The 60,948-nt window shown below is 45.4% G+C and overlaps 1 protein-coding gene across 3 annotated transcripts; it reads left to right on the forward strand.

The window, feature by feature from the left end:
- Positions 1-15,900: 15,900 nt before the first annotated feature.
- On the forward strand, positions 15,901-59,421 carry LOC147422073 (uncharacterized). 3 transcript variants are annotated; one of them, XM_086503690.1, is made up of 4 exons: positions 15,901-16,309; positions 34,704-34,798; positions 58,221-58,348; positions 58,447-59,421. In XM_086503690.1, the coding sequence occupies exons 1-4, from the start codon at positions 16,101-16,103 to the stop codon at positions 59,080-59,082; spliced, it is 1,068 nt and encodes a 355-aa protein (XP_086359816.1). In that variant the 5' UTR covers positions 15,901-16,100; the 3' UTR covers positions 59,083-59,421. The 3 variants fall into 3 exon arrangements, with proteins under 3 accessions (XP_086359816.1, XP_086359817.1, XP_086359818.1); XM_086503691.1 differs by having other exon boundaries at positions 58,227-58,348; XM_086503692.1 differs by lacking the exon at positions 34,704-34,798 and having other exon boundaries at positions 15,901-16,302.
- Positions 59,422-60,948: the final 1,527 nt, after the last annotated feature.

Genomic DNA, 60,948 nt, shown 5'->3' on the forward strand with positions numbered 1-60,948 from the left:
GCCCGGATGAAAGCTTGCATTGTCGGCTTGCTTCTCCATTATCCGCATCGCTTCTCGACTTTTCCAGGCCCGTGACCCAAGGCAACCAAAATTGGAAAAAACATCTGCAAACACTTCATCTTCAACCGCCCAAAGTTTTCCCAAGCCATAACTCGGTGCTCGAGAATCGGAATCACGTGCCGTGACTTCGTGCTAACTCCACATGATGTACACTATCATCGGGAACTTTGGCGAGGCCCCAAAGATGCCAGATGAACGCACTCCAATGCAGACAAGTGAGCTCAGACCCGGACCCCGAAAAAAATTCAATTGGCCATAAAATCCAAACCATAGCTCTGATCCGCAATCCGAAAAGACGGGTAGACTCCATGAATTGAGCTCTACACACCTGTACCTTGACTTCCACTTGGACCACCTGTCCCCAAATGCCCTGTCCGACAAGAATCTGCAAACCACTAAAAGTTCAACCTTCAATAGCTTGGGCTCCGTAGCTCGGTTTGATAAGCCTTCTAGACCTGCTCCTTCAGCACTTCAAGATCTTCATTCCTGGACCCAAAAGCTGCACTTTGCATCTCTTTCATTTGTTCACCAAACTAGCCCCCCATGGAGCCTTCCTTGGCTTATAAGCCGCATCAGTCACACACTTCTGCTGCTACCTGCCATCCCATGATTTTCCTAGCTGCTCCAGCCCTTTGCGATACTTCTGTTTGGCTACATATATCTACCCATGCCATCTTATAGAGTCGACACACTTTGGCTGCACCAACGGCTTCGAGGGAGGTATTTGGAGGGGTTGTTATTGTTTGGCATGAGGAGAATTCAAGTTTTCTTTACTTTGGTGGGCTGGGGGGGGGGGGGGGGGGGGGGGGGGGGGGGGGGGGGGGGGGGAGGTGGGAAGGGAGGGGAGGTGTCACCTCCGGTGATCTTTGGTCTATTTAATGGAGTTTATTTTGGAAGTAGTATATATATGATTGAATGATCCGACCAAAAGCAAAATCTTTTGCCACAAATGTAGTGAGGTTGTTGGCTTCTCACCCAAATATGGTCTAGCACTGAATTATAGATGGTTGTTGTTTCTATAATTTGTTGTCAATAGTTGTTTGAATGAAGTAGAGATTCCAAATGTTGGTATTGGGTGTTTGTGGTGTCAATATCGATGTTGAAATCTCCTAGTATGATGCTCAAGTTTTTTTTATCATTGTCTAGTATCAAGTGATGGAGTTCTAAAAGAAGTGTGCTTATTGGTGTCTTAGGTGACTTGTACACATATATGACATGGATATGAGTTGAAGATTGATTTTCGAAAGAGAAAGTGACATCCATTATTTCGGGTCCCACTCTTGAGATAGCTTTTTGGGTCATGGATTGAATGCTTGGGTTATGGAATATGGATAGACCATAACCATTATAATGTTGAATATGCTCAAAGTCTGGTGTGAGGAGGTTGGTTTTTTTTTTTTTTTTCTTGGAAGCACAAGATGCTGGATGACATGAAGTTTGGATCGCTCTTAATGTGATCAATGCGTTTGTTGATCGACATGACATTCAATGATGCAATAATGTGGTGGGTTTATTTGAATGCAACTAGGGGCTCATTCAAGTAGGTCCATCTAGCATTTGCTTGTAGGCACATGATTTCTTTCCGGACGATGGGGTCAATTTTGACATGGTTCTTGAGGATGGGGCTAAGAATATGTAGATTTGCAGAGTCTTTGATATGTGATAGAGCTGTGTAGACCAAGCCGTGAGATTGGATCCCACTAGGGTCAAATGCCATTGTTGCCATTGTCAAGCCTTGGGATCTACGGATTGTGTGTGTGCTCACTGCTTGTATTGGGAGTTGTGTTCTTGAGACTAGATTGAGTGGGTTTCTACCTACTTGGAATTCTTTCGTGACTTCAAGTATTGGTGTCCATTTTTTGCTTATTTTTCTATCGTTGAGATGTGCATTTTGGGATCTTTGTTTTTCCCCAATCGAGTTATCGAAGAACTCTATCCAAGCTATAGATGATTGTGCTTTGTTTTTTTCTATCTGGAAGATTCCATCCGAACCATTCACTAAACCGTCCAACACATTGATATTGTTAGCACAAAGCTCGACTATCATTCCTGGCTTTAGTTCAAGAATGAAGGATAATCCAGCAGTTATCTGAGGGTTGTTCGAAATGACTAGGTTTTTTTAGCATGTTTTGTGGAATTTGTCACAAGCATTGATGATGTATGGTGTTTCTTGCAGGTTCTCAAAGACTGCTTGGTTGTGCTTGGACTTTAGTTTATTTGTGAAGAAAAGATGAGGTGTTGTAAAAATGTCAAAGTTGTTGTTTCCAAATGTGTCATTGATAAATACTAAGTATGTTTTTGTTTGCTTTGCTACTATTATCCTATTTAGGACATCTATAAATAGTTCATTTGATTGCCGCATTGGTGTCGTCAACTCAACACATGTGACATGTGTGTTCCAACATGATGGTGTGAGGATGTCAAGTGTATTGTTTGTGTCATTGAATATCCATCGATCGCGAACAGGGCTTGCGTGACAAAGATCACCACAGAAGATAACGTCTAGACCACCGAAGGGTTCGTTGCGACTATGCTTTATAGCTCGGATTCTTGTGTCAATAATGTGTAATAGTCTATTGCCTATCAAGGAAGCCTCATCAAAGACAACCAGTTTGAGGTTTGTGTATACTTGGGATAGTTCATTGAGAGTATCATTGGAAAGAGGGACCATCTCATTTAGCATCAATGGGAGGCTCATTTAGCATCAATGGGAGGCGCAATGCGGAGTGAATTGGTGTGCCGCCAAGATTAAACATTGCTTTGCCTGTATACGCAATCCACGATGCCTTGCACTTGGTAGGTCGAGATCAAGCTCATAAATGAATTGTTCTTGTTGTGTTTCTTGTGAGGAGGTAGAGGATGATGTTGATGATTCTTGATTGTTGATTTCTAGCGTTGTGAAAAATTTCATGTTTTGTGCAATTGTAGCACTGTTAGACTCATATCTTTCTCTCCAAGTTGTTGTGAAAGCATCGAATGCATATTCATCAGTTTGTGAATGGAAAAAACAACAGGCATAATTGATGATAATGCCTCTCACTGTCGGCGTCTTTATTGAAGTTTGTATATGTGATGATGCGGGGCTTCCTGCACTTGTGGTGTTTCCCTTGTGAGATGATGTAGTTGCTTGCATATTCTGCCAAGCAAAGATTATCTAGGCTAGTTGGTCTCTTTATGTACTTCGTCATGAGGTCATCAAAGAATATGTTTGTGTCATCAGGATGAAGTGTTTGCAAGGAAGTCTTTCTCTTTAACAATAGGGTCCTTTGGGTTTGGAAGTCTGCATTGATGAAGATAAATTGTCTGCTTGTGTTGTGCAATGGGAGAGATAGTGAAATGTATGTTGCTTGTTGGGCTGTGATTTCTTGAGCGTTGATCAAGGCGCTTCCAATTTTCTTAAGATGTTCCATTGTAGGAAGAATCTCTTTCCCGCACTTGTCAAGGACTTTGTTAATTGTTTTGCTTGTGGTCGAATCTGTTTTTGTCTCGTTTTTGTCATGTATGATGTGCAGTATGCAGCAGCTCCATGAGGGTTGAAAATAAATTGAATATCCACATTGTCATCCCACAACGTGCACAATGTTTTGTTGAAATTGTTTGTGTATATGTCTTTTGGCTGTCTCTTGAGCAAAAGTGTGGGTTCTGAGAGTGATATTGAGGGTGTCTCAAGATACATTTCTTCATCCATATCATCGAAACTCATTTCAGGGCAATGTGGTAGAGCTGCAAGCTGGCTTTCAATTTGTTTCTTGTGTAATGGAATTTGCCTATTCAATTTGAGAGTAGCGGAATTTAATGAGAGTACTTTCAAGAAATGATTTTGTGAACATAGCGGGTAGACATAATTGAAGATAGCAACATAATTATAGCAATTAGTTAACTTGGCATGGACAATACTTTTGCAAGAGAGAGAATTTAGAGAACATGACAACAGTTGAGGACCGGATTTATGTGGAGCCGGTCCCCCCTCTAATAGGCATTTGTATTATGATTTCTCCCATAAAGAGAGACTTGTTACAATACATTCTTTGTGTTCCTTGTGACCTAGGTGAAGCAATGAAGATGGAAAGCTTCATGCATCACCATCATAGCATAACCTAAACTTGAAGAAAGCTTTAACTATACCAAGCCTCGGTCCCAAGACCTCAAACACCTTCGAAGGTGGAGAGAGCTAGCAGGGAATGAGGGTAGGGAAGAGGAAGAAGAAACATTTCATACGAGAAAGAGCTAGTTCCTCACTTATCATAACTCTTGTGCTAGCATACATAATAGCATAGTAATGAAGAAGAAATAGATGGCAAGCTCAAGCATTGAAGCATGGCTCTTGGATGGATTTGCACTCCATAGCCAAGAGTGTTGGTGTAGGCTCTCAACCTCTACTTGCTTGGAGAAGGAGAGGGAGTTCTTGCATTTTGCATAGTACACAATGAGAGTGTTTGTGAGTGTGTGTGGGTGAGTATACCCCCTAAGCACCCCCCTAGCTTGCTTGGGTCGACCCCCCCTTGTAGCTCATGCTTGAAGCTCATTGGACCCCTCCAGGCCTAGCCAATCACAAGCAAGAGCCATTACAAGCAACATGGGTAGCCTTGGGACAAGTGTCCCCTTTCCCTTTGAGAGAGAGGACTTGATAAATGCAAAATCAATTAATTAAATATCCTAAATTATCATTGGACCCCTTGGGTGGCCAACCAATAGGCTTCACGCACACCATGAGGGCAACATGGGGAGGAACTTGACAAGTGTCCTTGCTGCCTCTTCAAGCTGGGGCTTCCCTTGTGTGTGTGTGTGTGTGTGTGTGTGTGTGTGTGTGTGTGTGTGTGTGTGTGTTCTCTCTCATCCCCCCCCCCCCTTGTAGGCTCGCCCCCCTCCTTGTAGGGATATTTTTGACTTTGGATGAGCAAGCCCCTTAGTCATCAAGCATGACTAAGCACTTGAAGTAGGGGGTGTTCCCACAAGCATCTCAGGCAAGCTTCTCAAGGCACCTCAAGCACCTTAATCATGCACCAAGTCAAGCACCTCAAGCATGGAGCCAGTCAAGCACCTCAAGCATCTTAATCAAGCACCTCAAGCATGACAAGCACCTCAAGCAGGACAAGCACCTTGAGCTTGGGCCTAGCTCAGCCCTAGCTTACCTAAGGTCAAAGGACTTTTACACACATTATTGGAGGTCTTCAATGAAGCTAACCCTAAGGTCTTATGCTCCATTGGTTAGCCTTGCTCTTGATAGACCATCTCCCATTTGGGCCCCTTTATTATTGGCCCCGTGTTGAGATAGATCTATAAGCACATATCTATATCTTAACACTTGTTCTCATTTATTCTCCCACATTAAGTGATCAATTTAATATGAGAAAATCATTTGGGTTGGTTAGATATTAGTTTGTATGACATTACCTCTCTCTTGAAATCATAGTCGTCCTCAACTATGGGGTAGAAGAGATAAAGCCTTAGTCATTAGTCAATCGTACTTAGTGGGTAGAGGATCCCTTTTTTACCCTACGACATATTTCCAAGATGGATGACTAATCCATTTGGTGCTTGGGAGACATAGCTGCCGCAAGTATGTCTGCTCTTTAGTCCATTTCATTCTCCCAAAGTAGAGTGACAAATTCTACTTGGTGTTTGAGAGACGTCGTCATCACAAACATGATTCTAAGCATGCATACTAGTTAAATTTGTGCACAATTAAAAAGAGGATTAGTCTTATAAGACAAAAACATGAGTCATTTAAAAGAGAGTTGTACATTTGCTTACTCTAATGTAGCATTGTAAGCATTGACAAGGTTCATACTATCCTTAAGTTGTACTCCTTGCATCCATTTAGCATCTTCAAAAGGATAATTTTTGAACTTAATAAGATACCATCGGATTATCTTACCATGTCGTAGTACCTTGTCTTCATGCCGAAGGACAGCTTCAGGTTGTAGCACCTCTTCTTGGTCTTCAACTTCGGGAGGGTCTTCAATAATTGGTTCAGTTGGTGGCTCTCCTTTGTAGGGCTTAAGTAGGCTTACATGAAAGGCATTGTGTATAAGCCAATGGTTGGGCAACTTGAGTTGATAAGCCGTCTCATTGATGGGCTTCAAGATTTGGAAAGGACCATAGTATCTTTTTGCTAGTTTAGCATAATACTTTTGATGGCCCGTAGGATTTTTGCCCGTCGTTTGCCTTAATCAAGCCTTAGGAAACTTGAGTAAGACCCATCATTTTCTTTGAACATTAAGGCTCTTCTGTGCTTATCAGCAGCAGCTTTTTGCCTTTGTTGAGAGATGGCTATAGCCTCCCTGATCTTTTGAAAAGATTCTTGTAGGTCACGGCTATACTCATCGGCGGCGAAGATCTTCCCATGTACTTTGAGTAGCAAGGGACTTTTAGGTCTTCCCTCTATGATCTCAAAAGGTGCTTTCCCCGTAGAAGTATGTACAAAATTATTGTAGGCATACTCTACTAGAGGTAAATACTTTTCCCATTGTGAGCGTTGATCTACTTCGGTAACATAAGTCTTGAGTAGATCGAGTATCGTAAGATTGGCTATCTCACTTTGGCCATCCGTTTGTGGGTGATAGGCCGAAGAGAAATTCAATCTTGTTCCTAGATTTTCAAAGAGACCTTTCCAGAAATTACTAGTCATTCTAAGATCTCTATCTGACACGATGGATGTGGGTAATCCATGGTGCTTGAAAATGTGAGATATGAAGAGAGTTGCCATTTGATGTGCCTTAATAGTCTTTTTGATAGGAATAAAATGTGCTTGCTTGCTAAACCTGTCGACTATTGTCCATATTCCTGTATTCCCATGGATAGACTTGGGTAATCCAAAGATGAAATCCATGGATATACTCTCCCATGGTGAATTTGGAATAGGCAATGGCTGGAGTATTCCAGGTTGCTTCCCTCTATCATACTTGGTCTTTTGGCATACTACACATTTTGAAACATACTCTTGTATGTCCACTTTCATGGTAGGCCAATAGAAATACGTCTCTAATCCTCGGAGAGTAGGTTGAATACCTCTATGCCCTACATATGGAGGAGCATGGGATTCATACATAACCTTCTCACGAAGGGAATGGGTAACACATAGCCTATTGCCGTGGAGAAGATAACCATCCTGCAAGGTGAATGGTTCCTCTTTCTTCCCCAAAGCAAGGGCTGACATTATGTCTCTAAAGTCAGGGTCAGTAGCATACTCATCTATCATAGAGGATAGATCATTGTGAGTAGCTATAGACACCGCATTAACTTTTGGTCGTCGTGAAAGTGCATCGGCAACTTGATTGTGCTTACCAGCTATGTGAGCAATATGGAAATTAAATTGCGAAAGAAAATTTGCCCACCTCATTTGTTTGTCGGAAAGTTTGGTTTGCGTCATGAAATACTTGAGACTTTGGTGGTCGGTTCGTAGGATAAATGGAGTCCCCAATAGGTAGTGCTTCCATGTATCTAGGGCATGTAGAACAGCTAAAAGCTCTTTCTCATAAATGTCCAAGACTCGTTCATCACTATTGAGCCTTCGGCTCTCATATGCTATGGCATGCCCTTCTTGAAGTAAAACCGCTCCAAGGCAATCACCACAAGCATCACATTGGACCTCAAATGGTTTTGAGAGATCCGGAAGCACGAGGATTGGTTGGGAAGTAAGCTTCTCTTTGAGTTTTTCAAAAGCATTTTTCTCCTTAGCAGTCCATACAAACTTAACGTTCTTCTTTGTTAAGTCGTGTAGTGGTCCTGCTACTTGAGAGAATTTTGCTATGAAGCGTCTATAGTATGCACACATACCAATAAAGCTTCTTAGCTCATGTAGATTCCTTGGGTTAGGCCATGATTTTATTACCTCTAACTTTGATGGATCCATACGAATACCATTGTGAGAGATAATATGACCTAGATATTGAATCTCTTGAAGGAAGAATTCACTTTTCTTTTGGTTGAGAAAAAGTTTGTTTTCCCTCAAGGCTTGAAAAATCACTTGGAGATGTTGCTTATGTTCCTCCAAAGATTTGGAGTAGATGATGATATCATCAAAGAACACTCCAGTGAATTTACGATATGGTCTAAAAATTTTCTCCATGAGACGATTGAAAGTAGCTGGTGCATTAGTCAAGCCAAAAGGCATGACTAGATATTCATAAAGACCAAATGTTGTGCGAAATGCGGTCTTTAGGATATCTTCATCCACTATCCTTATTTGATGATAGCCACTCTTAAGGTCAATCCTACTGAAGTAGGTAGAGCCATGTAGCTTATCAAGTAGATCTTCTACCCGAGGCATGGGAAATCTGTTTTTGATAGTGATATGGTTTAGTGCTCGATAGTCCACACACATACGGTATGTACCATCTTTCTTTTGCACTAAAAGGACTGGAGAACAAAAGGGAGAGGAACTAGGCCTCACTATCCCTTTGTCTACCAATTCCTGTACTTGCCTCATAATCTCCTCTTGTTGAGCTTGTGAGACTCGATAAGGAGGTTTGTTAGGCAGTGAGCTTCCTGGAAGGAGCTCAATACGATGGTCATCATCCCCTCGTTTTGGAGGTAGGTCCATAGGGATATCATCGATGAACACATCTTGGAATCCTTTTAGAAAAGTAGACAAGTCTAACTCTTCTTGATTCCCATCATTTTCATTTGATGAAACATTATTAGCTTTTAGAGACTCTTTGACATAAATCATGTACGCAGAAACTGAGCTCTTCATTGATTTATCAAAAGAAAGAGGATTTACAAGTGGAATAGTGCGACCACGCTCACTAGCATCTATATACATGTTCTTTCCCCTGTAGGTGAAGTAAATTCTCCTTTCAGGGAACTTCATGTTGGCAGCCATGCGATCAAACCATGGTGCCCCTAGGATAACATCCTGATGTTGGAGAGGAGAGATGAAGTCTTCTTTGTTGACATAGCTTTGGACATGAAGCCTCAACTTCCCAATCAAGGGAGTAACGGAGGCTTGTTGTCCCTTGAAAGCTGCATCAGTTGTTACTATATCTCCCATCTCAAAAGCTTGAATGCCCAACTTGGTGGCCAACTCTATTGATATGAAGTTGAGAGTAGAGCCAAGGTCAAACAAGATGAAGGCATCATGCTCTCTTACCTTTCCCCAAGCATAGGAGAGTGATGATCCTTTGCAATGAGCATCCTCTTTTGGAGCTTCGATGGTGGAAGCCCTAGGAGTCTCATTGCGAGTATTCTTCTTGGGGCAAGAACGATAGCCATGTCCTTGCTCCCCACACTTGAAACATTTATGGTCCTTGCGAAAAGCTTCAAGCTCTTCAGGAGAGAGTTTGTTTTTACCTTTGTAAACTCCCTTCTCCTTGGACCGATTGTTGTTGTTGTTATTGTTGTTGTTGGAAGTGCCTTGGGAATTATTTTGAGCATTGGATTTCCCCTTTGCATCATTTTTATCTTTGTTTTCCATGGGCTTGACATTATCACCATTCATGTTCGAATCCATAGGAATTCCAAGATAGGGAGTACTGCACCCACTTTGATAAAAGGGCAGTCTATAAAGCATAGGAGATTTGTCAGGACAAGGATCCTAAGGAGCAAGGCTTTACCTAGGGGGTCAGGGACCTGAGCCAAGGGCTCTGACTGGACCAGTGTGGCCTGGGGATCAGTATTATGGCTAGGGCTAGGAGCCGGTCTATATATAGGGTGGTAGGGCAATGGATCCGGCATCACAGTCCCTAGGTCTTATATTGGTATCAGAGCTCAGGGAAGGGAGAGCTATGGAGGAGGGTAAACCTGCTTTGCATGGCTTTGCATGTTCTCTCTCTCTCTCTCTCTCTCTCTCTCTCTCATATGAAGAGACATGGCTGCTCGAGTCAGTTTTCTCCCTCAAGCTCGTCGAGGTCTTCAAGGCAACACACATGCGGGAACCAAGGCTAGAACGGGCTGAGTTTTCCCGTCGAGTAGTCGGCATCGTGGGCAACAACCCTTGTCGAAGGGGGAGGTCGAGAGCTGACCTCAATGAAATCATCTATAGGTGATATCTACGGGGTCGCAGAGCTGGTGGGAGAACTCTTCGTCACCTGGCTAAAGCCTAGAATGCAACTTGAAAAATGCTAGGTCTCCATCTCTCGTTGGCGTTGCAGATAGAGTTCGCATTGTTTTTTTCCTTTGTTTTCCACTTGGGGGGCGGCCCACAGTCAAAGGGTATTCACCTTGCATACACACCCCCATTCAAAGAGCGAAGTCGAGGATAGTTGGCATCGATATGACAACCAAGGACTGAGCCTGCCAAGGAGAAGCCGGTTCAAGAATCATGGCAGCTTGAACACACAACTCATGCAAGACATGCCCAAGTGGGGCGCAAAAAAATTGAAAGCCAGCCAGGAGCCTTGGTATGAATTACGATTGGCCAAGGTAAGGCCAACATCAATACAGATACCGAGGATCGAGGGAAGTCAACATCGAGGGAAGTCCAGATCGTGGGAAGTCAACATTACAAGCAACCCTAGACAAGGGAGAAAACCATCAAAAGAGATTCTGAAGGGTAAGACATTTCCTACACGGGTGTGGCATGCAAGGCATGCGGAAAATTGCAGCAACACGTTTGCAATTGCAGAACTTTCATGCATATGATGCATGTCGCAATTATCAATTCGACGACTGTTTCATATCTGATGGAGATGGCAATATAGACGTTTTCGATGGCTGGTAAATACAATAAACTTGAAAATGATGTTTCTTGTTCATTTCAATTTTGCAATTTTTTTTGCATTAGTCAACACAAGCTTCGAGACCATTGCTTATGGTGGAAGGGGAGCTTGTTCCAAGGGATGTTTGTCAAGGACAAACGTCTGCAAGTAAGTATGACCGACACTAAGTGCAAACAAAGTTGTTTAGCAATACATGCATGTACTGGCATGGTCTCTGGCTTGAACGATAAACCTATGATTGTATGGTCAAAGTACTCGGCAAGACTGATCATTAATTGCATTTCAAAAAGTTGTCAAGCTAGTTGCTCGGGCTTGACTTCTAGGCCAGTTGTCTGCCATTCATGCAATCAGGCAATGACATGATCCACCCATTTTTGGCAAAAGTGATTTGACATCATGGGAGCAAGGCTTCACCTACAAATCCTTATGATACCAGTAATCACACCAAGCAGATACAAGGTACATCTCTTGCCAGTATTTTTATATTTTTCGATACGGTGTATAATTCGACAAGGTCAATTATCGGTGAATGCTCGACACGATCGACTTTCTTTTGCTATGCCATTGTAAATCGGCACGAGTATCTGGGAGCTATGCGCACTAGAACTACACGAGTACTTATGTGAAGCAAGGCTTCCCTTTTGATATTTGGCATCGCGATTTCCATAGTTTGGAATATGCCTTTAGCATACAGACTTGGGAAAACTTGCCAAGATGTTGCAGGTTTTTACATCCCATGTGGGTGTATATGATACATATGCTTACTCACTCAAGAAGATTCGAGCGAATTACCCAAAACCTAGCCACAAGTAGGCAACAAGGTTAGTAACTATCAAGTTATGTTTGTTTTGTCCATTTTTTACTTTTCACTTTGCAAAAGATCTCTCTGCTTTGCAAAGCAACGTGCTTGGACAGACTCCATAAGAAGCCGCTATACAAAGCAAAGTGCTTTGCCAGATTTCATGCAAAGCAAGGCTTCTCTTGTGTGCAACGGTATTATCGATTGACTTTCGATCAATGATAATGGCACACATCTTTAGCACTACGTGGATATAAGCTCACATTTTATGCAACCTTGCACTTTGATGTCTCCATGCCAATGTAATCGTGCAAGGCATGTACAACAGAGGCTCACATGGTTGAGACTATCATTGAAGCCAATGGCTTAATGTTTTATTTTTGCCATGTATGCACGATATACTAGTATGATGGGCGTATGAAGGTCACCATTGCATACGCTTTCGCTACAACACTAGCTACTCTATCAAGGACGAGCTCAGTTGTTGATGTTTTCAAACATTTTGTTTTTATGTTTATTCATAGGCAACATGCCATACATCTGCACCCTGATATAGTCACGATCACATACAAGGTAAGTGGGTCAAGATGTGACTTATAGTACCTCTCCCTACAAGGGCGTGGTACACAGTTGTACGCTTATAGGATAAGCTAAGCCTCTCTCTACGAGGGCATGTAGTTGTATGCTTATAGGATAAGATAAGACACAGACATGGTTTGCATGGGATCATACCCAAGGGGCATACAACACATTCGAATAAGGGGTTTTCTTTATCCCATCATTTTCTCTTTCTCTCTCTCTCTCTCCAACTTCTCTACAGGAAAGGTGCAACTAGGCATGATTTTATAAAAATCTTTCTATGTCAATACGGTAACTAAGAGCCATCTATTGCCATCTATTTTGTAATGGCTAAGAGCCATCGGTTTGTAATCCATCAGTGATTGATTTCAAGATCGAACAATTCTATACAGTGGAGTACCCCTCAATACTAATGGACAAGCAAGAGTCTTGCCATTAGTGATTTTTTTGGGTTGTTATTTTAGCACTACACACTTTGAGTGTGAAAATCAAGTTGAGTTAAAATAATGTTGACTGATAGTTGAGCAGTTTCCATACAAAAGTCTCACCAAGTGGTTTGGCAACGACCTAGGGGTTTGGATTGCAACGGCAGCACCCAAGGTTACATGTGCAATATTACTTGTATTTTACTAATTTTCAAATTAGTGCTCACAGGCCTTCGCAAGCGAGAAATTTAGGTAGGTGCCTTTTACTACAGGTAAGTGAACACTATGTTCAACCTCCAGGTACGCATATGATTTGGTTTTTTTTCATTTTTACATATGCTTTGCTTGACTTTTTCGAGTTGGATGAATAAACTTCTATGTTTTCATCCATTTTTGCTCTTCAGCGAGATGAAAAGGTCACATAAGAGTCAAGAAATTTGGGATGTAGTGTCCAAAATATGTTTATGCATTATGCAATTATAGACCCACTTGTAGGGTTTATTTGGCACATGTTGTCACATGGGATACAACATGGTCTAGGAACTCAAGGAGTTCGGTTTAGACAGTTTGGATCATGGATAATGAGGGTCTTTCTCATGTACGTCGCATGCGTGTTTACAGTTACCTCCACACCCAAGTACATCTTGTACTTGCAGGATGTTCTTTTTTTAGACATCCTTACCTGAGATATATTCCACATGTGGAGAATATGAGTCTCTGGGACTGACACTGGCGTCGCTACTTCAATTATGTGTCGTGACGATGTCCTTAGGTGTTGGTCGAATCCGTTTTCTAAACCATTTTATGCACGTCGTATCAGGAACAATTTCAATGGCCACGAATTGTCGGATACTTAGAACAACTTGTTAAGGGTACAAGTGTTACTAAACAACATTAACGGATGGTTGTTTAGGTATATGGCAAGGCTACGTGTTGTTAATAAAAAAGTTTCATTGTTTGTACCTAGAAGGGACTTATGTTTTACCTTCTATAATGGTTCGAACGTTTCAGCAAGGTTTGCAAAGGATTGCAGTAGCGAGTATTTAGTTTCTTTTAAGAACTATTTACGCTCCTCTTTAATGTGTGCTAGGGCATCACATTCACCATCAGTATTGGTAAGGATGATCATGGATATATAGGTTCGGGTCTGTTTTTGCTAAATGCATGCACACTAGGTGTTATGGGCCCTAGTGTTTAGCAAAGTCTGATTTGGAGCGGCATGCATATTCATCACATTGGTGCTATGAAGCATTTTGCACTCCATGTGCAATATCTCTTTGAGATTATGTTTGGATCTACCAATCATCAATAGAGGTCATGGATCGGTTTGGGTGCTTGTGGATCTTACACGTTAACCAAGATGGTTATTCAAGCCATTATTGATTCCTCAGCAGTGTTGTACGATATTGTGATTCCCGTTTACCAGTCATCGGGGAAGACTATCTGTAAACCGTGGGGAAAAACACACCTTAGTACTCTCAATTATCCAAAGAGGATAGACAGATTACAAGTGTAATCTTGTGCTAAAGGATGTGCAAAGCGCATACGTTAGCACCAAGAAATCCAATTAGCAAGAATGTATCGCTCTTGTTGGAGTTTTCTTACAATACGATAAAGCATGTCTGTGACTCAGTTTAGTCCCTTCATGTGTAAGTCAGGTTCTCAACCTTGAACACTAGTTATGGTGGGGTTGTCTACTGATGAAAATTGAGAACAAGTCAAGGACTTATATTTTGCTGATAAGTTACGCCAGTCAGTTACTTTTACGAGAAGTGAAAAGAGGTACTCTTTGGGGTACATCTTTGTTATGATAACACGTTTAGCATGCTCGTCTGTGTTCTAAATGGAGTTTACACACTATAGGAGCCGGTAACACATGATAGTTGCAAATGGACAACAATGTGGAAAATCAAGATGTTAATCTTGGTTTCATTGAACCTCCAACTGAACCGTGTTCTGGTCAAGTGAACAGCTCGATCCATGAAGGATGCCACTCTTGTTTTCGAGGATGAAAACGCTTCTCCAAGGGGGGAGTAATGTTAGGACAAGGATCCTAAGGAGCAAGGCTCTACCTAGGGGGTCAGGGACCTGAGTTAGGGGCTCGGACTAGACCAATGTGGACCGGGGATCCGTATTATGGCTAGAGCTAGGAGCCTATCTATATATAGGGTGGTAGGGCCTTGGATCCGGCACCACAGTCCCTAGGTCTCATAAGATTGCACTAAAGAAACTAAGGATGTTGAGAAATCTCAATGGATACTTAACTCTGTAATAATAGAGCACAGAAAGCATAGCTAAGCCCAAGGAGTCTCCACTCCAAAAATCAAAAGGAAGAAGGAAGCACTAGCTCCACTCGTTATATGGGCATTGGGCAACCTTCTACTCACCAACCCCATTTAAGACTTCCAGCTTGCAACAACCATTCTTTACTAGACACCTAATCCATCATCTCGAGAACCACTCAAAAGACACCCAACCCATCCTCTCAAGAACCACTCAAAAACATATCGACCATTTCATTTTTTACTTTTATTTCTTAAAATACATATGACATTTTTCACTAGCAAAAAGGGAACACATCACTATGGCCTTAGCCAACCCTTTGGGCAGGCCAAAAACAGTAAAAAAAAGGAGTTAAAAAAGTGGCCTTCATGAAGAAGGGACCAGCCTCAACACTAAGTAACACTTATGTTTAATGCGGGGCAAAGTAATGGGATCGACGACGGGGAAGTTCACCCACGATGATCGAAAAGATCGTAGCCGCAGATGTCTGCTCAAAAACTAAACCTGGACAAGCGCTAAACCTGGACAACGTGGTCAATGCACCCCAAACTCACAATATTACAGCGTCAAAATAATTTGGGATACACAATGTGTATGCGAGTGTCGTGGTTAGCCCATTTGACCTTAAACGCGGACCCTCGAGGTCGCGGGTTCAAATCGCGCCGATGCACCTCGTTTTTCGCGCTGGCCAGGTTTAATGTCCCCCATTTTTTTGATGACACGCCTCGTTTTTCATGCTGGCCAGGTTTAGTGTGCCTCAAGATCCCGCCCCCAATCCCGACCGTCGATCCCATTACTCTCCCCGCATTAAATATAGGTGTTACTTAGTGCCAAGGAGGGGTCACGGCAGTTTTGGTAGACTTGTCATCTTCCATAGTAAAGTAGGAGCAGCCTTGAAAAATGAAGGCGGCTTCAGGGTCAAAACCGTGGGTCCAAGGGCGTGTGCTCGTTGCGTGCCATTCGATCTTTCGAATCTTCGATGATCCGGAAGCTCTCTCCCATTCCTGCCAGTTTTCCCTGCATATTCGTAAGACCGCGCGCGGATTCCTTGCCTTTAGATGAGCGAGCTCCCCCCCCCCCCCCCCCCCCCCCCCCCCCCCCCCCCCCCCCCAATTCTCTCTCTCTCTCTCACACACACACACACACACACACACGCGCGCACTCCTTCATTTCGGGCTCAGAGTGGTTTGAAGTAAAACGCTTATTCAAATGGCTGCTGCCCAATCAGTCCAGGAATTCTTCCGTGTAGTTTGAGAGAGAGAGAGAGAGAGAGAGAGAGAGAGAGTGTGTAGTATGGCAGCTTCAAGTTCAGGCTCATGCAAATCCCTTACTTCGACCCATGTGAAAGTGGGCGAGGTAGACAGTGCGGATCCTCGGGATCCTCGGCCACGTTCCAGTGCGGACGCAGGATTGTGTGCATGTGATACCTTTTGCTCTGCTTTACAGGTGGGTATCACACGTGAACGTAGTCAACTGGCAAACCATGGCCAAGGAGGTACTGTGTAAGTAGCAAGAACTAAAGATGCCTTATATCAATTTTTCCTTCTGAAAAGAAAATCCCTTTGTTGAATATTTTACTTTGGTAATGTGCATGCTTCCATAACTGTGTGTTATATACAAACTTTTCAATTGCTTTTTTTGTGCATGTGCTTTGATTTTGCTCGGAGAATTGAGTTTGCATTTAAGGTGAGAATTATACTCAGATAGTGTACACATCCATGTTGTTAAAGGTCATGCAAAGCGAACAGATTGTACTCAGAGAATTGAGCTTGCAGTTGATGTCAGAATTATACATAAAGAGGGAATATGCATCCGTGTTGTTGAAGGTCATATGCAAGCGAACAGATTTTAGTGAAGAGAGACGACACAATCGTTAAGCCTCAGACTAGCAATGGCCACGATGACATTGCTTGACTTTAGCGCGTTTTCTAGAAATTGGAAATGCCCCACTGATCTCATTTTCCTATTTATCATTTGTGTCACTCCTCGTTGTGTGGAGAAAACAATTGGGATTGTGTGAAGAGGGGGTTTCGCTTGAGGAACTTTACATTTGGAGGATTACAATAGAACCCATCTTGGTGCCTGGTCGGAGGAGATGGTGTTTTTTGACAATTTTATGCGGCTATCGGTTCTTGTCATGAATGTAAAATGTGCTAACCCAAGTTTGACAACATTTGGAAGCTTGTACAAGCGTTTTAGAGTTGTTTCATTCACCTTCTCTTTGATGACATTTTGAAGGAAAACAATCAATCATAATTGAACATGTATCTGAACTCGGACAACATTTGGGAGTTTATATCTGTTTTTCAGATTCGTTTCACCAACCTTGTCTCTGATGTTGTGAAGGACGACAATCAATTGTAACGGGGGAGGCCCTTGCAACATTAGCCTCTAGGTATGAAGCCACTCTTAGCATTCATTGGTTGATCACTACTCTCAGATACTAGTCTCATCATTCCCATAGGAGCTTCGCCCAGGCACCAGGATGGTGTGGGTTGGTGGTATGGGATGCCAACACCTGCTGTGGAGGCTTGTGGATGGTATGTATCCAAGAGGGATGGCATCATCTTTGGGATTTTGGAAGGACCTAGAAAGACTGTTGAGAACTACTCCTTATGATCAGTTGAATCCATTTTGGAAAGTATGAGGACCATCAGCCACATCAGAGAGGTTTTTCCCATCAATTGCTTCAATGACTTCATCATCAAAATAGATTCCAAGACCTTCTGAAGTTGCTTCAGAAATGAAGAAGAGAGCTGTTGATAACTTAAGCACATGAAGCACATCATTCGAAACTAGCATCACAACTTCTGGTGCCAGTCAAGAGTTTGGGGTGGGAGAAGATATACTTGATGAAGTTGGTCTCGTCTTGTTTGATTTCCAAGAGAAATATTTCTGATACCAAACATAGGAAAAGTAGAATCATCACCACGATGGCTGATGAAAAGGTAGGCCTATAGTTCTTTATGTTGTGAGAAATGTGAGACACCTGAGAGGATGCTCCACTATCACCTATCCACTACTCTTACGATAGTAACAAAGAGGGAGATAGAGGAGACAGCTATCAGGTACTTGGATACCCCTATTTTTATATGCGGATGACATTGTGCTCGTAGCTGACTCTAACACAGGGGTTGCAGAAGCAGGTTGATGCATTACAGACCTTTGCACATGATAGAGACCTGTCGTTAAACCAAGGCATCAACATTGGCTCTCATGCATGGCCAGGCCTACCTGTATTTGGAAGAGTAGTTCAGAGCGTTGTCTTTCTCCAGAGGCAGCAGTAGTGAGGCTGACATGAGGGCGGGGCTTAGAGCGGATATGCTCACAGGTACAGTTCCACGTGCCCCGAACTAAGCTATGGCTTTTTGACACATTGGTGACCTCCACATTATTGTATGTGGTGCAGATTTGGGGCCCTAACTTGGACCATCGCACTCACACTGGTTGGACCTAGAGCTATGGAGAGACCTCTAGTGACTATGATATCCAAGTTGATGAGATGATATCCAGGTCGAGGAGATGTAAGGCCATAGTCGCGCATGAGATTGTCAGAGCATAGTTGGGGGCGACACTGATTGTGGTCAAGGCACATACGAGATCAATATCCTATATACATGGCTTAGAGCTTCCACATCATCGATATGCCAGATGGGCACCCGAGTGCTGTTGTACCGTTTCAGTGGTCGAAGGCTGATGCCCAAGCTTTCACTTACTTAAAAAAGCTCCTAACTAAGGCACCCATTTTAGTTGCCCCAGATTAGTCTCTCACTTTTCATGTACATACCGATGCTAGTTAGACTGCTGTGGGTAGTGTTCTGGCTCAGCCTAGCAACGAGTTCAACTTGGATTGCCCCATTCATTATGCAAGTCACCTGCTCACGAAAGCCGAGCGCAACTACAACACAACAGAGAGGGAAGGTCCAGGACTCACAGGTACAATGGGGTGTTGAGGCTCCAATGTGCAAGGAGAGTGCAGATGTGCGGTGCTAGACCCAAGACACGAGACTCAAGACACTAGACCATAGAAAGTAGATGAAGCGTCTGACGACTAGAACCAACTACACATATATACAATCATAAAGAGCCACCACGTCTAGCCTGACAATCCAACTACGTCTATCTCCAAACTGGATTTGGCCACGGTGTCCACTAGACCACCACCCATATCTTTGCCATGTGTCATTGCCTAGGCGAGAGTCCGTTCAGTGTGAAGCCCACACCAACTGTAACTAATTGCCTATCCTGTGCAAGTGACACTGTAGCCCTGCTACAAGTTGCCCGCTACAAGACCACTCACCGTCTTAGTGAGAGAAAACGCTAAAAACTGTGAAAGGAAACTGCATGTACCAAGTAAGCGGAAAAAAAACTGGGTATGCACACACAATGAGCTGAGCTACACTCTCTCGATTGTGTCAACCTAGAGAGAGTGTCGTCACTACTATCGCCGCTACAACACCCGAAGAGTCTGCCTCCGGAGGTGGAGCCATAAGATCGATCGTAGGCGACTGCACCCTGCTCTCTACAAACTAGTGCTGTGGGAAAGTGGCTGCCACCTGCTGAGCGGCAGATGGAAGCACCTATCCTGGATGGTGCTAAGGCCTCTAACTGACACGGCCATAATAATGTGCACAAATTTCTCACAAGGAACTCTGTGTCGGCTACATCTGTGTCATGTAGGCGGCTGCTGAAACCCCCCGGGATAGTAGTCGAGATGCGGAGATTGAGCACCTCCCATAAACTGTGGAGGGACCTGGTTGCCCATAACCCATAGGAGTTTGTACCTGTCTCACTGGACACATGCACCCATACCCCATAGCTGCCGGAATATGGTAATCTCTAGTGTTGGGCTGCTGAGCTCCCATATCTCCCTGTAATAGCATCTCTCGAAATCTCTAAACTTGAGCTTTTAGGTTGTCGATGATTTGGGATTTCACTCTCAAGGCTTGACGTAAAGCAAAGATTGTAGCATCTTTGTCCGCTATTACGCTCTCGACGACACGCAGGCATCCCTCCATGGCCACATGTGGCTGAGTGGCGTCGGTGAGTAGCAACCAACCACTCTACTCGAAGCTCAATGGTAGCGATAGCTTTCTTTGACTCTTGAAGGATCTCCTTAGATAGCCGGAACAACGAAGTAGAGTTTGCCACAATCGAAGATGCAACAATAGTGCCTAGGGGAGTAACATGCTCAATGGGTGAATTTGAGATAGGGAGAGATGACGAGGTAATTGTAGGTGGTGTGTGGGAAATAGTAACTGTGGCAGGAGTTTAGTAGTAGGTAGAGGTGCATGTGAGGGAGAGGCCGCAGATGTAACAAGAAGAGGTGGATCAGTAATGGCATAGCTAATCACCGGCACAATAGAAGCAATTGTAGCATATTCTTATCCACTTCTACAAGGCTCACATCGATGTTGATGACACAGGCCAACATGGGGGACCGCAAAACATTGGAAGCTCGACTGAGTGGACTGCACTTGGACTCTAAATCTCTTTGCCCTCGATTGCATTGATGTACACAATATCTGATGAAACCCACAAGGTATAGTGTTTATTAGGCAGTAGAGGCCATCATAGTGTGAAAAATTAGTGGAGACATCACATCTTCCTTTTGGTTCTTTGGCATTCCCGACCAGAAAGTAATATTTGAAGACTGCCAAAAGCGCTTTGTTCCTCGCGTAGTGGGGGTGATGAGCCTGAAACAAATCTTGACATGCCTGGAATGTAGCGTCTTTAGAGAGCTGAGAGTATGCACGTGTAGCCGACTTTAACTATGGAAAGCTTGTCATCCCCAACGCATGACCAATTCGTATTGCAGTAAGAGTGTGACCTCGTACCTTTGAAAAAAGCTTTAAAAGGTCATGAACCATATCTATAGGGACATCAATTGGTAAATCTGTATGAGCCAACGTCGTTCAACCCAATTCTGCAGCTGATTGCGAGAGAGTACGCCGTGAAGAGATGGATTAGGGGGTTGTAAGGGAAAATTTAGGGAGAATTTTGCTGGTTTCTGCAAGCCTGCTGATCTCATGGCTTAATAACTGATTATTGCTTTCTTTTTACCTTTGGAATCTTCTCCTTGGACGTTGGAGCGGCCTGATTCGAAGCTCGAATCTAAGTCCGAATCCGAATCCTGTGCAGACGCCTGTAACTTTCGTCACCAGGGGCACTCGATGTCATGTTTGTAACGCCATGGCTACTGTGGTCGGATTCTTCTCCATCTCCAGAACTAATATGTCTTTCTGTAGGGGTAGGTCTCTTTCTCAAGGCTTCCCTGGACAACTCCTCCTGCTTTCTGTCATATGGACATGGACTCACTACGGATTGTAGTCTTGCAGACAGACTGACTGACGCAAATTATAAATTCACTAAGAGTGATGTACAATAGATTGCGCTGTAGCAATACGGAAGGGCTCATAAGACCACAAAACCTTATATACAACTCTCTTAGATGCTGTCAAAACACATTAGTATACATGGAGAGGTTTACAACTTTTGTAGTGTGCTCCGAAATCGTGTACAGGACGTGTTCGAAAGAACACTGGAGAACGTTGTACCGAACTTGCTCGAGGAGAACATTGGAGAGCGCTATACAAAACTGATTGGGAGAACGCTTCGATAGGGGTCAAACGATGGCGTGGGTAGAGGTGAGGGGGAGGGGGTGGATAGTGGCGGAAGAAAGAGGGGCCTCTACAGACCTCCTCACCCCTACCCACCTCCTCTCTCTTTCGCCACTACCCACCCCCTCCCCCTCGCCCTTACCCCCGCCATCTCGTCCAAGCATTCTCCCTAGTAGGTCTGTACAGCGCTCTCCATCATTCTCCCTGAGCAGGTTTGATACAATGTTCTCTAGTGTTCTCTTGAGCACGTCCTGTACAGGATTTCGGAATATAACACTACAAAAGTTGTAAAGCTCTCCGTGTATTCTACTGTGGGGTTTTGACAGCATCTGAGAGTGCTATATGTAAGCTTTTGTGGTCTTTTGAGCACTTATGTACTACTACAATGCAGTCTACTGTACATCAATCTCTCAATGAATTTATAGTGTGTGTCAGTGTACTATAGTCTGTTTGCAGTGGACTACAATTTGAAGTGGTCCGTGTCCATATGGCAGGAAGCAGTAGACAGTGGCGCAAGGAAGCCTTGAGAAAGAGGCTTGCTCTTGTTGAAAGGCACATTAGTTCTAGAGACGACAAAGAATTCGACCACAATAGCCATGGCGTTACAGACATGACCTCAAGTGCCCCTAGGGACGGGGCACCACGTGCCAACGGAAGAGAACAAACTGAACAACTTCAAGCACTTCAAATAACAACTGAACTAAAAGAGATGAGCGACACACGAGACGAGGAGTGGCGAAGCTCCACCTCGAGAGCACTGGCTCCAAACCATGGCGCCCCTATTGCTATTTCTTTATATTGTTTGAACTCAGTACAACACCGGTACTCTGTCACAAACTGGTGACGTGGTTGGCCCCGGACACATTTACATTGCTGGTAGGCCCAGAAAATGCGCCGACAAGCTGACGTGGCAGATTTCCGCAATTCACGTTGACATGCCGACGTGGCTGCTGGCAGCTGTACAAAATTTCCATAATTTGCGCTGATTGCTTTTGGTAGATTTTGGGAACCAGTTGCTTTTGGAACTTTTGCTTTTAAGTTTAAAGCTTTTGGAGATCACTTGCTTTTGAGTTTGAAAGCTTTTGGGGCTCTGCTTTTGGGCATCCCTTGTAAGAATAAATACACCCAAGGGCCTCACTTCTCAAAGCATCTGGACGCAGGGTCTGAGAGTGAACACCTGCGGGCTCATTGTACTTTGCTCAAAGATTAAATATAGACTTCCACCACTTTATGGCACTGCCTTTGAGAAAAACGGTGGCTCGATTTTTTTTTTTTGATCCTTCTCGTGCAAGTGATTTTGAATTCCTTATGGCTTATGCCCTGTAAGATAGAGCGATGAAGGTGGGAGCGCGCCCGATGCGTGATGGAGTAAGGGTGGAAGTGTCTAATAAGTCAGGGGTCAAGCCACGAAGATTCTTTGATAAAATTTCCTGGTAATTTTGGAAGTGCCATCTTGATCTGTCTGCTCTTTGGTAGGACCGGTATGCTTTCAGAAAAGCACACGCTTGAAGCTCTGATACCATTATAACGGGGACGGGGCACCAGGTGCCAACGGAAAAGCACAGATTGAACAACTTTAAGCACTTCAAATAACAACTGAACTGAAAGAGATGCACGACACATGAGACGAGGAGTGGCGAAGTTCCACCCGGAGAGCACTGGTCCCAAACCTTGGCGCCCCTTTCGATATTTCTTTATATTGCTTGAACTCAGCTGAACGACGGTACTCAATCCTCTGCACCTCTACGCGGGAGCGTGTCAAAGAATGAGCCCTTGACTCATATTTAAAGGCCCTTGGCCTCTAAAAGCAGTTACATTGAAAATATTCAAGTTTTAAAAGTATTTGGCCTCCCAAAAGCAGCCAACGCAATTTGTCAGGGGAACGAGCACCACGTGCCAACGAAAAAGAATAGATTGAACAACTTTAAGCACTTCAAATAACAATTGAACTGAAAGAGATGCACGACACGAGATGGGAGTGGCGGAACTCCACCCCAAGAGAGCACTGGCCCCAAACGTTGGTGCCCCTTTTGATATTTCTTTATATTGCTTGAACTCTGACATCGCCAGTACTCCACCCTCTGCACCTTCGTACTAAAGCATGCCAGAGAATGAGCCCTTTGCACATATTTAAAGGCCCTTGGCCTTGAAAAGCAGTTACATGAAAAGCATTCAAACTCAAAAGCATCTGGCTCAAAAAGCAATAGTGCCAAAAGCTATTACTGTGTTTTGCGGAAATCTGTACAGCTGCCACGTTAGCATGTCGGCCGAATTGCGAGCGTCCGTATAGGGTGCCACGTCATCAGTTTTTGTGCTTGTCCTTGTGGGATCTGCTTCTAGTTCCTTGGGCCCCATCGGACGGGGTCCCATAAGTTGGTACAAACTTCTTTTGTTGCTGCTTCTGCTGCTCCTTCTTAGGGTTTAGGCCTCTCAGCCGGGATGTGCAAGTTGGTTGCGTTCTTCAATGGCTTGAACGTCAGCAATTTGTGACACAATTTCAAGATATTTTGTACAGCTTGCCATGTCATCATCCACCAACGTAAAACGCAGAATTCCATACACTTTCCACATCAAGCAACTTATGGGACATCCGTACAATTGCCAAGTCATCACTTTTTACGCAAGAAATACTTTGTGTGTGTGTGTGTAGGTCCTGCTTTTATTTAATGTTATGTTCCTAGACACTTGGGCCCCATCGGACGTGGTCCCATAAGTCAGTAAACTTATAACTGGGAACTCTTTAATTGCTTGGCCTACTCGGGGAGGATCTGCAAGTTGGTGAGAACTCCTGCTTCTTTACTGCTTCTAGGGTTTAGGCCCCTCGGCCGGGATCTGTAGGTTGGCTCTGTTTGTCAGTGGCTTGACACGTCAGCAATTTGTGACACCTAGTGACAAAAGCTACAGAGCGTTTTACAAAAGTTAAAGAGGATGTTTTTATCCATGGAACCAGAGTGTTACGCGGATGGTGCTTCTCAAGTTATTCTCATTGGTACTCTTCGCTCTGTACACTTTGCAGAAATAGTCGTCAAGACTCAAAACGAAGCGTCGCAAGCTACGAGAGAGCTATCACTGTGCTTCAATCACTCGAGAAGGAATGACAAAGCTTTTCTTCGAGGTTATCTACCGCTATCATGGACTTCTAGATCACATCGTTTCAAATCGAGGACCACATTTTATATCAAGCTTTTGGAGAGGCATGTTTAAGCTTCGAGGAGTGAAGATCAACCTCTCTTTAGCCAATCATCCACAGAGTGATGAGCAAACAGAGGACCACAATTCATATCAAGATTTTGGAAAGGCTTGTTTAAGCTTCGAGGAGCGAAGATCAACCTCTCTTCAGCCAATCATTCGTAGAGTGACGAGTAAACAGAGAGGGTGAATCAAGTTCTAGAGTAGTATCTTCGATGTACAATGAACTACCATTAAGACAATTGGGTAGAATTGCTGGCCTTGGTTGAGTTTGCCTACAACAATATTATTCATGCTTCTACTTGACATACCCAATTCTTTGCCAATTATGGTTAGAAGAGGATGAACTGGACAGTCCTTCGAAGCGTACACGCTTCTTTTGTTTTCTTGCACTTGCAAAAGAAGATTGACAGCCCAAATAACCAGGGTAGTCAGTCCCCTTGTTGCGTTTGTTCGAATTTTTCTTCGTCCCCAAAAGTTGGTTAACTGGTCTTTCGACGTAGTCATCAAGTTCTTCTTCAGTAAACATCCTTGGGGTAGGAGGTTTCTTGATGGCCGGTTCTATTGGTGAGTCAATGGCTTTCTGCCAATGCGTATGCACTTCGTCAATCGGGTGCCGGGCCAAAAATTTGGCATATTGTGGATCCTTTGCAAACTGGAGCATCTGCTTTGTGCACTCATCAACTTGTTGTTGACGTTGCATCTCCATTAGTTGATACTGTGTGGGCCGAGGTGGCCCGTATTTGTGATCTGCTGATCCATTTGAATTTTCCGTGCTACCTCCTATTCCTGAAGTGGCAGGAGGAGTCGTGTGATTCTTGCCAGAATCCATGTGCGTCGCGAGAAAAGGGATTGGATTTCTTGGTAGAAGAGGGATCGACTGAGCTCTGATACCACTGTAACAAACTTGCATATCCCAAGTCTGAAATCTGGCACGACACACGAGAGACAATAACTTTAAAATACTTCAAACTTGATTCACAGTTCAATTGAGTCGACACGGCCCGGCATAGTTCCATGCCCAGAGAGATTGGCCCCAAAGACTGGCGCCCCTTTCAGTATTTCTTTTTGTATTAATGCTTGAGCAAAGTACAATTGCCCTTGGGGCGCCTCTGTTCACCTGCTCGTCAACAAAAAGTGAGCCAGAGAGAGCCCAAGGGGCTTATTTAAAGGCCCTTGGCCTTGGGAAAAGCAATACATGAAAAGCTTCTAAACTCAAAAGCAATTGGCTCTCAAAAGGAAGCAGCGCAAAAAGCGGAATTCCGTACAGCCTACCACGTCAGCGCAGTAGCGCGTTTTGCGGAAATCCGTACGGCAAGCCACATCAGCACTTCAACGCACTTTGCGGATTTTCGTACAGCTGTAGCCCTTCGTTTTTCTTTCTTTTAATCCTAGCTGTCCCCAGGCCCTGTCGGGGCAGGTGCCCATAAGTTGGGTCAACCTATAACATGCCACGTCATAAGTTTGTGACATTTTAAGTCTTGATGCTTTTCATGTACTGCTTTTGGACAGGCCTAGGGCCTTTAAATGTGTGTCAAGTTGGTTGGTGCACAAAGGTCACTCTGTTGCATGTACTGCCTATGAACATACACTTGAGACACAGCTCCACTGTCTGTGGGACCCCTCCTAGGCACATGTAATAGACTTGGACACTCCAAGTCAAGAATCCCCCGCGACAGCACAAATAAACACTTTAAAACAGTTCCAGTTCACAATTGATTCGACACTGGCCCGGCGGAGTTCCGTGCCTAGAGATATTGGCCCCAAAGACTGGCGCCCGTTTCGGTATTTCTTTTTGTATTAATCTGTGTTCAAAGTACAAGAGTGCGGGCAGGCGCTCACACTCGACTCTGCGTCCAGATGCTCTGAGTTGTGAGAGGCCAGCCCACTTATTTAAAGATTACATGGGTTGCTAAAAGTAGAGCCCCAAAGCTCTTAAACTCAAAAGCCTTAAAAGCTTTGGAAAAATAAAGCAAAGGTTCTTCCTCTCTCTTGCTTGTAAAAATAAAGCAAAAGGATGTTCCTCCCTCTCTCTCAAGCTCTCTTGCGTAGATAAAAGCAAGGCCTAAAAGCTGCACTGCTTTTCCCTGCTGCCAAAAAATCCGCTGCGAATTGCGCTGGTATCCGTACAGCCTGCCACATCATCCTGCCACGTCAGCAGTTCGGGATTTTCTGCAGAGGGTGTACGGGTAGCCACGTCATCGATGCAGCGAGCAGTGAATATATGTGTGTTGTGGCACGCCACGTCACCAGTTTGTGACATACCCCCTCTTGAAAGCATTGTAATCGCCCTCGATTACGCCTGCAAAACAGACAGAAGCCATAAACTGTCTTAGCAGACACTGATTGTTAGTACCGATGCACTAGGAACACATATCTAGCACATGTACCAATCGACAGTCACATCACACGACATCACATGACATCACTTGACATCACAGGACATCACATGACATTCAACATTCATTCGGATCGCAGACCATGATTTATCAACAATGCAGTTAACAATCGCATCTAGATCCACTCAGGACCTCATAGATGCCCGATTGACTAACCCTATTGCAACCATGTCTATTCGAGATCATTCATACCAAAATGCTGCAGTCATTTCGTCTATCAGTTCTTGCACTTAAAAACAAGTCAAGAACAAATTAGTTTCATATTCAGGAATTCCATTTCATAAAGTCATACAACAGAATACTGACAGCTCTCAGTATTGCTGAAGCTCAAAGAGACATCAGTGACTCTAGTATTCTAAAAATCGAGGCATCTGTTGACAAAGGAGCGGAGTAACTCCCCTCTTGTGCATCCCACTGCACCAGATCTGCGGCCAAGCTGAATTCTGGGATCCATTTGGAATAGACTATGCTAAACCAAAAGCTTCAAGGTAAAGGTTCACAAAGGTCCTCCTCCGTCATCCACTTCACATCCAATGCAGGATAGTTCTTGAATTTAACCAAGAACTGCCTTCTTACTTTACCCTTATTCTTTGTGTCCTTATGTGCCAAAATCTGTTCGAGAACAAGGATCTCCTCGTTTTCTTCCACTTCGGGTTGCTCATCTGGCTCCCCATCTTCGGACACATCACCTTTGAAAGGTTTCAAGAGACTCACATGAAATACATTGTGAATCCTTAAAGTGTCAGGCAATTTCAGTCGGAAGGAGACATCATTGATCTTTTCGGAGATCTGGAAAGGTCCGTAGTATCTCATACTTAGCTTTAGAAAAAGCCTCTCCTTTTCCTTTTTTCTTTCTCAGGTGTGCCTTCTCAAAACGTAAGAGCACCCAATCATCCTCCTTCAATTTCAAATCGCGACGATTGAGATCCGCTACCTTTTTCTGTCTGTCCTGAGATTTCCGCAAAGCCTCGCGGACCTTGGCAAAAGCCGTGTCTAAGTTGCTCCTATACTCGTCAGCTTCAAAAATCTTATCTTTTGTGCTTAGGAAGGGTGGAACCTTCGTAGCACCTTCAACAATCTCAAATGGCGCCTTCCCCGTTGAAGAGTGTATTGTGTTGTTGTAGGCAAATTCCACCAAAGGTAGATACTTTTCCCATTGAGTCTTCTGATCTGAGATATAAGACTTCAATAAATCTAAAACCATCGAATTGGCAATCTCAGATTGCTTGTCAGTCTGTAGGTGGAAAGATGACGAGAACGGCAACCGCGTGCCAATGTTTTTCCAAATTGCCTTCCAAAACAAACTCGTAAATCTGGGATCCCTGTCGGAGACAATCGTCTCAGGCATGCCATGTAATCTGAAAATCTGGGCCACAATCAGTCTTGCTAAGTGATCCGGCTTGACTGTTTTCTTTACTGGAATGAAATGAGCCTGCTTGCTAAATCTATCAATAACAGTCCAGATACCATCGTGACCACTCTGTGTTCTCGGGAGATCAAAAATGAAATCCATTGCAAAATTTTCCCAGGGGCGGGTGGGTATGGGCAAAGGCTATAACAATACCTGTGCTTTATGCCTGTCAAACTTGACCTTCTAGCATACCAAGCAAATGCGCACAAACTCGTCCGCATCCTTCTTGAGTCTCGGACAAAAAAAGTCTCTCTCTACCCCTTTCATGGTGGTAGCAATGCCGCGATGACCCGTAAAAGGCGGACAGTGGCATTCAGTCATAACCTTTTCCCTCAATGGCTGTGAAACGCACAACATGGTTTTCCTCATCAAGTAGCCATCCCGAATGGAATATCCCGCTACTGTCTCCCCATCCCGTATCCGTGTGAAAATGTCTGCAAAATCCGGATCTGTGGCATACTGGTTGACCATATCCTCGAAGCTCCTATGATGTATCGCGGGAATAGCCAGAACCAACGGCTTCCGAGACAAAGCATTTGCCACCAAATTCTTCTGTCACTGAACATGGACAATCTGGAAGTGAAACTGTGACAAGATGTTCACCCACTGCATCTGCTTTTTCTATAGCTGCTTCTATGACAAGAAGTAGTGTAAACTCTGATGGTTTGTAAAGACAGTAAAATCCGCTCCGAGTAGGTAGTGCCGCCACTGAGTAAGAGCATGGATAACCGCCAAAAGCTCTTTCTCATAAATCTGTGCTATCAATTCTGGCCTTGAGAAGAATCGGCTCTCGTAAGCAATGACATGGCCTTCTTGCATTAAGACCTCACCCAAACTACGACCACAAGCATCACAATATACTTCAAATGACTTCTGCAAGTCCGGAAAAGTCAAAATTGGTCCCGTAGTCAATTTCTCTTTCAATGTCTGAAAGGCAGTCACCTGTGTGGGTCCCCACGAGAAAGGGACTCCTTTCTGTGTCAAGATATGCAAAGGGGAAGCAACCTTTGCAAACTTTCGAATGAACCGCCTGTAGTACGAACACAATCCGAAGAAGCTTCTAACTTCATGGACATTCTTCAAATCGGGCCAATCACGGATAGTCTCTATCTTGGCTGGATCCATTTGCACTCCTGTTGTTGACACAATGTGTCCCAAAAAGTGTATCTCTGGTAGGAAAAATTGACTTTTCTTTGCATTAATCACTAACTTGTGATCTCGTAATGCCTGAAAGACTTGAAGCAGATGATCTCTATGTTCTGCCTCATCCTTGGAGAAAACAATGATATCGTCAAAGAAAGTGCCAACAAATAGCTTGTACTCTCGAAAAATCCCGTCCATCATCCGGTTAAATGTCGCAGGAGCATTGGTTAAGCCAAAGGGAATCACCAAAAACTCAAATAACCCAAAAGTCGTTTGAAAGGTTGTCTTGTAGATGTCTCTTGGCGCGATTCGAATCGGATGATATCCACTCTTCAAATCAATCCTGCTAAAACACGAGGATCCCTGTAATCTGTCGAGTATATCATCAATCCTAGGAATCGAAAATCTGTTCTTGATGGTGATTTTGTTGAGAGCTCTATAATCGATGCACATTCTCCAAGATCCGTCGTTCTTTAAAACCAACAACAATGGAGAGCAATACGGTGAAGTACTAGGCTGGACAAGACCCTTTTCCAAGAGGTCTTTCACTTGGTTCATAATCTCTTCATTCTAGGCTCGGCTCACACGGTAAGGTGGCCGGTTCGGTGGTGTGCTTCAAGGTATCAGATCAATAGTATGATCTTCAGGACGAGCAGGTGGTAACTTGCTTGGCAGGCCCTCTGAGAAGCAATCGGCATGAGAGTGGAGAAAATCTTGGTTTTCTTTATCAAGTTCAGACATATTTGTCCTATCCTCATCACTCAACTCTTTCAAAAAGATCGAGTAAACAAACAGACTGGATTTCATTAATTTAGAAATGGCCGAAGCCGATACAATAGGGAAAGACTCACCCTTAAGTTTTATATCAAGTACAATGGTTCTGCCCTTCTTTGTTGTCAATGTCGCTTTCCTCGCCCGATAGTCGACCACGGCGATGTTCTTGTGGTACCAGGGAATTCCCAAGAGGACATCACAATCTTCCAAAGGCATTATGTAAAAGTCCTCATGCCCCAAATACCCCTGACAATGCAACCGAAGTTTGCCAATGACAGGTGTAATGACTACGTCCCTGTCGGGTGCTGCTAGAACTGCCTCCGTAAGTGGTCTTATTCGATCGGGAATGATCTCGAGTCGCCCGCCAATTCCGGCTCCTGTCCAACGTGCTAGGATCAGTACCCACGCAATCTGGAACTAGTCCTGTTTTCATCTTGCCTTTTCTTCCACGTTCCTCAATTGCTCTGGAACTCTCAGGCCTTTCGTCGTCCTTGTCGTTTTGTTCTTTCTGTGCCTTTTTAGGGCACTTCGCGGAGATATGTCCAGTTTCCTCGCATCCAAAGCACTTCCCTTACCTAATGTAGCGAGCTCTCTCCTGAGGAGTAAGCTTGGGTCTTGTATCTTTCTTTTCTGGGTTGCTCTTCCTCTTTCTACTTTCATTTATCGAAGTCTGTTCGGTTCTGTGTCATGATCTCATCGGTGGGGTAGGTCAAACTGCCAGAGTGAATGGCAAAACCTCGTTTCGCATGATCGTCAACTCCTTAATGGAAGCTGACTTTTGTTCCAAGCAGTGATTTTGGATCTCTGTAGGTAGACCCAAGGTAAACCGCTCAATCTGTTCCTTGAACGAGATCTTCTTAAATGAAGAGGCGGGTAGAAAAGAGCTCTAGAATCTCTCGCAATAAGCGTCCACTATATCCTTCTTTGTCATCCGAAGATGGTTCCAAGCGGTGCGTATATCACGTTCATACTCTCGAGTCAGCCAAGAAGAAATAAAAAGCCTCTTGAATTTCAGCCATTTAACTGGCACAGTCTTGTTTAATAGAAGCGTGGACCACCAAGTTCGAGCATTCCCCTTAAAGTAAGAGGCACCTCTGCGAAAGCAATGTCAAACTGCTGTACAAAAGACAAAGCCTTCGAAGCATCTCTATATCCAGAAAACGTGTCAAATTTAATTGACTGTCCACCTTCCTTAAACTCTCGGACTTTCTTGCTTTTATCTTCCAGGAAGTTATACTGGTTGGCTTTGTAAAAATTCTTCTTCTTTGCATAAAAGTTGCTGTCATCAGAGTTCTAACTGTCTGTAGACGAGTCCTCTGTAGAACTGTCTATCACGGGGCGAGATTTAGACTTCTTTGCCTTTTTCTTGCCCTTTCTGAAGCGTTGCTTTTTGCTTCGCTTTTTGCCTTTCCTGTCTTCTTTGCTCGAGTCAGGAGAGCTAGAAGAACTATAAGAAGAAGAAGAAGAAGAAGAAGAACTGGGTACTCCTTCAAATCGAACACGCTTCTTCTGTTTCTATGCCTTTCCAAGTGTCGACTGACGACCCAAATAACCCGAGAAGTCAGTGCCTTTCTTCTGCTTTTTGTCGTGCTTTTTAGCTTTGTTTTGCGCGTCAAAAAGCTGAGCAATTTGTGCATCAACCACCTTTTCTAATTCCTTCTCTGTATACTTCTTGGGAGTAGGAGGTTTCTTGAGAGCGGGTTTTCGGGGTGGTTTTGTGGTCTTCTGCCACTGCGTGTGCACCTCCTCGAAAGAAGTCTCGCTCATATATTTTGCAAATTTTGGATCCTTCGCAAAATTGAGCATTATCTTTGTTGCGTCGCCGATCAATCGTTGACGCTCCATCTCTAGACGCTTCGCCTGAGTAGGCCGAGGCGGGCCATACTCCTTGCCTGAATCTTTGTTGTGATCCCTTCTGGCATCTCCGGATGTAGAGGGAGTCGACTGATCTTTGCCTGAAGCCATAGGTGCCACGGAAAAAAAAATTAGGGATCGGATTTCCCGTAGAAGAGAAATCGGCCGTGCTCTGATACCACTGTAACAGACTTGGAACTCTAAGTCAAGAATCCACAGCGATAGCACAAATAAACACTTCAAAACAGTTCACAGTTCACAATTGATTCGACACTGGCCCGACAGAGTTTTGTGCCTAGAGATATTGGCCCCAAAGACTGGCGCCCCTTTCGGTATTTCTTTTTGTATTAATTTGTGTTCAAAGTACAAGAGTGTGGGCAGGCGCTCACACTCAGACTCTGCGTCCAGATGCTCTGAGTTGTGAGCATAGTCACAGGGGACGCCCTTTTTCGGGCTTCCCGTCCCCACTTGCCATCCCGTCCTCTTTTTTACACTAAAAATCCATTTGAGCCCCGTCCCCCGTTCCCTGTCCCGAAATGCGTCCCTTGTGACTATGGTTTTGAGAGGCCAGCCCACTTATTTAAAGATTACACGGGTTGCTAAAAGCAGAGCCCAAAAGTTGTTAGACTCAAAAGCCTTAAAAGCTTTGGAAAAATAAAGCAAAGGTTCTTCCTCTTTCTTGCTTGTAAAAATAAAGCAAAAGGATGTTTCTCTCCTCTCTCAAGCTCTCTTGCGTAGATAAAAGCAAGGCCTAAAAGCTGCACTGCTTTTCCCTGCTGCCGGAAAATCCGCCACGATTTGCGTTGGCATCCGTACAGCCTGCTACGCCAGCAATGCCACGTCAGCAGTTCAGGATTTCCTGCAGAGGGTGTACGGGCAGCCACGTCATCAATGCAGCCAGCAATGAATATATGTGTGTGTGTGTTGTGGCACGCCACGTCACCAGTTTGTGACAGCACAACATGTTTGGCTTCGAATTTCTTCCACTGATGCCTGCACTTTCGACAGCTAGCCAGTACACTTGAAGAGCTGCAGCTTTGTCCACCCTCACGAGCCCAACACTTCGTTTCGAGACGGTTTCAATCAGCAGGATGACTCTGATTCAGGAGGGCCAGCCTAGATCCCAGCCTGCCATAGAACTTGTACCTTAGGATTGGAGCAGAGAAGCTCATCTGTAGGCTGACACTCTGGTTCATCTGGAGAGCCCAATGCTTCCGCATCTTTGAGGCTCAACTTGTCCCACCGGCGGAGATTGTACAAGACATCTGGCTGGAGCTGATTCATTCACTCAGGGGACAGTTTGAGAGGTCTCAAGGCAGCTCCGACCACATGCGGGAGCATCGCGAGGCCTTCTTGCGACTTTGGCGACTAGGGCCTTTCTTCACCATAGCTCATGTAGATGGCATACCGCCCACCAATGTGATTGTTTCCTCCTTCCATATCTTGATTTAGCCAGCATTGTACATATCCCCTTTTTGTTGGGAGAGTCTCCCCACCTTTTGATGTAGCCCTCTCTAGTAGGGGCAGTTTGTAGCACATTGGGCAGTTTTTTAACTAATGGAAAGATCTTTTCTTGAAAAAACAAAAAGAGTTTGGTGCATGGCCACTTGAACAATCAAACTACAAAGTACACTGGTTTAAGAACCATTACAAAGTTTGGTGCATGACCACATGAACAATCAAACTACAAAGTACACTGGTTTAAGAACCATTATGAGAATTTGAGGATAGGGGTGTATAGACACAAATTGTGGAGGAAGATATCCATTCTCTCTCTCCTCTATGTGCAAAAGAAACAAATATGTAGTTCTATATTTCAGTACAAACTTTCTAATGTTCAAAAAAGCATATGTAATTTTCTATCAACGCTAAGTGCTATACACAAAATATTTTCAATAGAATGTGTCCCATGGCTACTATGCTTAGTTTGTAAAAATTTTGGTTTCTATCATTCGTTTGATGTAGGCTTGTGGTGAGGCATAAGATCTTGTGTATGCCGTCTTTGTCAAGGATTTATGTCACTCACAAGAGCAACAATTTGAATGCAATATGGGGCTGTCCCGACGCCCACCCCCTCCTGTGGGTCTTCTATATCGTTTTTTCTCTTATTTTTTAATACATTTACACCTTCAAAAAAAAAAAAACAATTTGAATGCAATTCAATGAGGACTATATGCATAAATAAATTGAATGCACTAATATATGTTGTCTCTAGGTGACAGGCTTTTGAAAACGTGGTTTCCCCCTTGGCCATTGTTAAGCCTATTATGTAGAGATTTTGCTGTATGGCATGCATAGGGAAGTTGAGTTATGTCGCCTTTTATTGGCTTTTATTGCTTCTTGTTAGGAAAAAAAGGAAAACCTACTGATGAGTAGGTCATTTGGTCCTTCGTGTCCTGTATGAAAAAGCCTGACAGCCAATTTTATAATGACTCTTCAAGAAAGATGTTTGGCTGAAAGCCAACAAGCTTGCATGTAAGCTTTTTTTTTTTTTTGATGGATACAGGACTAGCTCTGCTCCCACAAGAAAAGCAGAAAGAGAGAAACTTCGAAGGGATCGCTTGAATGAGCAAATGCTTGAACTAGCTGCTGCACTCGGTGGTGAGTTCACATCAAAAGTTCTTCTGTTTCTAATGCAGAGAAAAGCAGACCGGAATGCCATGTTGGCCAAATGTGTTGTGTAGAATTTGCACCAATCATGTAACAATTTAGTATGATGGCTGGGTACAATCTCTTGCATCAAAGATTGCATGGCTGTTGTATTTCAGTTGGTGTGCCCAGTGTGATGAACTTACGAATGCACAAGAAGTTCTTGACGAGGCAGGGGCCTTCTCCAAATGGGATCATCTGTAGTTTAGAATCTAGATGCCTGTTGGCCTAAAATATGATAACAAAGGATGCTACTGTCTTGGGGCATGGGAAATCTGCAGCTTATGTTAGTCATTTGCTGCTGCCACACTTCAGGGCACTTAGTAACTGTAGTATTTTATGCATTATAGCCATTTGCAAAAAGATTCTCAGAGTAGATCTTTTTTGGTTTTGGGCTGGCTTGTCTATAGGCAGAGTTTGCAACGAACATTTTTCTGAACAGATCAAAACATTGGGCTATTGAAATTCATAGGTTTTTTTCAGATCTTTCTAAATTTTTTCTTAAAATAACTTTTTATTTTCTTTAGAAGAGGTTTTTTTTCCTGGCCTTTTTCAGTTTTTTTACAGTTTCTACAGTTTATGATCTCGTGGCTCAGTTGTAGCTGGTAAGAGTGCTTGCAATCACACCTAACCCTAACTTCTTGCCTGTCTTCCTGGTCGTGCACGTCCTCACTCTGCTTTTACTGCTGGATTTATCAAGAATGCAGTTTGTCACCTGCGAGAGGACCTGCGATCTGCATAAGGTTGATGAGCTCCTGGCATTAACCTCATTCAATGATGGCGCTGACCAGCACTGGCTTTTCACAGTGTGGACTCACCCCAACCTGCTCATTCAGCACTCTCACACAGAGAGCGCAAACAGGCATCATGCTCGTCACAAACCCACCTTCTCCCGCTACCCCTGCTCTGCTGCGCGATGGTGAGGGATGCCACTGGTGCTGGTAATCGCCGGCCCACTTCTGTGCTGTGCTGGGTCTATGATCCCCAACCCTCCCTGAGAACAAGGAAGAATGATGACCTGCCAATGGCCATGCCACTTTGGCCCGGGCAATCTGAATGTCACGCCCTGACCAAAGGAAGTTCCTAATCAGCCTCTCTACCTGACTGATGCAAGAACTCGAAAAGATCCAACAAGAAGTGATGTACCACATAGTAGCCAACAACACTTGGTTGGCTACTACAACTTTGCCTGCCAGAGAAAGTCGTGCGGAGCTCCAATGCAACAACTTCCTCCTGATGGAGAGGAGGAGGGGAGCAATTTGCTGCTCGGGAGACAAGTCCAAGCCAACCTAACAGCCCAAGTATCGAACTGCAGTCCGTGGGGGAATCCATTTGAAACCCGCACCTGGCATCCAATCCGGCTAGGAGCACTACCAACTGAGAAAGCCACTGTCTTTCTCCAGTCGATCAGTGCGCCTGATGCACAACAAAAGGTCTCAAGAGCCTGCTCATACCTGTGATGGTTGGCTTCCTGGCCATCCAAGTACAAGGCTGAGTCGTGTGCAAACTCAACATCCAGTAGCTCATCTCCCTGAATAGGGAGCGCTAAGCCACGTAAACCAACCTGCTGTGAAACCAGAAACCAGCTGATCGCCTCAGCATAGAACAGGAAGAGGAAGGGGGCAAGAGGGCAGCCTTGTCTGACCTATCGTGTGAGCATGAAACGATCACCTCTACCTCCTGACAAAAGTACTTGACTGTATGCCCATCTGTACAGAGCTGACACACCTCTGATCCAAGCATATGAGAAGCCCATCTTGCGCAGAGTGCCCTCCAAAAAGTCCCAGTCAACTCTATAATAGGCCTTCTCAAAATCGAGAAGAAGTATCACTAGATCCTCACCACGGAGCCGCGCGAGGGCAGAAGCCTCCCAAAAAGTAAAGATGTTGTCAAGGATACTACGCTCCTTGACAAAACTTGTCTGTGTCCCATGTATAATGCTCTCTAGAAGTGGCCGAATCCTCAAACTCAGAGCCTTGGCAAGAATTTTATAGGATGAGTTGAGGATGGTGATGGGTCGCCATTGTTGAATCTCATCCAAGGAGCCACCCTCCTTGGGAATGAGGTAGATCAGGCCCTCACTCATGCTGTCAGGCATCTCTCCTGTGTGCAGGATGTACTGAAAAGCGCTGCAGAGATCTGAGGTAGATCAGGCCCTCACTCATGCTGTCAGGCATCTCTCCTGTGTGCAGGATGTACTGAAAAGCGCTGCAGATATCTGAGGCAAGCAAGTCCCAGTACTCCAAGAAAAAGTTGGGAGTCAAACCTTCCTCACCTGGACAGCTACCACGGGGAAGTGCTCTAAGAGCTGCGTGTAGCTCCTCTAGCTAAAGAGACAGCTCAAGACTTTGGTGCATCTCCTCAGTCAAGACAAGGCATCTGTGCCCACACCTGCTCTTTGCATGCATCCTGACGCTATGACTGAGGCTCTACAGACAATAGATCATAGTAAAAGTCAGTAGCAACTGCACGCATGTCCTCTGGCTTTGAAGCAACTGACCCGTCGGGCCTCCTCAACTGAGTGACCTTGGCATCCGTAAGGCGGGTCCCACTACCTCAAAGAAAGCGCCTGTCACTCTGTCACCCACCTGGGTCCACTGAGATGCCTGTCAATGGAAAGCATACTCATGGCGCCTCTCCTCTGTGCTGACAAGCTCTTGGCGAGCTTGTTGCAACTGCTCCTCCAACCAAGGACTGTATGGATGTGGCTCCTACATCCTCTGCAAGGAAGCAACGCCCCGTCGGAGACGCTGCTCCTCCTCTCTCGCTGCAGCCAGCAGGCGAGCCGAGGACTCCTGAAGAAAGAGTCGACTGAGCTGAGCAAGTCCTGAGGCCACTATGTCAGCAGGAGAATCCTGCAAGCCTAAGCTCTCTGTCCAAAGAACCACAACTCACTCTCTGAGCGCAGAGTCCAACAAAACCCTCTCAGGGATGCGTAGCATCGTGCTCCGCCCCCTCTTCCTATCTGTCACTGTGAGGATCACTCAGGAAGCCCACGAGGCAACCCTGAACTTGCATAGTGATCCACTGAGCCCTGCCTGGCACAATAATCCCTCTGCCCACAATGGCCTGTTGCAAAGAATCCGCAATAGTCATACATACCCCGCCCTGGATGCCTCGAGGTCTAAATGCAGCTGACCAAAAAGTCTCATATCGTCCACGCCAAAGCTGACCACAACGTCTAATGCGGCTTTCACACAGATGATGCTCGTGTAGCATAAGAAGGTCAATGTCTCCTCCCACAAGGCATCGTTGAAGCTCCTGACGCAGTCGGCCCCTTTGACGTTGAAACTGGGGCCCACCTAATCCCTGCACGTTCCATGAGATGATCCTCATGGGGAGCGAGAAAGAACTGATGCTGCAACAGCAACTAACCGTGCTATCTTCGAGGCAGGCTTGGATGGGGAGTAATCCGCATCCAAGCATCCCCGAGATAGGCGTGATTGCAAAGAGTGTATGGCCCAAGCCCAAGTAGAATGAGCCGTGCGCAAAGCAACCTCCTCTGTCGAGGTGTCCTCATGTATGTGTACATAACATGGCGGGCTCTAAGTGTTAGCAAAGAAGTGAACCACAATGTGTCTACATCCTGCTGCATCCGGAGGTGTCACAGAGAACTTGGCCAACAGCCACAGAGTCTAAAGCAAGTCTGTAACCCCTAGGTCTCCCATGTGATGTGTGATCTCTAGGGCCTGTGTCTGCAACCACTCCAACAATGAGTCTAGAGACCACTCAGCCTGGTCTCTGCCGCATAGGGGAAAAGAGAAGCCAATTGTCGAGTTCAAGGCCTCTATCCCCCTAGCTGCAAGGAACAGAACATGAACTCTGAAGCAGGCTACCTCAAGGTCTAGTGAAGGGTCGCCGAGAAACCGTGTAAAGTCATAGGCATCCCAACGGCGTGTAAAGTCGTAGGCATCCCAACGGCGATAAATGTCGAAGCTCATCAGACCACGAGGAATTGCTGCAAAGGGGGACGTCTGCACCAGAAGAGGGGGTCACAAGAAAGGTTGTCCCTCTCTCGCCAAACGACTCGTGGCAAAAGCGCTGCTAAGAGATCTCCTAGTAGTTGAGGAAGGCCCTTCCCCCTGGGACGGCTGCGAGGCTGGAGTGGGAGGAGATGAGGGAGCAGGGGGGCGCGAGGGAGAAGGGGGACGAGGGGGAGCTGCAGAGGGAGGAGGGCGAGATGGAAAGGTAGAGGGAGAAGGTGGGGGGGGGGGGAGGGGTTGTCGAGGGTGAGACTGAGGTGGAGGCTGGAGCAGGGACCTCGTCCTGCTGAAGAGGGTCGAATCGGTTCCCCGTGGGAACCCACTGCTGGTGGGTAGGAGCCTGGGGACCACTTTGAGTGCCAAGTTGGTGCGGTGGCCCTTGCCGATGTCGACCATGAACCTGCTGCCATCCCTCCTCCGCTTGAGCCCGAGGCTCGGAGGGTGGCACTGCCTGCGTACTCTGTGGCTCTGTCTGTTGCTGTTGGCCAGCCCTGGGCTTGTGGTGTAGGTCGGGGTCTCCTCCGTGGACAAGCCTTCACAAGATGACCCATCTGTCGACAAATGAAACACCGATTTGGGAGGCTTGAATACTCCACGCTCTGTCGAAACCACCCCCACTCACCTGTGGAAGTAGGATGACCTTCAGGAGAGTGTGGGTGTCCCTAACCAGAACACGTATTGAGGGGATGTCGGCCGCCTTGGCAGCTACCGAGGCTGTCGTGCGAGGTGTCTTCAGGACAGTCCCAATCTCTGAGCCTTTCCTGGACAAAAGTGGCAGGTACTCCCTCCTCAAACCAAGAAAGCAGACGTAGATGGGAAGGTCTGCCTCCTCTACCAGAACATCTGTATAGCTGGATCAAAACCATGCCTCCACTGTCGAAAGTGGGCACGAACTGCTCGGATGGCCAAGGGGCTCATCACGATGACCTTGGACGCCATCTCGGAAGTCTCAAACTCTATATGATAGTAGCTGCGTCCGAGGAACTGAACATCCAAGATCTTGCCCACCTCTGCAAGAAGGCGAGCGTGGAGAAGATCACGCAGCTCTCCTCTCCTGGGTCTGGTGCCGAGAATCTTGCAGATGACTAAAGTCGCCTAAAGGCGTTCCACCTCTGTGGCTAGGCTCGCTTGTTGTGTCGGTGAGAGAGCAAGTCGAATGGTGGGCTCAGCGGGGTCGGGCGAGGGGACTTCATTGGAGTCCCTCTGTGGCGGAGCTTGAGTCTTCATCTGTGTCTGTTGCTGTAAAGAAAAAGGGGTGAAGAGGCGTCGGTGAACGGAAACCTCCTGCTGGACCGAGCACGTCGAGAGTGTTGTCGAACCAATCGAGCAGGAAAGAAGAGGGCGAGGAAGTGGATGAGGGGTAATGTGCAAGCAGGCGGGGCAGCGGCTGTGGGCAGCAGCAGGGCTGGCGGGCAGGCTGGTGGGCAGCGGGCAGGGTAGGCGGTCAGGCGAGTGGGCAGCAGGCAAGGCAGGGCAGGGTAGCGGTGAGTAGGTGGGGAGGGAGGGCAAAGGCGAGTAGGGGGCGCGATGTCGAGCAGGGGGAGGGGGAGAGAACAGCAGCAGCGAGCCAGCTTTGGTAATGCCCATATTCGCCACACCTGTAGCACAAAACGGGGCATTGGACGGACGAGGCGGGGGACGACGTGGTCTTTGCTCTTGCAGCATGGGGGTGGAAGCTGAGGTGTAGAAGCTCTGAGGACCTGAGGGGGCACTAGCATGATAAAAACTTTGAGATGGAAAGGCACTTTGCATACCTTGCATAGTAGGAGGGGTTGTCATCAAAGGGGGCATGTGGTTTGGATGGCCATAGAGAGAAACCATATTGGATGCAAGAGCCAAGCCCTGTTGAAGCGTAGGGGCAAGGTTTTGTTGTAATTGCCGCAATCCCTTCAGATAGTATGTCTCAAAATGATGACGTGGAAATACTGCCCGAAAAACACACACACACACACACACACACACACACACAAAACTGATGATGTGGCAAGAGAGTATGACATGCTGATGTGGCCAAACGTACGAACAGGCAGTATGGCAGTAGGCTGACGTGGCAGACAGTACAGACTTCTGTGATTTGCGCTGACAAGGGCTGACATGGCAGCCAGTACGGATTTCCGCAAATTGCGCTGATGCTTTTTGGGCCAGATTTTGGAGCCAATTGCTTTTGGGACTTTTTGCTTTTAAGTTTGGAAGCTTTTGGGGCTCTGCTTTTGGGGCATCCCTTGTAAGAATAAAAAAGACCCAAGGGGACTCACTCTTGAGAGCATCTGCACGCAGAGTCTGTGAGTAGAGGACCCCCCTTGGGTGTTGTACTTTGCTCAAGCATTAATATAATAAAGAAATACCAAAAGGGGCGCCAGGTTTTGGGGCCAACACCTCAGGGCACGGAACTATACCGGGCCATGTCGACTCAAATTTTAAAGCTCGTGTTGCGCCAGATTTCCTACTTGGGGTGCCCAAGCTTGTGACAGCAGTATTAGAGTATGATCGATTTCTCTTCTACCAAGAAATCCGATCCTCTTACCGCGAGACACATGGGTTCAAATGACGAATCCCGCAAGAATCAGGCGAACCCTCTTGATACTTCTGAAACAAGAGGTGGTATAGAAAATTTGAATGGATTAGCAGATCACGAATACGGGCCACCTCGCCGAGGCCTACGCAGCATCAGCTAATGGCAGAAAGCCATCGATACCCCAATCAAGTCAGTCCTCAAGCAACCTCCTCTTCCACGGATGTTTATTGAAGATGAACTTGCGGACGTTGTTGAAAAACGAGTCAACCAACTATTGGAGTCAAAAGAAAAGCAACCAAAGAAACGTAACAAGAGAATTGATTTCCCCGGTTACTTGGGCCAAAGATCCTCTTTTGAAAACGCGAGAAAACAGAAGAAGCGTGTACGGTTCAAAGGATTGCCCAGCTCATTTTCATCTTCTTCATACAGCTTGGAGAGCTCATCTTCTTCTTACTCGAGTGATGAGGACAGAAAGGGTAAGAAACGACGGAAAGATCATATGTTTTATGCAAAAAGGAAGCACTTTTACAAAGCCAATCAATATGATTTCCTCGACGACGAGGGCAAAAAGGCCAAAGAATTCAAAGAGGAAGGATAAGCAATAAAGTTTGAGTACTTTTCAGGGTTTCGAGATGCTCCCAAGGCTTTAGCCTTTATCCAACGTTTTGATATAGCATTTTGTGGAGGCCGCTATACAGAGCACTTAAGATCAGACGGGCAGCATCCTTTTTAAAAGGCAATGCTCGAACATGGTGGTCCACTCTTTTGTTAAGGAAACAAGCACCGACGAAGTGGTTAAAATTTAAGAAACTCTTTATTTCTTCATGGCTCACACAAGAATATGAACGAGACGTGATTACTGATTGGAACCATATTCGAATGGTCAAGACAGAATCTTTGGATTCTTTTTGTGAGAAAGATTCTGGGATGTCTTCTTACCTACTTCATCCTCTAAGAAGATCAGTTTTAAGGAGTAGATTGAACGGTTTTGCTATGGACTTCCTAAAGAGATTCGAGATTGCTGCCTTGAAAAGAAGTCCGAGTCCATACAACAGTTGATGGGACATGCGAAGTGGGGATTTGCTATACATTCGGGTAACTTGACTTACCCACTAGATGAACCTTCGACAAGTCAGAACAGAAACAAACGACAAAGAGATACACGACTTGATTGACAGAAGAACAAAGATTGACAAAAGAAGAATATTTCAAAGCAGGAAAATGTTTTGAATGTGGAGAACAAGGACATATCGCTGCACCATGCCCCAAGAAGGCACAAGAATGAAAATGCTTGACAAATCGGAAATAGAACGAGATACTTGTTCTAGAACAAATATTAGAAAATTATGGATATCACTATTTTGCTTTATGAATAAAATAGAATTTTTTGAAGATGATTTTGAGTTAAGTATGAAACTAATGTTTTATAAAAGATCCTGCTATTTGTGAACAGATACAGGTTTAAGAATGAGATGATGATGATTTTGGAGCAGTGACAGCTCCTGAATGAACGTGATATTGAATTATGAATTTTGAATCACGAATGATTCAATGGAACTGCTGTGCGCGCATCAAGAGTTCCTGCGGGATGAGATGGCCACACAGCTAGAACTGAATGATTGGACCACTCTGTTAGTATGAACTTAGTGATGGATTGGGGTCCCCGGGAATGATTACTTGCATATGACAGTGTTGGAGTTCAGAAATCTATGGACATGATCGCAATATGGGATAAGTCAACCCGACATGAGTGAGGTATGAGATAGATCTAGATTGGGTTGCTAAATACTTTGTGAGGTCCGGTGCCGATCTAGATGCGATTGCTAAATACGCCGCCAGGAATCACGGTTCTAGATTCAATGTAATGTGATTTGAATGTGATCTAACTGTGAATTGAATGTGACGTGACGTGACTGTCGTCTTTGTACAAGTTCTGGATTTGTGTCGTCTAGTGCGCCGGTACTTAGAGTCATTGTCTACTGAATTGGTTTATGGCTTACGTCTGATTTTGCAAGTGTAATCGAGGGCGATTACAATTCTTTCAAGAGGGGGGTATGTCACAAAATGATGACGTGGCAATACTGCCCGGACACACACACACACACACACACACACAGAGCAGATGACGTGGCTGGACAATATGGCATGCTAACATGGCAAAGTGTACGGACAGGCAGTACGGCAGGCTGACGTGGCAAACAATACAGACTTTCGTGATTTGCTCTAACAGGTGCTAACATGGCAGCATGTACGGATTTTCCCAAATTGCGTTGATGCTTTTTGGGCCAGATTTTGGAGCCAATTGCATTTGGGACTTTTTGCTTTTAAGTTTGGAAGCTTTTGGGGCATCCCTTGTAAGAATAAAAACGACCCAAGGGGCCTCACTCTTCAGAGCATGTAAACGTAGAGTCTGAGAGCAGGACCCCCCTCGGGTGTTGTACTTTGCTCAAGCATTAATATAATAAAGAAATGCCGAAAGGGGTGCCAGGTTTTGGGGCCAACACCTCTGTCACGAAACTAGGCCGGGCCACGTCGACTCAAATTTTAAAGTTGTGAAGTATTTTAAGTGATTCTCTCGTGTGTGGCGCGAGATTTCCCACTTGGGGCCCAAGCCTGTGACATAGTAGCACTCCTTGTCATCATGGTGGGACTTCTCATAGAAATGATAGTAAGCTTGAAGCAGGCATTCTTGCAGAGGATGCCCGGGAAAACTCCCACAGCTACACCAGCCATAGCCTTAGACTCCTTATGAGCCTTGAGCTCCTTCAGCTCCCGCTTGATCTTGATGTGGAGGCTTCTCCTGTCGAAGAGATAATGATCTCTCCTCTTGAACAACTCGTTGTAACTCAAGGGCTTCGAGCTCCTTGCGTAAAGAAGTCAATGGGTCAGAAGGACTTTCCCAAAATATATAGGTGGTCTCTACCTATGGGAATCTATGAACAGCTTCCTATCCCTTCTATCCTAGTAGTAGCCGCGACAAACTCCTCCAGAGTGGCGGAGACTCTCTCAGAGCTTTTAATAAGAAGTCTAGGGAAGAGGCTTCTCCACCCATTTCTTGACCATAAATTCTCCTTGTTGTTGAGGAAGCTTTGCGACCAGAGATTATGTCCTTGTCACGAGTTCTGCAAAAGTCTCATGTGGCTGTAGCACGAGGTTGGCCAACTCATCCGGAACCTTTTCTTGGAAGTCCCTTGGTTTGAAAGCTTCACAGAACTGCTTTCGTAATGTGGCCCAAGTCGTAATATGGTTCTCAACAAATTGAGTGTACCATTTATTGGCTAAGCCATCCAAGGTTGACGGAAAGGTAGACGTCTTCTCTGGTGAGCCCACAACCTCTGCAGAGGGAGACAAATCTCCTAGCATGGTAGTCTGCATCCTCCGTGGAGGATCCTCTAAAAGTCGGAAACTTTATGTTCACTTTAGCCGGGACGTTTGTGAGCTCTTTAGCTGGGACGTTTGTGAGCTCCTCCATGGCTGCCTGTTCAAGAGCTTGTTGCTCAAGAGCTTGCTGTAACACATGGGGCAAGAACTGTACTGGGAAAGGTGACCTGGGAGGTGAAGAACTGTGCGGAGGTAGCCGCGTGGGAAGGTAGGGGTAACGGGGTGGTGGACTTCTACTCGGCACAAAGGGTTGGCGCTTTCGATGGTAGTACTTCAGAGGACTTAGTAATGGACTTTGTCGATCTTTGGACTGTCTCGTATGTGTCATGCACTAATCATAAACCCACCCAAGCTTTGGGCACTAAGACTTTTAACTTAACTGGTCCAGACTCCACTAGAGGAGTGGGAGTGGCCAAGATGAGTGACTAGACCAGGACGAGAGACTAGACTAGGGCGAGTGACTAGACCCGGATGAGAGACTATAGACATTAGATCAAGCAGATGACGTACTCGCATAGAGCCTTTGAGATCGGAGCAGAGCATTTCGCTATTTCTACAGATGGAGACAGGGCATGTGTAAGTCCCTTGCCGGATCCATCCTCGTATTGGTGAGGGCTTGGTGGTACGGGACACTAGCTCTTATGGTAGAGGCTAGCCCGTTGGATGCACGATTCTAGGCTCAGGTTGAGCCCGTATTGGCTCCTTGGCTGGGAGGTGAGCGTGATGTCCACTCTCTATGCTCATTTATGCATGAGTATGGCCCGTGCCATGTCACAAAAATACGGAAGCGTAAACTGACGAATGAGCATGAGTATGGCCCGTGCCATGTCACAAAAATACGGAAGCGTAAACTGACGTTTAATTGCACTTCAAATACTCAAGACAATTAGAGAGAGAGAGAGAAAGCTTGACACTTCATTGGGGACCAGAAGATGGGCTGGTCCCCCCCCATAAAGAGAATATCTTTATTACTAAGGGAGAATCTTTACAAGCACAGGAACGGGGCGAAAGCCCGTCCTCTATTCTTTCTTGGCCTTTTTCTGTTTCTGACTGAGAGAGAGTAGAAGAACTGCTCTCTGACTACTGAGAGGATCTATCCTCTTTTGCGAGATTTTGGGAAGCTCTCGTAGGGGAGAGTCTACCTTCCACAAAACTCATCGGAAGCTCTCACGAATGAGGGTCTATCTTCCGCTAACTGTGCCACTTTGGACGTAATCATTCCTGCAATTAACCAACCACAGAAACATGCAAAAAACACACACACACACGCTTGCTGTAATTTTCTGCACATAACCAGAAATTTTTACCTGAGCGTGTTCCAATGCCAAATTGGAGGTCCTTTTCGCGATGGAAATGCTCCAAACTTGGTGTATGTGTAGAGTAGGTAGTGAGGAATGAGATTCTATTATGACTTTGCTAAAATTCACCTAATACAAGTGATTAGGGGTTGAAAACAGGGAATTTGCAGCAGCTAGACAAGGGAGAAAGAGAGTTTTCTACTACTTTACGTGATGAAACTTCTCCCAAAGTTGCAAGCAACCATGAGAGGCCTTGTTCTAGGTGATGGGTGCTCAGAGGCTCCACATACACCACAAGGTGCTGCTCTCAAGCTTCAATGGAGAGCTTCACTGTGTAGAGGATGGTTAACTTGGGGGGGGGGGGTAGTGCACTGCCAACCTGGCAAGAGGGGGAGGGGCTGCTCTCTTATAGCCTCTTAGAAGAGGGCGCTAGCATGAAGAGAGGGAGTGAGGGAGAGAGAGAGAGATTGCATGGGAAAGTGTGCCAAGTGGCACACTTACTTAATAATTTAAAAACCATTCAACTTTTGACTTTAAAAGTCCTATGTTAATTAATGAAATGTGCAATTAAGTGCACAACTGCACACATAGATGCAATTAATCAATTAAATTGTTAGCTGCTCCCCAACGCAATGCCGTACCGACACTGCTCTGGCATTACCTGTTCGCACTTATCTGGCTATTTGGTCCAGCGCAAATGATTTAAGAATACTTTAACTAACTTATCCTAAGGCCGTAAAATAATGAGGCCTTAGGGTTATTATTCTAAGGACCCCATCTCATTCCTGTGCTTGCACTAGCGCGCGTAATTTTCTGAGCCTGAAATCTGAGGCTACTATTTACCCCTTCATTGAAGACCTGATTTCCCAATCGCTAGGGCTTCAGGGTATTCTCTGCTAGGGTCTCCGTGAGGTGCACTGGCCCAAACTTGGGCGCACGTGAGGCCCCATAACTGCTAAATCTATTTTTATGGGCACACAACTAATTAGATAATTCTTTTCTCGTAAATAAATTAATTATTTACAAAGTCTGACATAGTTACATGCCATGTCATGTGTCCGGTGATCAGACAAGATGTCTTACAAATGAGACCTCTGTCCTATTTATAGGACTCATTAAGAGGTGGCCATGTTCACACATGACCACATAGCTCAAGCGCCCATCCTGATGTCTAGGGGCGTAATAGCATGGACCTATGTGGTTTGGGTGAGTTCACCCATAAATTCTCCTGGTTGTTGAGTGTAAGGTGCAACCGAAGTGAGTGTTGAACTTTGCTGAGGTTAAATTGCTGATCTTGCTCACCAAAAACGTTGTCCAAAAACGCTAATAGGCTGAGTGAAAAACGCTGCCCAGCATGTGCAAAGAAAATGCTGTATTGTAGGGCTTCACAAGCGCTGGAATGGCTGAGGTTGCCAAGGCTGAAAACGCTGAATCAAAAACGCTGTTAGGGCTGAATGCTGCTGCTGCAAAAACGCCAATGCAGGGCTGATGTTACCAGCTTTTACTTGCTGAAAACTCTAGGTTTGAATGGCTGAAAACGCTGGCTTTTTATGGCTGAAAACGCCAGGCTATTGGGGGGGGGGGGGGGGGGGGGGGGGGGGGGGGGGGGGGGTCGTCTTGTTGAGAAGGGTCTCCAGAGGCCTGCTGCACTATGTGCCTGATGCTCTCCTTCTTCTCCTCCCAGAAAGTGCTAGCTTTGGTTTGCTTATATATTTTATTAGCAAAATTGCCCTACCTAGTTCCTAACAAAAGTCACTTAAAAATAATAAGTGAAAAATGTCAAAAATAGGGAAAATAGGTCTATGCACTGTAAAAATGCTCCTGAAGGGTTTTGATGGATTCTGATGGGAATGCTGATGATCATGCTGTGTGCAACCGGAGGATATGCATCTAATCTAAGTGACTGGTCATGCACGGTCTACGAACAGACTCACAAAAGTGCCAGATCACTTCCTATTCTAGACTGACTTGACTGAATTGAACCCTGGTCATGCTGTAGCTTGTCCACGGACACATAGGGTTGGATGTGTCACGTGACATTGAGGAAGCTTTGCGACCAGAGATTATGTCCTTGTCATGAGTTCTACAAAAGTCTCATGTGGTTGTAGCACGAGGTTGGCCAACTCATCTAGAACCTTTTCTTGGAAGTCCCTTGGTCTGAAAGCTTCACATAACTGCTTTCGTAATGTGGCCCAAGTCGTAATATGGTTCTTAGCAAATTGACTGTACCATTTATTGGCTAAGCCATCCAAGGTTGACGGGAAGGTAGGCATCTTCTCTGTTGAGCCCATGACCTCTGCAGAGGGAGACAAATCTCCTAGCAGGGTCGTCTGCATCCTCTGCGGGGGATCCTCTAAAAGTCGGAAACTTAAAGTTCACCTTAGCCAGGACGCGTGTGAGCTCCTCCATGGCTGCCTGTTCAAGAGCTTGTTGCTCAAGAGCTTGCTGTAACACAGGGGGCAAGAACTGTACTGGGGAAGGTGACCTGGGAGGTGAAGAATTGTTTGAGGGAGCGAAGGTAGCCGCGTGGGAAGGTAGGGGTAACGGGGTGGTGGACTTTTACTCGGCACAAAGGGTTGGCGCTTTCGATGGTAGTACTTCAGAGGACTCAGTAATGGACTTTGTCGATCTTTGGACTGCCTGGTAAGTGTCATGCAATAATCATAAACCCACCCAAGCTTTGGGCACTAAGACTTTTAACTTGACTGGTCCAGACTCCACTAGAGGAGTGGGAGTGACCAAGATGAGTGACTAGACCAGGACGAGAGACTAGACTAGGGTGAGTGACTAGACCCGGATGAGAGACTAGACCAAGACGAGTGACTAGACCAGGATGAGAGACTAGACTAGCTGGTCTACACTAAGCTTGACTAGATCATGCTAGGCGAGGGGAAGCTTGACTAGATCATGCTAGGCGAGGGGAAGCTAGACGAGACCAAGCTGGACTAGAGCAGTTGAGACCAGCAGACCAACACAGGCGAGAGCTTAAACCAGCTAGCTCCTTGACTTGTAGGTGCAATTGAGTGAGACTTCAGTTAGGTCCCACCGGGTGTGAGAGCACCTTAGTGTAATGTGCGTGAAATCTCACTCCAACAGAATGAAACCACTGTAGACAATGAACAATATAGCAAACAAGCGACTCAACAGTAGAACGTGAACAACATGAGGCTCGACTAACTCAGATGAACCAGTACAGACTCTGGCATGGCAGCACAGTCTGCTCCAAGCCCAGAACTCACGGGTACAATGGGGGTGTCGAGGCTCAAGATGTGCAGGGAGGGTGCAGTATGTGATGTAGACTCGACACGCCACTAGAATCAAGACTCATAAACCATTTAGAACAATGTATCCAGACTCAAGCAAATGTGAGCATATATACAACCGAACCAACGGCGGATAACTCAAATATCTCTAGCTGTCCAGCTGCACCTATCCCCAAACTGTGGCGGAAAAGAACTGGCCACGGTGTCCTCTAAACCACGAACCCACGACCAACTGTAACTGTCTTGTCTTCCCGTGTAGAGTGACATTGTATCCCAACGACACTGTACTATGCAAGTGAGGGAATGCAACTATAACTGTAGCTTGTCCACGTGGCTCAAGTGCAACGCGCACGTGACACATGTATAAAAATGAAATGGATGGTCGAGCACCAAGCACCATCACTGTCCATGGACCCAAAACACGTGACAAACATGGTAGAATTTTTTTTTCTAAGGCTCAGCCCTGGAAACAATTCGCTCTCTTCCACATGTGCCCACTCAGACAAACAAGGCTAAGGCATTCCTGATTCGCTGTTGCAGGATGCATCCTTATGCTAGACATTGCAAACAATTTGGTCACCAGTCAGTCCCTCAATAAAGGATCTGGCCCTCGGCCTTGCTACTTGTATTTCTGTGTCATCTGAAGCATGCATGTATCTGGGCTGAGATTTCCAAAGTGATTTATTTTGTAGAGAGAGACCGAATAGACTCGCACATATAGACATCAGATCAAGCAGATGAGGTACTCGCACAGAGCCTTTGAGATCGGAGCAGAGCATTTCTCTATTTCTACAGATGGAGACAGGGCATGTGTAAGTCCCTTGCCGGATCCATCCTCGTATTGGTGAGGGCTTGGTGGTATGGGATACTAGCTCTTATGGTAGAGGCTAGCCCGTTGGATGCACGCTTTCAGGCTCAGGTTGAGCCCGTATTGGCTCCTTGGCTGGGAGGTGAGCGTGATGTCCACTCTCTATGCTCATTTATGCATGAGTATGGCCCGTGCCATGTCATGTGTCCGGTGATCACACAAGATGTCTTACAAATGAGACCTCTGTCCTATTTATAGGACTCATTTAGAGGTGGCCATGTTCACACTTCGCCGAACGTAGCTCAAGCGCCCATCCTGATGTCTAGGGGCGTAATAGCATGGACCTATGTGGTTTGGGTGAGTTCACCCATAAATTCTCTTGGTTGTTGAGGAAGCTTTGCGACCAGAGATTATGTCCTTGTCATGAGTTTTGCAAAAGTCTCATGTGGCTGTAGCACGAGGTTGGCCAACTCATCCAGAACCTTTTCTTGGAAGTCCCTTGGTCTGAAAGCTTCACAGAACTGCTTTCGTAATGTGGCCCAAGTCTAATATGGTTCTCAGAAAATTGAATGTACCATTTATTGGCTAAGCCATCCAAGGTTGACGGAAAGGTAGACGTCTTCTGTGTCGAGCCCAAGACCTCTGCAGAGGGAGACAAATCTCCTAGCATGGTCGTCTGCATCCTCTGCGGAGGATCCTCTGAGCTCCTCCATGGCTGCATGTTCAAGAGCTTGTTGCTCAAGAGCTTGCTGTAACATAGGGGGCAAGAACTGTACTGGGGAAGGTGACCTAGGAGGTGAAGAACTGTTTTGAAGGAGGTAGCCAAATGGGAAGGTAGGGGTAACGCGGTGGTGGACTTCTACTTGGCACAAAGGGTTGGCGCTTTTGATGGTAGTACTTCAGAGGACTCAGTAATGGACTTTGTCGATCTTTGGACTACCTCGTATGTGTCATGGAGTAATCATAAACCCACCCAAGCTTTTGGGCACTAAGACTTTTAACTTAACTGGTCCAGACTCCACTAGAGGAGTGGGAGTGGCCAGGATGAGTGACTAGACCAGCACGAGAGATAGACTAGGGCGAGTGACTAGAGCTGGATGAGAGACTAGACCAAGTCGAGTGACTAGATCAGGATGAGAGACTAGACCAGCTAGTCTACACTAAGCTTGACGCTAGGCGAGGGGAAGCTGGACGAGACCAAGCTGGACCAGAGCAGTCGAGACCAGCAGACCAACACAGGCGCGAGAGCTTAAACCAGCTAGCTCCTCGACTTGTAGGCGCAATTGAGTGAGACTTCAGTTAGGTCCCACTGGGTGTGAGAGCACCTTAGTGTAATGTGCGTGAAATCTCACTCCAACAGAATGAAACCACTGTAGACAATGAACAATATAGCAAACAAGCGACTCAACAGTAGAACGTGAACAACATGAGGCTCGACTAACTCAGATGAACCAGTACAGACTCTGGTATGGCAGCACAGTCTGCTCCAAGCCCAGAACTCACGGGTACAATGGGGGTGTCGAGGCTCAAGATGTGCAGGGAGGGTGCAGTATGTGATGTAGACTCGACACGCCGCTAGAATCAAGACTCATAAACCATTTAGAACAATGTATCCAAACTCAAGCAAATGTGAGCATATATACAACCCAACCAACGGCGGATAACTCAAATATCTCTAGCTGTCCAGCTGCACCTATCCCCAAACTGTGGCGGAGAAGAACTGGCCACGGTGTCCTCTAAACCACGAACCCATGACCAACTGTAACTGTCTTGTCTTCCCGTGTAGAGTGACATTGTATCCCAGTGACACTGAATGCAACTATGACGTGCCTGATCATGCACATCCTTGTAGAGGCTTAAAAGGTGCCAGGCTAGATCCTAAGCTATATAAGTAAGCCTAATGCTGACCTGTAACAGTAGCTTGTCCACGTGGCTCAAGTGCAATGCGCACATGACACATGTATAAAAATGAAATGGATGATCGAGCACCAAGCACCATCACTGTCCATGGACCCAAAACACGTGACAAACATGGTATAAAAAATTCTTCTAAGGCTCACCCTCGAAACAATTCGCTCTCTTCCACACGCGCCCACATAGACAAACAAGGCTAAGGCATTCCTAATTCGGTGTTGCAGCATGCATCCTTATGCTAGACATTGCAAACAATTTGGTCACAGGTCAGTCCCTCAATAAAGGATTTGGCCCTCGGCCTTTCTACTTGTATTTCTGTGTCATCTGAAGCATGCATGTATGTGGGCTGAGATGCCAAAGTGATTTATTTCGTAGAGAGAGGGAGTTACCGAATAAACTCGCACATATAGACATTAGATCAAGCAGATGAGGTACTCGCACAGAGCCTTTGAGATCGGAGCAGAGCATTTCGCTATTTCTACAGATGGAGACAGGGCATGTGTAAGTCCCTTGCCGGATCCATCCTTGTATTGGTGAGGGCTTGGTGGTATGGGGCACTAGCTCTTATGGTAGAGGCTAGCCCGTTGGATGCACGCTTTCAGGCTCAGGTTGAGCCCGTATTGGCTCTTTGGCTGGGAGGTGAGCGTGATGTCCACTCTCTACGCTCATTTATGCATGAGTATGGCCTGTGCCATGTCATGTGTCCGGTGATCAGACAAGATGTCTTACAAATGAGACCTCTCCTATTTATAGGACTCATTAAGAGGTGGCCATGTTGACACTTCCGAACATAGCTCAAGTGCCCATCTTGATGTCTAGGGGCGTAATAGCATGGACCTCTGTGGTTTGGGTGAGGGTCTCACTATTACAGTCGGATTACCAGGTCTTCTTCAGTGTTTTAGTCGTACATTCCACACACAGAGAGGATTGAGGAGCCTTGGAGTTTTACTTAGTGAGGGTTCAACTCCATCTGAGATGGAGGTCAAACCCCACTATCGGAGTTCTCCTTCACTCCTCTTTCGTGAAGGATCCACCATGGCTCATTCTCTCCCTACTATTCATGGAAGAGAGATTTGGGGGGAGAGTGTTCTTCGTTGGGCTTCCTTGGCACTGTATTGCATGTGGGGACCTGGTCATATGGCAACAACATGTACTCTCAGGGTAGTGCATGAACGCATAGAGCAGATAGAGGAGCAGGAGAGGGAGGCGGTTTTGATGGAGCCTTCTATGAGTGACCTATGAGACCAGAAAGTTACAACATGGTGGATCTGATACGAGTAACAAAAATAAGAAAATAAGAATACTGTGGAATCCGAGAGAGAGAGAGAGAGAGAGAGAGAGAGAGAGAGAGAGAGAGAGAGAGAGAGAGAGAGAGAGAGAGAGAGAGAGAGAGAGAGAGAGAGAGAGAGAATAAATGAAATGAAATATTAAACGTCTGCAAAAGGCCAAAATGACCTATGAGACCAAACTGGTACAATCTTGGTGGATTTACTACAATGTCTGGGTACAAAATAAAAATAAAAATGAACTAAAGTGAAAAAACTAAAATCATCATCATCATCATCATCAAAATGACAGAGATAGAGAGAGAAATGAAATGAAATGAAATGATATATTAACGTCTTCAAAAGGCCAAAATGACCTATGAGACCATCAGATACAAAGTGGTGAATCTAATACAATGTCTGAAGTACAAGTACAAAAAGTACTGAATGTAAAAATGAAAACTGAAAATGAAGTGTGAAATGTGAAATGTGAAATGTGAAAATGTAGAATAGGCCCTCAATGACACTCTGGGTGTCGTACTAGAATGCCTCTGATCCTTTGCTGGAGTCTCCGTCGATGGAGTGTGCTCCTGTGTCTCGGTCGTGGTCGTCTCGATCTCCCAAGCTCAGTCGCCCTGTCAATGAGGGTGCCTTTGGTATGAATGTGGGTACAACCCTGTGTTGCTGGTTGGTCTCCTAGCTCCCTCGATCCAAAGAAGTCTGGGATCTGTCTCTGTGACTGTCGTACTCCATGTCTCCTCAGCAGACTATCTCTATGTCGGTGTAGCTCAAGTAGATATAAGCCAAGGCATCTCTGATCCTAATACCTCATGACTCTATCTAGGGGTTCAAAACCCTCCCTGAATAAGCAATAGAAGTGCCCTCGGATCTCATAATACACAGTGCAGTGGCATATGTAGTGTAGCTCTGTCTTTGGCTCTCTATCGCATAGTTGGCATATCCTAGACTCTGCTTGTATCCCTCTGAATCTACCTGTCTCAATCTCTAGCTGGTGTGAGGATGTGCGAATCTGACCAATAGCACATCGCGGACCATGAGACAAATGAGTGTCCATGTAGCTCGGACGAATCACAAACCCATCTCCTGAAAGTTGGAGAAGATGCTCTTTGTAGAAAGCCATCTTCGTGCCCAACTCCTGCATCGGCTCTACCCATGTCCTCTTGGTGTCCAACTGTATAAGATCCTGACGAATGAGTCTAGTGATCTCCGTCCGTGTGACTGGTAGGGAGGGTGCATCCAGGGAATAAGGCAATCTATCCATGCTGAAACCATGCCTCTGAAAACATGAGGTCATCTACGCATACCAACATGATGCGTCTCCCTGCATCGCTAACTGTCTAGAGGACTCAAGAGCCAATCTAGTATATCTGTCTCTATGTGTATCCCATAGACTGTGCATAAAGGACACTGATTTGGTAAGAGCCTCAATCTCTATAGGAGGGGCGGCTACCTCCGCTCGAATAATCGCATGTGGTACGGAGGCCTTGGCTCTAATCATCCGGGATATCATAAATACCAAGGGTCTCTCCATGCTCCTCCAATTGTCATGATTCACAGATGGTCCCCAAACTTGGACCCCATAAAGCATAGCTGAAGCAACCAAAGTATCAAAGAGCCATAGCTTTGTTCGTGGTTTTGGAAACTGAACCTGCGAACACATCCTCTCTAGCCCTCCCAATGCCGCATAGGCTCTGGACAGTCTAGTCTCTGCTGCTCTCCTCAGAGTAAACTTCGGTCCCGTGAATACCACCCCCAGATATGTATATTCATCTGTGTACTCCACAGTGTCCTGACCATATACGAGTGTAGGTGCCGATCTCTTGACCCACTGTGGTGTGGTGTAAACACCATAACCTTGGTTTTACCAAGGGTCACAGACAATCCACTATCCTCTGCAAAGCTGTGCAATGCATCCAACTGTCTCTGCATGCCCTCTGGTGACTCTGATATCAACACAATATCATCAGCATATAATAATAAAGGGATCCATGCCCCTGCTAGCTGAGCGCCTCTATCGCCCTCTCTGTCAATGTAGTCAGAGACCTCATCTACATACATACCAAAACGTGTAGGGGACAAAGGACACCCCTGTTTCACTCCAATAGTGGAATGAACAATGTCAGAAATCCCGTCAAGAGTGCGTACCTGACCAGTCACTGAGCCGTATAAAGCCATGATCAGCCTGCGCATCAATCTGGCCCTCGGCACTGTGTCAAATGCTTTGCGGAAGTCCACAAAGCAACAGTACATCCGTCTCCCATGTGCCCGACCCTCCTCAATAATGGCTCTGAGTGTAAGAATATGGTCCAAAGTGGAGAAACCCCTCCTGAATCAAGCCTGTCATGCTGCTCGTATGCCCTCATTTTCTACCCATTTACTCAGTTGCTGTTCAAGAATGGATGCATACAACCGTGCCAATGTGCTCTATCATAATAGTACGGTAGTTCCCTGGCATTGTGGGGTCCCCTGCCTTGAAGAGAGGTACAATAGTAGATAATCTCCAAGACTCGGGTAGTCCCTCACACATGACACGCTTAAACAAGTGCGCAAGAACCTCTGATAGTAAATCTCTAGCATGTATCAAGTGCTTTGCCACCAAACCTTCATGATCATATGCTCTCCTAGTCCTCATCCTGTCAATGGCGTTCTTCACCATCTCAGTGGTAAAGAAGGTACTAGTGGCTGGACATGGCTCTAGAGGGTCTGGTAGTGGTGGTTGCCCAGGTACTGTATATAATGATGCTACATACTGACCCCAAATCTCGGGAGAGGTAATCACTGGAGGAGGTGAGTGCTCATGGAAGAGACGCCAGGCCTCACTTGAATCTCGACTCAAAAAGACCTGATACAAATCACGTTCCATCTGGGCTAAAAAGGCCCGCTTCTTCCGTCGCACTAAACGCGGAGGGCAATCCGAGACTGTCTATATGTAATGACTCCAAGTATAAGCTCGCTCTGAATCTGAACTCTCATCTCTCTGCACTCCTCATCATACCAACTATTCTGAGGCATGTTTCCAGAACGTCTTCTCCGATCGGTTGAGTGTGTGGGTATGCCTCTGCTGCTGCCCCATGCAAGATCTCCGTCAATAGAGTGGTGATCTCCTCCGCGGTATATACAGGCTCGGCTGCCCTCATCCGCTTGTAAATCTCCTCCACATAAACTAAGTCCGTCTCTGGTGTAAAAGTATACCGTGTGTGTGCAATCCTCCGTGGTGTCTGAGAGGCACTATACTGGAAAGAGACTGAAAAAGTCAGGAGAGCATGGTCCACTGCTACTCCAACAGGTCTAGGTCCCACACTGAGATCCTGAATACTGGAGATGAAGCTCGGTGAAGTCATGACATAGTCCACTGTACTGGCCCCATGTCTGTGTGGAAAGCATGTGAATCCCCCAGATGAAGGAAAAATCTCTAGACCATTGAGTATGGCCAAACCATGCGTAGTCGTCATCTCCATGATATATCTCCCATACTCTGTGTGCTCTCTATCCTGTGAGTGTTTGTCAAGCCCCATCTCTCTAAGCATCTCCTCCGAGGTATCATAAAATACCGTTTGGGAGTTGGCCGTCCTGGCATTAAAGTCTCCCAAGAGAATGATATCTCCATCTCTAGAGAACTCCCATATGTCATCATCAAGTATAGAGAAAGGGGATTGCCCTCTAGGTGAGGTATAGACTGATGTTCTAGGGGGAAAGTAACATATAGCAATGTATAAGAATTTGCCAGTCTCAGCTCTCAGTCTCACCCACATGTATCTCGCCTGGTCATCTCTCCGGACAATCTGTAATAGCGGATTCTTTTCTAAAAACATTTTTAAGTTAATAATGGTTTTGTTTTATCTAGTTTTGTTTCGTAGCAAACAAAGTGATTTAGTTCGTTTGTTTGTTTGTTTTTCTTTTTCTTTTCTTTTCTTGTGTCCCTTGCGTTTATAGTTTTATGAGTGCTTTATTCCCTCTTATAATTCGTGAGTTCAAACTATTCTGAACTTATGAAGGTATATAATCTGTAATAGCGGCTGCAACTCCTCCCTGAATAAGACTGCTACCCCTCCTAAACCTCGACTCCCATGCTGGGATCTAGTGTCTGGCCGACAAGCGGTCTCCCATGAATAACCAGTCACACTTGGGATTCAACTGTCCAGATTTCTGATGTGTCTCTAAGTAAAAGACAATGTCTCTATCTCTGAAGCTATCCTCAAAGGCACCCACATCCAGCTTCTATGATCCATTACAATTCCATGCCGCCATCCGGAGTGTGGTCCCATATGTCTCGCACCGTCATGTTGTGAGTCTTTCCAAAACCACTACTTTCCCTTCTCTATAAAAGGCAATTTCTCCCTTCTCTCTTGTTGCCTTGATCTCTGGCATCAACTCTTGCATATGTGCTATTTGTGCTAAAGTAAGGTCATCCCCCATAAATATCCCAGTTTTCTTAAGTGCTGGTCTCTTCTTCAGGAATTCCTTCCTTGTTTCCAAAGTCGGGAAACGCAAAATAAGTGCTCTCTCTTTGACGTTTCCCTTCTCATCCACTCCCTTCTTTCCTACTCTCCAAGCACCTGTGTGCATAGGTTCCGGGATGCCCATGCGCTGCAAGAGTTCCTTCACTTCTTCTTCTACATTTGAGAGAGAGAGAGAGAGAGAGAGAGAGAGAGAGAGAGAGAGAGAGAGAGAGAGAGAGAGAGAGAGATATGAAATGAATGAGATGTTATATTAACATCTTCAAAAGGCCAAAATGACCCATGAGACCAATCTGTTAGAAAATGATGAATCTAATTCTGGGTACAAAAGAACTAGAACAAAGATACTACTACTAGAATCCATCCTCATCTGTGACCAGCCCAGAGAGAGAGAGAGAGAGAGAGAGAGAGAGAGAGAGAGAGAGAGAGAGATTTCTCCTTGATGCCATACAATTTTAATTACTGGCAGAACCAGACAGGCCAAAAAATGACAAATCAACTATTCTTGGTGATGCAATCCAAACTTTGAAAGAGCTGATGGCAGATGTCGAACGGCTACGAGCAGACCATGACTTACTGGTGGATGAATCACAGGATGTATGGTTATTTATTATACTCGGCACATTCTACCAAATGACCTCAAAGAAGTGCTTGCTAGCATGGAGAGTTTTTGAGGTGTTTCCTTTATTGTGCAGTTGGGTCAGGAGAAGAAGGAATTGCACGAGGAGGGACTACAACTAACATCCAAGGTTCAGCATCTGCAAGGTCAAGTGTGCCAGCAGATGCATGCAATGCTATTGTGGATGACCGCAGACCCTGCTAGCATGATGGGAGTGTACAGTGTCAATTCGGCAACGCATGGAACAGGTGAAGCTGAAGCACGCGCAACGCCGCAAGTGGGTCTTTCACAAATGCAGCTCTCTTTCTTGGGACCTCAACCCATGCCTCTTGTACCTGCTGTCCACCCAGCATTACAAGCCTACTATGGATGTAGTGGCAGGGGTGCACCATATTGCCCTTTTCCATTCAATTACACGGATGGTGCCTCTATTCAAGCTGAACCGTTTTGTGGTCAGGTTCCTCAGGGATACCCTCCGCAAGCTCATCAAATTCCGTTGATGCATCACCTACAACCAGTTCCCCAAGCTGTGCCTTACTCTCAAGCTTATGGGCCTCATTATCACTTAATGACGCCTGCAGTAACTGAAAGCTGGAATGTGATGGATGCTGGATCACTGAGGGGGGGCTCACTCTGCCATAATTATCAACACCCTGATTCAAGCTCTGTAAAGCCATGCATTAATGAGCACCTTGCAAATGCTGAACGCTGACCGACAATTCTGCGTCAAAGTCCCGCAAGTTTGTCTGATGCTAGTCAGCTCCAACAAAATACTCAAGCCTTTGAAAACCAAGACCAAAATGCAGCAAAGCTATCATATACAGAGAATTACTTACGTCAATGTTAAGGCAACCCATTGTCAAGAATGTGCAGAACCATCAATCTAGGGAAAGATGGGGTTGAGCAGTCATGTTTACTATGTCTATCACAATCCTGTGCATATTATTAGCTTGTACAGTAATGCTGATAAATATAGATTTACAATGTGATTTTGAATTTTGTTTCGAAGGACGAAAGATACATCTTGGGAGTGAGTGATTACTCTCTTTCATCTGTGGCCTCAAGAGCTGAAGCTATCATTGCTGATGCCCCCCCCCCCCCCCCCCCCCCCCCCCCCCCCCCCCGTCCAGAGAAGTTTTAACTTTGTACAAACAATCGTAGTAGAGACCTCAAAGATCTATCCGACAAGTCTTGAACTCATGACTTGTTGTTCAAGAGGAATTTGGGATAACCAATCCACCACACTTGGGTGATAGCAAGGTTATTAGAGACTACACCTAATCAGGTCTAAGAGCTTGACACTTCGTTGTATCTCCTTTTATGGCAATCATTGTACATGCAACAATCACAAAGTACTTGGAACTTACATAATTTTTTGGAAGGGCAATATTAAATTCTTTACGAATCCAACAGGTTCGATGCACATGATTTAAAGGTAGCCTTTGTGGGGGGTAAACATGCCACTAAGAAGGGGACATGCTAGAGGTAAGATACGGAGGGGTCTAGTTGCCTTGTCACTAATTGACACCTCTCTAGAGAGGTGGGATCAATGGCCCACATTAGGTGTTGCGAGGCGGGTGCAATCCGGGCCGTCTGATCATCATTTGAACTAGGTGTGAACTAAGAGTAAATTCGGGAGGCATGTGCACTACACCGAATTTGGTGTTGTCGACGTGAACTAAGTGTGAGCTTGGTGTGAAGTTGGGAGGGTATGCACACCACACCAAATTTGGTGTGAACTCAATTGGAGCTCAGTGTGAAGTAGGTGTTAACTAGATGTAAACTTGTCCGCGACGTCGTGATCTATAAACTTACTACACACATACCTTTCAACGGACACGTGATAGCGTAGTGGGTAGAGTCAATTCCAAGAGGGAGAGGGTAGCAGGTTCAAACCCCGATTTTGGAAAAGCGGGAATCTTTTGCACTCCCTAAGCAATCCAACACTCACAATCAACCAGTGATCGTGAGCCATTAATCCCACCTCCCAAAAGGAGGTGTCAACTAGTGATGGGGGTCTAGGTGCAAACATTCATATTTGTGAAATTTATCTCGATGCTCTATTTGAGAAAATTCACGTTTTGAGTTTCAAGGCATTGGAAGACATTCAAGGCTTGAATGGTATACTTTTTAGCAAATCACAAGAGGACATAAGCAAGATTCCAAGCATTTTCCAAATGTTTGTCTATAAATTGGGGGTGCCTATGTTTCCCTAATGGAGCATGTCTCATAAGTGGCTACTTTACCCTACATGAAATAGAGAAAGGAAGATAGAAGGTGAGTGCTAAGGGAGTCTTCTTGTTTTAGAGTGATTTTATCCACCATTTATTGCCTTGTCAAATGCATTTTTTCTATGTTAGAAATGCATGCCTAGTTTTTGTAAACCCTAGTTCTTAAGATTCTTGTATGCTCATAATTGGCACACACATTAACGATGCTATTGGTTTTGCGATGTATCCATCTAATTATGCATCCATTTCCATATGCTAGTTGTACGTTAATCAAGATAACTTTGGCAACCACCTTGGATGTGCCTTTGGTTTTTGGCTTGGATAGGCTAAGACACGCTCTAGCCATG

This window comes from Adiantum capillus-veneris, chromosome 27 (assembly GCF_014529385.1).
Source record: "Adiantum capillus-veneris isolate H3 chromosome 27, ASM1452938v2, whole genome shotgun sequence".
NCBI lineage: Eukaryota > Viridiplantae > Streptophyta > Polypodiopsida > Polypodiales > Pteridaceae > Adiantum > Adiantum capillus-veneris.

What these genes read in the sequence shown, in the direction of transcription:
- LOC147422073 (XM_086503690.1), top strand. Translation starts at nt 16,101, where the DNA reads ATGGCAGCTTCAAGTTCAGGCTCATGCAAATCCCTTACTTCGACCCAT. An exon ending in CATGGCCAAGGAGGTACTGT is followed by an intron (nt 16,310 to 34,703) that starts GTAAGTAGCAAG and finishes TGATGGATACAG; the next exon opens with GACTAGCTCTGCTCCCACAA. An exon ending in TGGTGGATGAATCACAGGAT is followed by an intron (nt 58,349 to 58,446) that starts GTATGGTTATTT and finishes TTTATTGTGCAG; the next exon opens with TTGGGTCAGGAGAAGAAGGA.